This window comes from Periplaneta americana, chromosome 2 (genome assembly GCF_040183065.1).
Source record: "Periplaneta americana isolate PAMFEO1 chromosome 2, P.americana_PAMFEO1_priV1, whole genome shotgun sequence".
NCBI classification, from domain to species: Eukaryota; Metazoa; Arthropoda; class Insecta; order Blattodea; family Blattidae; genus Periplaneta; species Periplaneta americana.
The window spans coordinates 186,529,505-186,601,593 of NC_091118.1; the positions used below are offsets into that span (position 1 = coordinate 186,529,505).

The 72,089-nt window shown below is 35.8% G+C and overlaps 2 protein-coding genes across 2 annotated transcripts; both read right to left on the reverse strand.

Annotated features, from left to right (window-relative positions):
• Nucleotides 1-310: 310 nt before the first annotated feature.
• Nucleotides 311-7,087, reverse strand: LOC138694939 (uncharacterized). Its single transcript, XM_069819145.1, has 3 exons — nt 6,927-7,087; nt 2,356-2,665; nt 311-500 (listed from the first exon to the last, which is right to left on the reverse strand). The coding sequence occupies exons 1-3, from the start codon at nt 7,009-7,011 to the stop codon at nt 491-493; spliced, it is 405 nt and encodes a 134-aa protein (XP_069675246.1). The 5' UTR covers nt 7,012-7,087; the 3' UTR covers nt 311-490.
• Nucleotides 7,088-23,577: 16,490 nt separating this feature from the next.
• Nucleotides 23,578-49,236, reverse strand: LOC138694941 (uncharacterized). Its single transcript, XM_069819146.1, has 5 exons — nt 49,096-49,236; nt 37,390-37,479; nt 31,188-31,862; nt 27,842-28,133; nt 23,578-23,835 (listed from the first exon to the last, which is right to left on the reverse strand). Exons 2-5 carry the CDS (start codon nt 37,469-37,471, stop codon nt 23,814-23,816), a joined length of 1,071 nt encoding a protein of 356 aa, XP_069675247.1. The 5' UTR covers nt 37,472-37,479; nt 49,096-49,236; the 3' UTR covers nt 23,578-23,813.
• Between the last annotated feature and the right edge of the window lie 22,853 nt (nt 49,237-72,089).

Consider the following 72,089-nt stretch of genomic DNA (forward strand, 5'->3'; position numbering starts at 1 on the left):
TCGTTTCATAATTGTTAATGTCACTGAATGTGACTTTTTTCGATGTCGCTTAGCTCCTAAACGAGTCATGAGAGAACACAGGTTGTTTCACGAAAAATAACTCTCATTGCGAGATCTATCGATCTCCAGAGGGAGGTCTTGAAACACCCTGTTTAAGTAATGTTCAGTACATTCAAAGATTCAAAATGAATTAATTTCTTTTGAAGCACTTTATTTCCTTTATTACTCATTCTTATATTTTCTCTATATATCTTACAATTAGAATGGGAGGAAATTAATCATATTATAAATAATGAACAAACTTGCGACATAAAGATGATTGTTTCCCAACATTTATTTCTCTGACTGTAAAAATGAATATATAACACAATGAAAATTTTGCTTCACATTTGAGAAACCCAGTATGAAGAGAGGTAGGCAGCACTTCGTTGCGATGAAGATTTAGGGTAAGCTGTGCTGATTTCGATAAGGAAGACTTCTGGTTCTTTTATTACCCGTGCCTGGAATAAAACAAAACTGATTGAGTAAATTGAATATTTAACATGAAGGATTAAAATCAAGTCAGTGTTTTATGATCTTGTAGAACCCGTGCAAAAATGAAAGGACAGGGTATGTAAAGGAAGAATTACCGAAGTAGATCGTTCAGTGGTACAAACTAGACTGCATTTGGGGCTCAAATAGTTACCGGGAACGGCCAAGGTGAATGGTATTTATCATGAAGGACTAGGCTAATGCCGGGTTGGTTGCGACTTCCAAAACAAACGAAATGCAGATACTGATTCGCAAGACCTGAATTCATGGTTGTGCATGGAGCACAGTTCTACAGAATACTCAGATATGGCCATTAGATGGCAGTACATGGAAAAAGGCACATGCTGGTAGATGACTACCATGATAAATATAGGCCTACATTTCTGCGGGCTGGTAGGTAGATTGTAGCAAAAATGGAAATCCAATGCATCAACAATTAATGATCCACCATTCTCAACAGATAGTCGCGATATGATCTCACAATTAGATTATAAGTGAAACTAATAAAATGATTAACATTTCTGCAGAAAGCTGATGTTTCTATGACATAAAGCATATATTTAAATACAGGGCATACGGCACTGAAGCATACTTCTAGAGGCGTATACTGGTTAAAGGGTTTGGGCTACCGCTGACCCTATTATTACACAAAATATATCTAACAATTACTTTAATTTTAATTACTATGGTAAAACTAATAATACAAAATTATTATATTATGTTATATTATAAACTTTTTCTTTTGTAATTTCCTTGGGCTACCGCCGGTAGCCCGCAAAATACGCCCCTGCGATAGAAGAAGGTATGTTAAAACTGAACCTTTGGAAAATAAATATGTCTATATTGAGGGAAAAAAATTCTGCGCTTTATCTGGGACACACCAGCACTTAGAATATGTTACCCAATTTCGGGAATGAAACTACAATTGTATCGGTTTACAACTAAAGAATATAGAATTATGATAGCGAGTGAAAGAGAGAAACTAGTGAATAGTGTTCTAAAACGGGAAAACTGGCCAGTTTCGAAAAATAGATTAATAAATAACTATAGAAACAGTTTCATACAATTTGTAAATTCAATAGACTTTGAGAAACTGAATCAGGTATAGATAACGAAAGGACATGTTAGGCTAGACTAAGAATTTTATAATTATTTTTAGTTAAATATTTAGACAGGCATGTAGTGTTACCCACGAGTAACGGAGCATGCCGATTATGTGTACTAAAAAAAAAAAAGTAACAAATGAGGGACTTGCAATATATTCTCTCTTCATGTGAAGCGACGTTCCGAAATAAGTCACAGCTCACAATAATTTTATCACACGGTTCTTTAAATAAAAAGCCTTGCACCTATTAGTTCAGAGCTCACTGTGTTCTACAGAAAACTTCTGCAAACAAAGCAACCATAAATAACTAAGAAATCACTGACAAAATACTAGTGGAGACAAATATGGATAACAATACATACTGGACTCGAAGTTATCTCAACTGTTAGTTACAAGAGCTGATAAATCTACATTTAACTTTCCGGAAACTCATAAAAGTTATCCGTGTAGTTAAATTCATATGAGTAGTTAAGTAGCTGAGAGTTAACTGAGGAGTACCAGAAACCGGGTAATGGTCTTGATAGCAGACATCGAAAGGAAAAGGCCAGGACGGATTGTACACATTTAAAATAACATAATTTTTTGTATGAAACAAGGAACGTAAGAAAAAGTCTAAAATGACGAAAACCGTAATAGGGTGACATTCCTGGAAATACGGGAATGTGAATAACCTCTTTCTTAATCCTTTTTGGCTGAGAGGGGGTGGATATTGAACTCACCTCGATCCGCCGAATGAACTGGAGCTGGCACTGGACTGGCTGCTGGATCCTGATCCGCCGGGGCGTCCGTAACCACCGCCGAAACTGGAGCTGGAACTGGAGGCCTGGCTGGAACTTTGACTGAATGATGGTCCTCCTCCATGACCTCTGCCTCCGTAGCCGCCGCCATATCCACCATGACCACCACGACCACCACCGTAACCGCCTCCATAACCACCACCGAAGCCACCGCCGCCGCCGTATCCTCCGCCGTACCCAGGGTCTGCCATGCGCCTGACCCGAATTACTTCCACAGGCACCAGTTCATACCCTGAAGCAAACATTGCACGGATTTCATTAAAATTGAGAATAAATTATTATGCATTAAAATACAAAGGACATGAATAATTATACTATAGATTTAAGGGCACTCGGCTATTTGAAGCTCTTGTAGGCAAATTGAATTTTATAAGTCATTAGATATGTGTCAGAGGAATAACAATTGTTTGCATGCATCTGAAGTCTGATTAGTGTAGTACATTCAAATGTCGTTTTAACGAACGCCAGTTTAACGACTATGAAAAAAATTGTAGTTCCCCTACTGACCTGCATATTCCATGTTAAATTATTTCAATTGAACGAACGTCAATATAACGAACATTTCACTACAACGAAAATAACTATTTTTCCAGGAGAACAATAAAAATAAGTAGAACAACACATGTCAGTTGTTTCCGTACAACTGGTGTTTACCCTTGTGGCTATTGCACCTGACATGTGTCATTTTTGGAGTCCATAAACTTTTGAAATAGTAGCAAATGTGTCCTTAACTCAATTTCAGTAAGAACGACTGGGGATGTTTTTGTAATAATGTCTTCATATATGATCATTGCAACGAAATCGTAACACCAATAACCTATATCAATTTTAGAAGCAATGGAAATGTTCACTTCAGCATTGAGAAGCTTGCCCTCAACATTTATAATGAATTGCTGGCTGAAGTCCGGAATTTTGTCAGTGATTGAAGATGACACTGAAGATGACATTGAAGAGTTGGACCCAGGACTCTGGAGACAGATATGTGAGAAGAATAACACACCTACAGACATTATTTATATAATTAATTTTAGAGATAATTTTGTAGAAATGTGGAGGCGTATTTTTCAAGTGCAGCAAAACAACAAATTTCTTCGGAATATGTATTAGATGTCTTTCTTGTGTTAAATTTTATCGTACCTGGTTAACATGTTTCGGTCTGTTATGGACCTTCTTCAGAACTGAAGGTCCATAACAGACCGAAACATGTTAACCAGGTACGATAGAATTTAACACAAGAAAGACATCTAATACATATTCCGAAGTGATATAGTGTTAAAAGTTGTATAATCAAGATGTGCAACAAATTTCTATTACAGAGAAAATGTTCATAATAGCCTAAAAAAGTGTATCCCACATATCATGCGTGCACTATTAATAGTTCCGAATATATTATAACATTTGCATGGGAATGAAGCAAAAATTAAAGTTACGGGAAGTTTCAATAATAGTTTAGAGTCATTTAAAAAACTTTTTTGTGCACAAGAACTTAAAAAAATGGCTTCATTGAGGCTAACAAGGTCATAAATGTTTATAAAATTTTATGTAATTTATTTTATAATATATTATTTGAATATAAATAATTCCTCCTTTTTTAAATATACTGGTTTTACATCATAGGCTATTCTTACCATCCTTTCTCCTTAAAACCCCTGTACAGCAGAGCTTTGAAAATACCGTCGCAGCAGCTGGCAGGGGTATAAATGGATATTAAGTTATGCATAGTATATTTTTCACATATCTAGGTATACTTTAAGGGAAAAAAAAGTTGTTGGAATTTCGCTTATCTTCCACCATATAAAAATCTCCGTCTTTCCTTAAACGCTTTCAAGTCCAAGGTGAGAAATCTTACCGCTCAGTATCCTATCGAATGTAGGCCTATAGTTAATGATTGTAACTATTTTATCTTGTAATTGTATCATTGAATTTGTCATCTAATTAAGTATTTAAGTTCATTACATTACTTTATACTCTTCTAGCTTATACATACGAGTGCAGTATATTATTTTGCTTCTACGTTTTTGCCTTGCTTATTTATGATACCTTTTGTTGTAATAACATTGTAATTCTGTAATTCGTTTTCATCTCCTAGTTGAGTGGAAGAGAAGGTCTTACTGCCTTAACTCTGCCAGAATAAAGTAATTTATAATAATAATAATAATAATAATAATAATAATAATAATAATAATAATAATAATAATAATAATAATAATATGTCCATCTAGAGCAGGCCTGCACAAAGAGCGCTCAACGAGCGCGCGCTCCTTCGGAGCGGGAGAGCGGTGTTTACCGCTCGCCGAAACGGAGATGAAGATATGTCAGAATGACATAGACTTGCTATAGATAGAGGAGAGGAAACGACCACACAGTTATCTAGTGGAGTGCAGTGTGTAGGCCTATTCTCAGTAACTGTTTCACGTTGCTTACCTACTGCTACAGTACAGTATGGAGGAATCTAAAAGACGGAACATAACGTTTAACATTTAATGATTTACAGCTCGAACTTATTGATCTTCAATGTGATCTAAGGGCTAAAGATCGTTTGAATAATACTACTAGCCTGGTTGAGTTTTACAAGACTAAACATTAGCAATAATATCCACGACTACACAGGTTAGCTGTGAAAATGATTGCTATACTTGGCTCAACATTTATATTTGTGAGCAACTGTTTTCTATAATCAACTTTAATAAAGGCAGACATCGAACATCTGTAACTGATGTTTACGATCAGTAGGCTACTGTTTCTTTCAGCTGCCAACAGCATAAAACCTCGTTTTGATGTACTGATAAATAAAAATATAACAACATAATATTGTACATTTAAGTAGCTATAGAATTTCTATTATTTCTGTAAAATAAATATTTCTTTATTAATTAATAATAGTCCAAGATAGTTTTGCAAACACTGAACGGGAATTCATTTCATAAGTACTCGTAATAGTACTTCCTTTTGTGTATATTTTGTACAAGATCACCCCTTCTTCCAGTCCACCCTTATACAGAGCGCAGCTAATATCTGCATTCCGCTCATGAGCTGTGGGCCGGCTCGGAGAGCGCGAACCTTGTGCAGGCCTGATATAGAGCAAGTACACTTTTCAATGGTGAAATAATTATCCGTAGGTTCTGAGATTACCTCTTAGGCTACAAACACACACTCTCTCTTCATATTATATTAATATTGATGAGCATGGTCTATCGTAGAATACAATTATATTTGTATAAAATAATGTTAAATTATTGGGGAGGCCGAGACGTAGATTGGAGGATAATATTAAAGTGGATTTGAGGGAGGTGGGATGTGATGGTAGGGACTGGATTAATCTTGTTCAGGATAGAGACCGTTGGCGGGCTTATGTGAGGACGGAAATGAACTTCTGGGTTCTCTAAAAACCATTTATAAGTAAGTAAGTATTATTACTAGAGACGAGAATTTTATGCACTATAAAATCCGAAAATATGCATGCATTCATGCACTAACAAACTATGAAACATGCACTAACAAGCGGAAAATACATTAAAATATGCACTTTCATTTTTGTTACAAATTTATTATTTCACTTCACTTTTATTGCAACTAACAACATTTCTAAATTGGTTTCTGTGAGGTTTGTAAGCTTGTCAGTCAATATGATTTTTGTAGGCATCTCTACATCGCAAGAAGTAATGGGTATAAACTTGAATGAACCTTTTTCTGTTATTTATTTATTTATTTATTTATTTATTATTTTGCTAATAATTATTACATAACATATAATATATACAGAAAAACTTTAGCTCGCCCCTGAAAGTGGAGAACTCGTGCTCAGGGGCGGATTCCTGAATTGAAATTAATAAGTATACAATACAATTAGTCTTATGTCTACTATGCAATTATAGTATATAAATTTAAATTTACAATTTTTCAGTTTTTATAAAATCCATACGTAACTTTTTAAATTTAATACTAGAACTATTAGAATTGACAAGATTAGGATATTTAAATATAAATTTGTTATATATTCTTGGGCCTAAATTACTACTATGATTAAATACTGTAACAGTGTTGCATTTTGGTTCAAACAATCTTAAAGAATTCATACCTTTAGTTTCATAACTATAAGAATACAATTCAAAATTATTTCGATTTTTATGTATGGATTTTATTATTACAATATAATTTATTTCTTTTCCTTCTTCACTCCTGATTCCTGAAGCTAAAATAAGGGATATATAAATCGAGAAACTGAGGTGTCAACTCAAAACCATTAAAACGTGCATTTAAACTGAATATAATGTATATTATATGCATTATTAAGGGGAGGCAGAGGTGAAATTAAGTAATGAAATGGGTAAGTACTAAGTTTGAACTATGTCCTGTGTTCCTATAAAAACATGCATTTGCGTGGAATTCTCGTCTCTAATTATTAAATTTTGTTAGTTTGAGATGAGTTATTGTTCAGGACTACCTCATGAGTAGACTTTGTATTTCTTTGTAATTAAAAGCAATTTGCATACCTTCGAGCTCATCTTGAGGATAGTAAGGAAAGGCTGCCACCAGCGGGACGAACATCAGCAAGGCGAGCACCAAGGCCTGGTTCATGGCTGAGGTAGCGCTTGATAAAACCTGGATGCTGGCGAAGACTGAAGTGTGGACCAGCACTCCCCCCCTCGTTTTATAGTCCAGTTGGGATGGAGCACCGGAGTCATGCTCTTTACATTTCCTTGATCACTTGAGGATTTCCCCTCACAAAATTCGCAGATTCACAGCTTCGTTACTGTCAAGCGTACGACAACACTGCCTAATCCCATACGACTTTTGTTCTCCTATGCAATGCTTTTAAGGGAGTTTTAAATTGCTGAGAGTATATGAAGTAGTTAAGACGCAGTAAAATTAGCAAGAAATGCCATCATTCATAATGATATTTTTTTTTATCGGAGCTTCCTCAAATTAGAGGCTGCCATTAGACAAAGCATACAAAACAATACAAGAACAAAATAGAAGATGAGAGCTAAAAGAGTAAGAAAAAAGGCAAACAAATACACACACAAACAATGGCAGTTTACAGAAGAAAAAAAATTTCAAGTAAAGAATCAATGAAAGCTAAGAAGGAAAAAGAAAAATGATAATGGTGCGTCAATTTTTTTCCATAAACTGAATTAGAGTCCATATACGTGGTTCCGTAAAAGTTTGACTGACTAATTATGAGGAGGGCCAGTTCATTCAGAAAAGATTTGTGCAGTCCTAGGGTCTTACAGAATTGAGAAGAGAAGTTGGGTATCGTTCCTCTTGCTCCAAACATCAATCCCGTAACACTGATATCGTGAAGTTGGTATTTATCTTTATAATACGGGATGGTTGGAACGTAGATTGCTCGTTTCTCCTCATGTACGTCTTCGGGCTGTCCTTTGTACGTTTCAAACCTGATGGTGGGGTCGATTATCATACCCTGAGACAGGGATTCGCTAATGGCGATTATGTCAATTCGTCTGTTACTGCCATTGTCGGCGGTTCCGTGGACTTCTTCATGGACGGGGTATTTTAGTTTTCTAAGGGCATCGGCCAATTTAGTTCTAATTACATGGCGCCTATGTATACGCAATGTTTCGCCATAAGGGCAGGCTCCCAGGACATGTCCAAGGGTTTTATCTCACTGAGGCATCGCCTGCAGTGGTTGTCCTGAGACCTACCGGGTATGGCTCTTACAGCTCTTACTGTTAAGAGTAAGCAATCGCATAACAATACACATAAGAATAGCGGAGAAACAATTCTTTGTTTTTGTAGTACTTGGAATAATATACTGGGTGTTCATTTCAAAGTGTGTCATGACGTCACTGTCGCGATTTGAAGCGAGTTTCAGCTTTTATGTCAGAGAAGTTGCCTATTATTCAAGGCGTTCAATCTGAACTTGAGAACGCGTACGGTATAACTTGAACGTCGTCGTAGCAACAGATGGCGGTCTGTAAAGTCTGTGTGCTACCATAACCTCTTTCGAACTGTTTTGTGCGGGCAAGTCGTACGCAGAGGATTTGTTATCGGTTGCGTACCGTAACTTTCCACAACACAAATCAAATGTTCCGTGTCCATGTTGATCGTCTAAGTACAAATACGTAAGTAATCGTCTTAACCCTATCGCCATATCCCGACAGTAAGAAAAAAACTCACCTCAGTACGTGTTTTCAAACAGTTCATATTCCTGCCACTACCGGCGTTACCGTACGTATCGGTAAGTACTCTTCAGAATGAACGCCGTACTTGCCAGGCAACTTCTCTGGCACATAGGTAATACGTCTTTGCGGAAGTGTAGGATGATTGAATTCTCTAGGTTCATCGGCTAGCCACATGACGGCATACAGCGAGCCATGACACACTTTGAACTGAACACGCATTACATCTTGATTACACGCTTTTAACAATTGTATCACTAATGATTTGGTGAATAAATTATATAAATAACTTTCCTGTGTTGATAGAAACTATTATGATATTTTACTTTAGTTAATAACCAGTTTCGGCTTAATTTCCGCCATCTTCAAATTTCTATACAACCAAGCACAAGAACAAAAAAATAATAATACATCACACTAACATATGAAAACAAAAACACACACAAGGTCTCATCTTCATTCAGGAAATTAAAGTAGAACTTTGCATGTAGAACACAGAACACGCTCAAGACAAAACATTAAGAAACAAATACAACCTAATAGGAGTTTACAAACTAACATACAATAGCTCTAAGGATTTCTATATCGGATAAACTGGGAGATCATATCAAACACGATATAAAGAACATATCACAGCCATAACCAAATCACTTCCACCTACGCAGAATACATCACCAACACCAACCACAACTACGGCAATATAAAAACAGACATGGAAATTCCACATATTGAGCCGAAAACGGAGAAATTGAACACACTAGAGCAGCATGAAATATACAGATATACAAAAACACATTTACAACACATCCTCAACATAGAACTAAATTTCAGAACGCACACCTTATTTGACACAACACTACCGATCATAAACGCATCCCCACCAAGGCACCAAAAAGAAGAAATGAGAAACAAGTATAGGACTGAAGAAATCTGAAGATGGTGGAAATCAATCCGAAACTAGCCATTAACTAAGGTAAAATACCATAATAATTTCAAATATCAGTTAACACAAGAAAGTTATTTACATAACTTACTTACTTACTTACAAATGGCTTTTAAGGAACCCGAAGGTTCATTGCCGCCCTCACATAAGCCCGCCATCGGTCTCTATCTTGTGCAAGATTAATCCAGTCTCTATCATCATATCCCACTTTCCTCAAATCCATTTTAATATTATCCTCCCATATACGTCTCGGCCTCCCCAAAGGTCTCTTTCCCTCCGGCCACCCAACTAACACGCTCGTTCTCCCTCGTTCTAACACAACGCTCAAAAACAAAAATTCCAATACCTATCCAAACAAAAAAGTTATAATAGGTGCACAAGATAAATGGGACACTCTGTATGGTTTCTTTTAAGCGGGCATTAGTAATCTTCTTCCATGATCAGCACTGTGTTTATTCGTGCCATTTACGTTAATTCAAAATTTCCCGTTCCCTGCGCCACCCTGTATTTGTTCTCGAGTAGTATTGTCGATTAATTGAATAGATTGTGGAGAGAAACCGATTGTGTGATGTAGTCATAGCAATAATTTTTGTTTACATTCTGTGTCATAAAATATGGGCGCTAATTCTCATAAAGCAATTAGATATTTTAATTCTCTTCGGTTCTTTGTACCTTCAAGGTCGAAAAACACATTGAAAAATATAATGGTAGGTTTATCCTGTTCCTATTCGAATCACAGGCTTCCATTTTTGCGTCACTCCTGTCTTGATTGGCTGGTATTTAAACTTAAAAACTTGGGTCTACTAAGTTCCTGAGTTTCCCTCATTATGTTACGTCTACGTGAACATATAGTGAATAATTACATTTAGTGACACGATTTATAGCTTTAATATCAACGTCAAGTTTACTTTTTTGTGATGGAGGCATATTAGAGTGGAACAGAAACATCCCTCACATATTGCAGCCCAAGTAGGATTATTGTTCACTAGCGGTTATTAAAAATGCAAATATACATTTTATATCGTTTTTCAATGACTCCAGGAAACATGGCGGGGTCAAAATTAATGAATTATTGTGGAAAATATAATTGAATTATATTCCAACTTTAATTACTGTTTTATTATTATTATTATTATTTATTTATTTTTAATATTTTATTTAATAATAATTAATAAAATACATTTGTAATTATAATAATAATAATAATAATAATAATAATAATAATAATAATAATTATTATTATTATTATTGTCATCGCAATTTCGATATACAGGGTGTCCCAAAATTCTCCATACGTACGGACTGTTCGTTCAAAATAGGAGTCACATAATGTGCTCAATGTGGCAGCCTTCAATAGATAGTCAGGCACAGGTCAATGAATGTGTTCCAACCAGTTCCAATGCAAACACTGCAACATGTTTCAACATTAATAATTCAACATTAGTAGAACTTAAAGGTTTCACATCTGCTGGTCTAAAGCATAGCATTAATTTTGGCCCTCGGTTGTATAATTCTTTAGCTAAATTACATCCAGAACTTCTAACATGTAACCCACTAACATATAACAAGAAAATTAGAAACGTGTTAATGTCTTCAATTTGATTAAATAAATGTATAGTCTGTGTGTATGAATTAATCAGTCTACATTATATTCGTATTCTATAATTTTGGAATATATATATTTTTATAAATTGTTCTACTTTATTCACATACGATATTATTCTTCTCTATGTTAATATTATATTATATAATTTCATTGCCGCTGTAATTTTAATTTTAGTTTCTATTTTATTTTATTTTCTATATTCCTCTTATATTAATATATTATATTGTATAACTTCACTGCAGCTGTAATTTTAATTTTTGTTCCTATTTTATTTTGTATATTCTCTTATAGGCCTATTAATAATATATCTGAACTGCAACCGAACACGAGCGCTGCTCATTCGGTCCTCTTTTTTATGTTGATTGGTATTATTTTATTTCTATTTCTCTTGTTGTAATTATATTCTATATTCTGTATCTTTAAATTTAAATAAATAAATAGGTAAACAGAGATAGATAGATAGATAGATAGATAGATAGATAGATAGATAGATAGATAGATAGATAGATAGATAGATAGATAGATAGATAGATAGATAGATAGATAGATAGATAGATAGATAGATAGATAGATAGATAGATAGATAGATAGATAGATAGATAGATAGATAGATAGATAGATAGATAGATAGATAGATAGATAGATAGATAGATAGATAGATAGATAGATAGATAGATAGATAGATAGATAGATAGATAGATAGATAGATAGATAGATAGATAGATAGATAGATAGATAGATAGATAGATAGATAGATAGATAGATAGATAGATAGATAGATAGATAGATAGATAGATAGATAGATAGATAGATAGATAGATAGATAGATAGATAGATAGATAGATAGATAGATAGATAGATAGATAGATAGATAGATAGATAGATAGATAGATAGATAGATAGATAGATAGATAGATAGATAGATAGATAGATAGATAGATAGATAGATAGATAGATAGATAGATAGATAGATAGATAGATAGATAGATAGATAGATAGATAGATAGATAGATAGATAGATAGATAGATAGATAGATAGATAGATAGATAGATAGATAGATAGATAGATAGATAGATAGATAGATAGATAGATAGATAGATAGATAGATAGATAGATAGATAGATAGATAGATAGATAGATAGATAGATAGATAGATAGATAGATAGATAGATAGATAGATAGATAGATAGATAGATAGATAGATAGATAGATAGATAGATAGATAGATAGATAGATAGATAGATTGGTTGGTGGGTGGGTGAATGGATGGATGGATGGATAACTAAATAGGTAAGTAAATAGATAAGTAAATGAATGAATAAATGAATACAAATAAATTATAAATAAAAAAATGAAAAATAAATAAGTAAATAAATAAATAAATATATTATAATAAAATAATGGTGTAACAAATAGGGATTTGAGTGGTAAACAAACATCAACGGATGGAAACTAAACATGCTGAGCATGGTTTACAGTACGTTCGGTGTTTCTTTTGTTTGTTTACGAAAGTTCCCATGAAACGATGACAATTTACAGGGATATAAAACTTTATTAGAATTTCTAATGAACTCCTCAGTGTTCACTCCTATGGAATGAGTCGTGTCTTAGTTTCTGTGCATTTGGTTAATCAGTTGGTTCCGTCATCTGTCGCATCAAGCGTTACTCTTCAGTCGTTTATACCCGAAATACGATTCCCTGGTGACGGTCTTCCGTACCTCACATCTCTGCAATCGTTGAGAACCCCAACCCTTCAGTCCTGCAATATCTCGGAATTCTCTAGCACCATCATCACTGCCATCTATCTGCTTTGGGATATACCAAGAGGAAATCCGTGTCGCGGCAGACGAGCCAACCCCAGGCAATACACAAAAAATTATGTATTTTCAAACAGAGATAATAATGATGAGAAGTAGTGGAGAATGTTGGTGGAATGATGAAAGAAAAACGGGGGTACTCCGGGAAAATTCCTCGCAAGCTTGGCTTTGCCCACCACGAATGCTACGTTCGCAGGAGCCGCAGAAGAACCTTGTCTAGATTACATGACAGTCTCACGCGCTAGCTATGAGCCTCCAAGGCGTCTCATGAATGAGATCGAAATCTCAAGACAATTTTGACACTACCAAATTAGTTTTAGCAACAGATAACACAGTTTATTTTCGCAGGAACGTAATTTTCCGTTAGCTGTTGCGACCGTACAAACTCTTTGATTAGGCATGCTTATAGTAATGTGGGGGATGTACCTGCGGATCGACTATGGATAGAACAAACAAAACTCATGACGTAATAAGTGTTAACTCTGAGATGCTAAGTGTAAATATTAGAGGAGTTCCCACTCGCCAAAACACACGTGAGCCATTGAGATTCAAGAAACAGCTGAGTTCAACATTCAAGTGTGTCTCAAGGTGAATCTTAATCACTTTTAAAATTACGTCCTGTTTCTTCGGTATTCACTGCTCTCCTGTTTGCCTATTACATCATATCCTCATTCAGATTTCTGAAATGCTTGTGTTGTGACTGCATTAAAATATATTGATGAAGTTGAATTAACTCTTGGAACTTGAGACACATCATCGAAATCTGTGATACTAAACTGTGGGATTAATTTTTGGGACTCGAGTAACTTCTTTGAGATATTTATTTTTATTCATTCCATAAATGATCTAGTGGTTAGCGCGCTGGCCGTTGGATCCAAGATTCCTGAGTTTAAATCCAGCCGAGGGCGATGGATTTCAAAGGATGGTAAAATTCTTAACCTGGGTCCTGTATCACAGAATTAAGCGGCACCAAAGACTCCTGTCCCTGATAGAGGGCTTCAGGTGAAACTTGTATGTTATTTCTAACCCATGTTAAGTCCACCGCTGTGGAGTAACGTTAGCACGCCTGACCGTGAAAGGAGCGGGCCCGAGTTCAAATCCTGCTTGGGGCAAGTTACATGATTGTGGTTTTCACCGAAGTTTTCGCTCAACCAATTGAAGCAGAATTGTTGGGTGACTTTCAGTGCTGGACCTCGGATTCATTTCGTCACCATAATTACACTTCCCCTCTTTCATTATCAACTTCGTTTCTTTCATAGGTTTTGGGCTTGCTACGATGCGGGCTCCCATCTACGTCTCAGCCTTCCCAAAGATATTTCTCCCTCCGGCCTCCCAACTAACACTCTATAGGGCAGGGCATGATTGCGCTCCATGGTCAGGTAATATGCAGCAGATAAAAAAGGGTTCCTGTTTTGTGGGCATAGTTGCGCCCCGTTCCCATTAGGTAGAGAAAAGGAGCATGGCATAGTTGCGCCCCGATGAAATAGATAGAGAAAAATACATTACGGGAACTCGAGACCCGTTATCAACCAATCTTATTGATTTCTTATTCGATTTAATATTCACTATCGATACCGTTAAAATGAACACCATGAAGTTGGCAGTACTTTACTAACTGTTTTTCTACTGTTTATGCAGTGATTATCAATAGCCTACCGTCAAAATGAACACTATGAAGTTGGCAGTACTTTACTAACTGTTTTTCTACTGTTTATGCAGTGATTATCAATAGCCTACCGTCAAAATGAACACTATGAAGTTGGCAGTACTTTATTAACTGTTTTTCTACTGTTTATGCAGTGATTATCAATAACCTACCGTCAAAATGAACACCATGAAGTTGGCAGTATTTTATTAGCTGACATATTCAAATGAGTGAGCCGTTGGAATATGGGGCCTTAGCAATCGTGACATTTCATTAGTGATTTTCACACCGTCTGTGGCGTATAGTGAGGTTAATTTAAAATGAATGTTAAGTTTAGTGAAAAAGGTAAAGAGTTAATAATTCACAATGGTTCTAAGTTTCGATTTGTGAAACCCTGTACCGTATGGTTAAGATATCGGTGTACAAACAAAAATTGGAGTTCATTTATTGTGTGTGATCAATAAAAAAAGTGTTATTTTAAATAGCAAAATTGATCATACGCTAGGCCTACCTGATTTCAATGCAGCTACATGTATACTATTTTTAAGTAGATCTAATTTATTTATTTTATGACAATCACTTTCGTGTGTACTATACTCATAGGGGCGCAACTGTGCCATGTCCATTCTGCTACCTGACTTTTTCGGGGCGCAACTATGCCATGTTCATTATGCTACCTGACTTCTTCAGGGCGCAACTATGCCATGTCCATTCTGCTACCTGACTTTTTCGGGGCGCAACTATGCCATGTTCATTATGCTACCTGACTTCTTCAGGGCGCAACTATGCCATGTCCATTCTGCTATCTGACTTCTTCGGGGCGCAACTATGCCATGTTCATTCTGCTACCTGACTTCTTTAGGGCGCAACTATGCCATGTCCATTCTGTACCTGACTTCTTCGAGGCGCAACTATGGCATGTCCATTCTGCTACCTGACTTCTTCGGGGCGCAACTATGACATGTCCATTCTGCTACCTGACTTCTTCAGGGCGCAACTATGCCATGTCCATTCTGCTACCTGACTTCTTCAGGGCGCAACTATGCCATGTCCATTCTGCTACCTGACTTCTTTAGGGCGCAACTATGCCATGTCCATTCTGTACCTGACTTCTTCGAGGCGCAACTATGACATGTCCATTCTGCTACCTGACTTCTTCGGGGCGCAACTATGACATGTCCATTCTGCTACCTGACTTCTTCAGGGCGCAACTATGCCATGTCCATTCTGCTACCTGACTTCTTCAGGGCGCAACTATGCCATGTCCATTCTGTGCCTGACTTCTTCGAGGCTCAACTATGACATGTCCATTCTGCTACCTGACTTCTTCAGGGCGCAACTATGCCATGTCCATTCTGCTACCTGACTTCTTTAGGGCGCAACTATGCCATGTCCATTCTGTACCTGACTTCTTCGAGGCGCAACTATGACATGTCCATTCTGCTACCTGACTTCTTCGGGGCGCAACTATGACATGTCCATTCTGCTACCTGACTTCTTCAGGGCGCAACTATGCCATGTCCATTCTGCTACCTGACTTCTTCAGGGCGCAACTATGCCATGTCCATTCTGCTACCTGACTTCTTTAGGGCGCAACTATGACATGTCCATTCTGTACCTGACTTCTTCGAGGCGCAACTATGACATGTCCATTCTGCTACCTGACTTCTTCGGGGCGCAACTATGACATGTCCATTCTGCTACCTGACTTCTTCGGGGCGCAACTATGCCATGTTCATTCTGCTATCTGATTTCTTCGGGCCGCAACTATGCCATGTTCATTCTGCTACCTGACTTCTTCAGGGCGCAACTATGCCATGTCCATTCTGCTACCTGACTTCTTCAGGGCGCAACTATGCCATGTTCATTCTGCTACCTGACTTCTTCAGGGCGCAACTATGCCATGTTCATTCTGCTACCTGACTTCTTCAGGGCGCAACTATGCCATGTTCATTCTGCTACCTGACTTCTTCAGGGCGCAACTATGCCATGTTCATTCTGCTACCTGACTTCTTCAGGGCGCAACTATGCCATGTCCATTCTGCTATCTGATTTCTTCGGGCCGCAACTATGCCATGTTCATTCTGCTACCTGACTTCTTCAGGGCGCAACTATGCCATGTCCATCCTGCTACCTGACTTCTTCGGGCCGCAACTATGCCATGTTCATTCTGCTACATGACTTCATCAGGGCGCAACTATGCCATGTTCATTCTGCTGACTTCTTCGGGGAGCAACTATGCCATGTCCATTCTGCTACCTGAATTCTTCGGGGCGTAACTATGCCATGTCCATTCTGCTACCTGACTTCTTCGGAGCGCAACTATGCCATGTCCATTCTGCTACCTGACTTCTTCAGGGCGCAACTATGCCATGTCCATTCTGCTACCTGACTTCTTCAGGGCGCAACTATGCCATGTTCATTCTGCTGACTTCTTCAGGGCGCAACTATGCCATGTCCATTCTGCTACCTGAATTCTTCGGGGCGTAACTGTGCCATGTCCATTCTGCTACCTGAATTCTTCGGGGCGTAACTGTGCCATGTCCATTCTGCTACCTGAATTCTTCGGGGCGTAACTGTGCCATGTCCATTCTGCTACCTGACTTCTTCGGAGCGCAACTATGCCATGTCCATTCTGCTACCTGACTTCTTCAGGGCGCAACTATGCCATGTCCATTCTGCTACCTGATTTCTTCGGGGAGCAACTATGCCATGTCCATTCTGCTACCTGACTTCTTCAGGGCGCAACTATGCCATGTCCATTCTACTACCTGATTTCTTCGGGGAGCAACTATGCCATGTCCATTCTGCTACCTGACTTCTTCAGGGCGCAACTATGCCATGTCCATTCTGCTACCTGACTTCTTCGGAGAGCAACTATGCCATGTCCATTCTGCTACCTGACTTCTTCGGGGCGCAACTATGCCATGTCTATTCTGCTACATGACTTCTTCGGGGCGCAACTATGCCATGTCCATTCTGCTACCTGACTTCTTCGGATCGCAACAATGCCATGTCCATTCTGCTACCTGACTTCTTCGGGGCGCAACTATGCCATGTCCATTCTGCTACCTGATTTCTTCGGGGCGCAACTATGGCATACCGCACTCTATATGCATTTCTGGATTCGTCCTCACGTGCTACATGCCCTGCCCATCTCAAACGTCTGGATTTAATGTTCCTTATTATGTCAGGTGAAGTATGTTACAATACTTCTTTCATAAAATATTAAATAAATAACCAGATATACTTCAAAGTCAACACCTCTAAAACAGGTTTTTATTGGTTGGCCTCTTATTGCGTAACTCCGTCCAAATATATCGCAATTTCTTTAGTGCTTCAGTTTTAGTTGTTTTAACTGTATTGTAAATTATAATTACTCCACGTTTCGATACCAATTATTTACCTTTCAAGGTGATTCCAGTAAGTTGTTCCGAAATATTAGCATTAATTTTTTCACATCTCCAAACTGTTGAGGGTGGAAAAACTCTACCATGTGTAAAATTCTGCTTTATGATAATATTTTATGTACATTTTAATATAGAAATGTCAACTGAAAAACCGAAATTGATGCTATTTCTAGGCATGAATATGCAACTTCTCAGTTGTAGGCCTCTTTATCAACTGTAACATCCCGCCTTGCATAACTTTGGTTAACAGTTGAAGGTTGAATGAAGTTCGAGTCACTGTGAGTACAACTTCGAAACCGCTGAACCACATCCTTATCCTGTATTATAAGACAAAAAGATAACTTATCCCACCATTTCCTCTTCACACTTGTGTGTTTGCCGTGCATCTTAATGACGGGGGTTTCCAACAGCCGTGAACCCAATTGTCTGAGGCTAGATTTTATGTAAACTTCCCCACTTCAAAATCAAAACACCAGGGAGTGTTCTGTTTTCTCAGGTGTTCATCTGACAGTCAGCTAGAAAATATACTTTTCTATACAGACATACAGTTGCGAAGAACTATGGTTCGAATCCCGACTAATAGAGCACGCTACCTATAAAGTAACGAGTGGATGGTCTCATGATTACCGTGCTTATTATCCGTGGGTCGCGGGATCAAACCTGTTCGAGGACGATGGATTTTTAAGGAGTATAAAATTTATTACCTTCGCTTCCTTTGGAAGGAAAATAGGCCGACACGTAGGAAAGCCCTGTCCTTGAGCAGACGGTCCCTAGCAAAACTTACCGGTCACGTCAAAATTCAATTCTGATAGTCATATGGGTTTTGTGGAAAAGTTTCCATTTTCCAAATTTGAAATATTTTAAAATTGAAGCTTTTAAAAAAGAAATTTGTAAAATTATCCATGATATATAATATTAACAAATGTATTTTTTTTACCTTTTATTTCTGTCGACTATATTAATGTTTTTATTGAATATCACTGGCTTCTGTCGAATTGTCAATTTGTATTAAATGTGTATTTTTCTCTCTTTTTCTCTTCCTTCTTTATTCTTGCTCTTGTGTTATATTTATTGGTTTAAATTAAGTTAATTACTGTATTTAGTAAACTGTCCTTGTAAATTTTATGTTATAATATTGACTAAGACCACACCGTACACGAGCCTGGCTCTTACGGTAGTGGCTAGAAACATTTTTGTTTTATAAATGTAATTTGTACTCAATAGCTAGCTAGTTAAATAAATAAATAAATAAATAAATAAATAAATAAATAAATAAATAAATAAATAAATAAATAAATAAATAAATAAATAAATAAATAAATAAATAAGTAAGTAAGTAAATAAATAAATAAATAAGTAAATAAATTAAATAAATAATAAATAAATAAGTAAATAAATTAAATAAATAAATAAATAAATAAATAAATAATTTTCTGTACAAAATAAAATAAAGTTCAGAAGATTATGGACAGTTGGACTTACACTTAACATGAAATTTTAATGCTATATCTTCAATAAATTAACCCTCCTATCATCCCGAATCATCTTATCAATATTCTCTCTAAGCGTTGGTGTTCGATCTTGGCCCGGTCTTCCTGGGTGTTGTTCAACAACACTCGTTCTGCCATTTTAAACATAATTCATTTGGCATGATTGGTTGATTTGATGCAATAGGCTATTGTTTTCACATTGTTGAATGCATTTCTGCAGGCTTTATATGTTCTGCTACCATAAACTATTCCAATAGTCATTGTTCAATCAGTACGCATGTTTGAATGCACAAATGAGCTTTCTGAACAAATTTAATATATTTTGCATGTATTGCATATCGATGGCGGAGAACCAGACTGTTCTAAGTCCAATTTTTTATAAGCAAGAAATCCGTGTTTCATTGTGTTCCAGTTCTTGCCTGCATATATGAATCGAACAAAATTGTAAATATTCCTCTTCATAAGTTTGCTATGAAGCTATTCCGAATGGTTTCATGAAGCTTTGAATGTCAGGTGCTTAAAATAACTCTCCTGAAAAAAAAAATAGTAAAATGGACTTGGAACAGTCTGGTTCTGGGCCATCGATACGACACATATTGCGCAATAGTGGCCAAGGTTTCCAATGTGCGTTCACGGAATATGGTACGAAGGACAGTCCGTAAGTGAGTTACAAATTGAAGTAGCTACCTACATTTTTTAGTGAGGCATCTGAAGTTATCATCACTGAATAAGGGTGTTATCGTTGTGGGTACAATCGAAGCAAAGAAGCAGTAGTTGGGAGGTGGCGGAACCTCTGCACGAATGAACCATTGGGGATGTGATGTTTGTGATGTTTAATGACTTTACTGGCTTTGAGCCAGAGGCCGTTTTAGGGTCTTATACGCGCAGGACGCCCTCTCCAGCCATTGTACATAAATAATAATAAATATATATTTACATACTGTATATGACACTATTTCTGACATAAGTGCCAGTAGGTGTGTGAGTGCGGTGATTGGCTTTTTATTTATTTTATTTTTTACTTTTTTTTTGTTTTAATTATTTTGGTGTAGGCCTAATTTGTTAATTTGCGATCCTTAAGGAATGGTGAACGGGACAAGAGTTCGGGGTAAAAGATATCAGTTGATAGACAGCATTAAGGTATTATATGGGGAGATTAAGAGGAAAGCAAGAAAGGGAAATGCTGGGTTTGCAGTTAAAGACCTGCTCTTGGGCAGAACACTGTGCATACATACATACATTTTTTTTAAGTTTCCCCTTCCGGTGGCAGAAGCGTCTGAATCGTTATGGAGACTTTCATGGTGTGGTGTTATTTTATTGATCTGCCTCTCTGTTGCTGTCGTGTGTCCTCTCAGACAGTATTCAAATTTCCAACAGTGTTTGCGGTTTTGTTTGTGTGTTTTAGTTTGGTGGTGGGGGCTGGTGGTAGTTGTAGAGGAGTTTCTCCAGTGTTGTTCTGTTGTTTGTGTTCGGGGGATTTGCGAAGATGTGTTGTGTATATACGCGATTTACTGCCGAATGTGTGTATTTCCTGTTTATGTTGTTTAGGTGTGTGAAGAGTGGCTTTGTTTTTGTCGTAGTGTAAACTGTGTTATTTCTGGTGCGTCTGTGCAGGTGGAAGATTTGGCGGAGAATTCTTCTTTCGCGTGCTTCAAATTTCAATTGGGTCGTTGGAGGGGCTTGTGTGAGGAAAATGGAGGGATGTATGCATAGGGATCTAACCAATGCTTTGTATAGGTGGAGGAGTGTTTCGGTTATACAACCGGGTCGATTGATGCCACTTAGGTAGCTTATTGCTCTGGTGGCTGCGTTATATTTCCTCCAGTTTCTTTAGCTACTTCGGTCCAGGAGAGTTTGGAGGTGAAGAGTATTCCTAGATATGTGAGATTCCGCTGGAGTGGAAGTTGAGTGTTGGCTATTGTGATTGGGTTGTTCTGGAGGACCCGAGTCCGGAGTTTTGGGCGGAAGACGTATATCTGTGATCGGAGGCATTAGTGCACACTTTATCTAGTGCTGGTAATGAAGCACCCAAGACTTATCACCTATGACTATCTGGGTTAGCATATCGTTCCCTTCATCCTGTCTCCTAGGATCAAGTCGCCAAAATCAGCCTGGTTGGCGCAGTTGGTATAGCGCTGGCCTTCTATGCCCGAGGTTGCATGTTTGATCCCGGGCCAGGTCGATGGCACTTAAGTGTGCTTAAATGCGACAGGCTCATGTCAGTAGATTTTCTGGCATGTAAAAGAACTCCTGCGGAACAAAATTCCGGCACACCGGCGACGCTGATACAACTTCGGCAGTTGCGAGCGTCGTTAAATAAAACATAACATTAACACATCAAGACGCCAACCTGTTGCACAGTTGCCTCCGTGACAATCTCCATTGGGCGACCGACTCGGTGTTCGATGTTTGTCCACCCTTCAGAGAACTTCTGCATCTAAATGTAGACAGCTTGACTTGACAGACAATGCTCACTATACATGGGCAGCATTTCTTTATGAATATCCTTTGCTGCCAGAGTTTTTTCGTGCTCGAAATGATACTACATCCGTGCATACGTGCCGCCATCTTGCAACTGCTGCTCCTTTGTTTCGCTTGTGTTGCTTGTGCGCATTCACCTTGACATCTAGATAGTACAACCATCTATCGGCGATAGCTTCAGACGCTTCATTAAGATACTTACGTCGCTACTTCTATTTGTAACTTATTGACTCACATGTGTACATCGAAATTATATTCATTTATCTCTTTAGTTATTAAATGACATACATATTGAAATGCTCGTAGGAAGGTGTAGGAAATTCGAGTTTGAGGTCCAGGAAACAACTGGATATAGATATGTGATTTGAAATATCCAAGAAATTATTTGATTTCAAATGGAATATGTGATTGGGGTTGGTCTAAATATTAATTGCAGCAAATGCATAGCTATTCTATACTTATTTATTTCTCTACTATGTCATACAGAAATGGAACTATGGAACTTGTATGCTACAATCTACACTACTGTATCAAGTATTTAAATACTTAACTACTTAAAATTAATGGCATAAGAAAATAAAAGCCGTTTATCTAACAACACTAACGAAAACCAAATGACATTAAGGATATCGAAGTCTCAATTACTCTAAATGAATTGTTAGTAGAATGTTCTTATATTTAAGGTGGGATCAGCAGATCTATTTTCCATCAGTTGAATAACTTCAATGTGAATATTAAAATTACTACAAACAGAAAATTTGTCTCTCATAAGGACAAACTTCAGTGCTCTGAATATTAGATTCTATCTTGCTCGGTGGTATATCGTTCAATTGTTTAATTGTAACTACACACTATGAGAATTGTCACTGGAATTTGCAACCCAGATTGAAGACATTTACGAAAAATTGCATGTTTATTATTTGTTCCTGTTAAGAGTCCTTAATGAAATATTTGATTTGAGAATAAACTTATTTAAATTTTCCTGAAGATTATATACATTTTTTCTTCATATTAACCAAAACGTATAAAAATATGCCAATATCTTGATGCTAAGTAAAAATGTTATTATAAACAATTTATTATTATTATTCTATACTATTCTAAAGCTAGGCCTATAGCTCGATGTTTTCCATCATTTAGTGACTTCAAAATGTATATATATATATATATATATATATATATATATATATATATAATTTTTCAGTAGTTCACTTACACTTACTTTTTCAGACATTTAAAAAGAGAGGACAAATTTAGTTACAAAAAAATCAAAGGATTATTAAAGTTCTATTTCACTTTATGTAACAAGAAATTTCTCAAAGAGAAGACGAGAATTTTTCATCACGTGTACATATGACAATGGGTGTATAGTTAACAGAAATTGTAATTTAAAATAGTGTATTTACTAAAAGCAACCGTTATTGCGGTCTAGACTTCAGTATTATTTCAGAACTTTGCACTTAATATACAAAATTCATACTTTAAAGATATTAAATGAAAATGACTGTATTCCTGAATGGAGGCCAAGAATATTAATGTCATTTGGTAAATTCTGTGTTAAGAATTAGCCATTTTTTTGGCCTTGAAGTACAAAAAAGAGAAACATCGTTTCATCACATTTGATAATGAATCACATTGACCATGTCTAGCAGTCAGCAATCTCACAAATCCTGGCAAGTAAAATTAAGGGAGAAAATATATCCTCGACGAGAGGACCTGAAGTTAACTGCAACTTCACTGTCTTCTGTTTTCTTCTGAACACTATATTAATACGTTTGGATGGTTCTGTTCGAGGGCATCCTTCCTCAGCTTCAAAACTAGCTCCTTACGTCAGCTTTCCTCTGTCAATGGGGTCGTGTTCTTGAGCTGAAAAACAAATTTTTTGTTATGTTTTATATATATATATATATATATATATATATATATATATATATATATATATATATACATCAATGAAAATAAAATATTATTGGCACCAGCGTTTTTGGCGTGTGTCCTAGATATATAGTTCCCAGTTTGTGAGCATGTGAGAATTGTACCACTTCCTATACACGTCACATCAGCCATTTACCAAACACAGTTGTCAGACTGACTATGGTAAAGGTAAGACACTAGCACTTAACGTTCCTATTACTTATTTCACACGCCAAAAACAGTGACACGGATTGTACATAGAAGAATCGTACTAGAAAACAGTATTTAAAAAATAATAGGAAATCGGAAGTATTTTCAATGAACTTGGTGTCACAGCTGTAGTCAGAAGCAGACGACTAAATTGGCTAGGCTATATTGGGCGTAGAGAAGGAATTTTACTATTAAGGACTTGTTCTGATTTTGAACCGAATGGCAAATGACCTCTCGGCAGGATTTGACACTGAGAGCTGACCTCCAAAACTGAACCGCTTTATTTTTCATAATTCGTTCTATAATCACACTCCGTTCCTAAACACCACATATATCGTAATGCATGACAAGAAGAATAAAAAAAAGTGGTGTTTATAAGTAAGGTCCGAATTTCGATGACTTTTGCATCTTTTTTCTGATGATAATAGGACAATGATATACAGAAGATAGACAAGGCTCTTATCAAAAGGAGTGAAATGAAACCATTCCTTTCGATCATTTTTTTTTGTAATTTCTCCTGCATATGACATTTTTTAAGGTTTATAAGAAATTTTAATGCTATTTTAAAGAAAAATCAAGTTTTTTTTTTATCTTTGGCTAGTTCCAATGCGTTATTATTAAAATACTGTATTAAAAAATTCATTTTCATAAGCTTCAAAATTAAACGTTCGTAATTTTCGAAAATTTGTGACAGTCCTTCTCCCCCTACATACATTTTGCTTCATTTTGCTTTAAATTTGGGTTGGTCCAACCGCAAGTGTTCAGTTTTATTTTAACATTAGCCGTACCCGTGCGCTCCGCTGCACCCGTTAGAAATAAATATAAAGTAATTACATAATTAAAATAGGACGTTTGATCCAAGGAACTTTCGTGTTTGATAAAAGGATAAATCGTGTAATATGTTACTTAATTTAAATTGTATTTAAATAATTAAAATGCGGTCATTTTGGTCCAGAGACCACTCATTTGGTGCAATGACAATTCCTTTAACATTTTTCTTAATTGTTATTACATGGAACCATAGTTTAATGACAATTGACATCATTTAGTTTTATTGTGTAAACTTTATATTACTTGCTATATGTTTCCATTGAATTATGGTAATAACTTAATTTAACCCTAGTTTTCTACGTCATCAGTAAATGTCGCTTGGCCCATTATGGTTCTGAACTCTTCAAATAACTTAAATAGTGATACAGCATATATAGTGATATGTAATTATATTTCTTTCTTTCGAAAAAGTAAGAATTCACGATCTCCTATGTACCATTGCCATGGAATGAATAAATGTGTGTTTTTCTTCCTACTCAAAAATTTTATATTTTGCACGTTGGGGAGGTACTGCAGGAACAACAACGCTATAATCTGAGGCGGCGCTGAAAATGTATTATATTGTTATTTTAAAAGTCTTGTATATCCTTAAATATCAGTCCTATCAAACTTTTGCATAGAATAAAATTTATCGGAAATCATTTTTAAAGAATCTTTTGTTATGCAACATATTTCACAAAAATCAATAATAAGCGAGATATTTTGATTTATTTAATTCAGGCCCCCTTATAACCCCACCTTTTAAGTAATGTATTTTGAATGCCATATAGCCTATAATATAAGTTACAACGTACTTAATTTATATTCCAATTTTCATCGAAATCCGTTCAGCCATTATTGCGTGAAAAGGTAATAAACATCCAGACAGACAGACAGACATACAAACAAAAATGTCAAAAAAGCGATTTTCGGTTTCAGGATGGTTAATTATACATTTTAACACGAATTATTTTTGGAAAATCGAAAATTACCAGAACAATTTTGGCTACAGATTTATTATTAGTATAGATGTGAAAGACAAGACATCCTTTAATGGGAGACGTTATTTACTTCCAGTTTCATTCTTCACTTTCGTATTGTTTTATGATCTAGATATTAATGTAATCACTACTGTAAGCCTATTGTAATTCGATCAGAATTAGAGTCTGGTCGGGCGGAAGAGAAGGCCAACTGGCCTTAGCTCAGCCAGATTAAATAAATTATTATTATTATTATTATTATTATTATTATTATTATTATTATTATTATTATCATACATCTTTAAGCACTTTTTCTCAGCAATGAATAAATCTGTATCTTTAAATTTTTATGCTGAATATACACTACTTTTGCAGTTGTATATTATTTTCAGATTTAGTGAAACTATTACCGTTACGGGTTATTAGAAACACAAATTGGTGCCCGTAACTTTTGCTTGTTCAAACGGTTTCCCTGGCAACTCATACAGTTTTTAAGATATTACCACAGTCCAGTATATACAGTCACGAAGCTTGAGTTTATGAGGGCACTGGGAACAATAGACTGTGGAGGTACTATGTCGCATTGTCTGTGATGAGGCGATATTAGCGATCCTAGTGATTAGCAACTATCTATGGATGCTTATTTACTACGTATTGAGCTTCGTGACTGTACATACTGGATTGTGATGTTACAGTGATAATTTCCGTGGGATTTTATTTTACTCTTGTAGTCAAACCTACCTAAAACTATTGGTTTAACACATAATTTTTTTGTATTTTTGACCTAAAAAAATAAAAATAAATTGACTTTAAACTAGAAATTAAAATAAATATTTCTGTTGAAGATATTTAAAATATTCTAGGTCATGGGTGTCAAAACGCCTATAGAACCGGGAGATATTGCACGTCAGACATGGTCTGGTAAGGTCAATAACATTCCATATAAAATGGGAAAAACGACCTTAAAGAATATGCGCTGCGGGTTGCTTACGCCAGGGGTTACCTCGTACGAGTTACAATTGGACATCTATGTTCTAGGTCATATTGGTCATATGATATTCAGGAATACATAAAAAAAAAAGAATCACTCAGAAATTATCAAGGAAACTGGATTTCAATATACAAAATGCAGCTGCCATTTTGAATTGCTAATCCCTGAACGGTAGACTAATAGTTATGCTAAATCTGAAAACAGTATAAAATTGCAGAAAGGCGTATATTGAGCGTATAAAATTTCAGGATTATAGATTTACCCATTGCTGAGAAAAAGAAATTGAATTGCACCAAATGTTTAGTACTTAAAAGCATTGAAGGCGTATATCCCCCCTTAAAGGGTGTGCGGAGGTGCGGCTTGAGCATCAGTCATGTCGTGAGGATATCTACTAGGCTCCTATAGTTTGTTTGCACCTGTGTCTTGAGTCGATGCTGAAAAGATTTTCTCGATATATAAAGCCCTTTCAGTTGATAATCGCCAGTTCTTCACATCTATGGAAGTGTTCACAACTATGGAGTAACGGTTAGCGCATCTGGCCGCGAAACCAGGTGGCCCGGGTTCGATTCTCGGTCGGGGCAAGTTACCTGGTTGAGGTTTATTCGGGGGTTTTCCTCAACCCAATATGAGCAAATGCTGGGTAACTTTCGGTGCTGGACCCCGGACTCATTTCACCTGCATTATCAACTTCATCTCATTTAGACGCTAAATAACCTAAGATGTTGATAAAGCGTCGTAAAATAACCTACTAAAATAAAAAATTAAAAAAATCTATGGAAGTTGCTTATAAATTACTGCAATGCTGTACTGAGTGAAAAATGATTGTACACCAAGATCAAAATAAAGGCAATTCTTAAGTAAATTTTAGATACTAGTTTTTAGTTGATTTTTATGTCATTACAGTCATCTTTTTGTGTAATTTAAAAAGTATTTATAGGCAATAAAAATCCGGGCCCTATCTTCTTACCCGTTCTTCCTGTAGCCTGATGGCAGGAACTGAGGGCCTCCATAGGCCGTGGCGTGACTAGTGGCCACAGCGCCTCTTCCCGTGCTGAAGCTGTTGGCTATAGCGGTGGCCACTCCTGGATTGTAAGCTCCTCCTTCCTCCCTGTTGCCTCCACGGCCGCCTCCGTGTCCAGGGTACCCGCCGAACACCATGGGGAAGTAGGAGTTGTAGTAAGGACCGCGCCCTCGTCCCTTGCCCTGGTTGAACAAAGAAGGCTCGTCGTCCTCTTCATCGTCTTCATCTGCTGCTGGTGCTGGAACACAGACATTATATTATTATACAATTCTGCGACACGTGTGCGACTGAATCAGCTTAGATAATGATTATAATATAATATGAAACCCGAGAATATGGAAGACGAGGCATGCAAAGCTCATTTGTAGCTCATATAGCAGAGCATTGACCTATGTTGACTGCGTAGTACGTCTGACCGTGAAACGAGCGGGCTCGGATTCAAATTCTGGTTGGAACGAGTTGTCTCATTAAGTTTTTTTACGAGATCTTCCTTCAATCAATTGAAACAGAATTGCTGGGTAACTTCCGGCGTTGTCCTTCGAACTCATTTCGCCATTATAATTACACTTCCCTCTCACATCTTTCCTCCGTTTCTTTCCCTTATTTCGGGCTTGCGTTCGATATAGAGTTAGCTACCGGCCGCCGCCGAACTTGGACCCCGTGGTATGTGGTTATTAGTTGCTGGTGGTAGTGCTATTTCCATGGGATCTTCAGGCTCATAGTGCTCGTCGGTCATGGAGAAAGGACCGCGGTGATGCCTACGTGAAAACGTAAAGGGATTCTATAGGACGGGAACGCGAGGAGAAGAAAGGGAACACGATTAGAAGGATGGGAACATAAGGAGAAGAATGGGAACGGGAAAAGAATGGGAACACGAGGAGAAGAATGGGAACAGGAGGAGAAGAATGGGAACTGGAGGAGAAGAATGGGAACACGAGGAGAAGAATGGGAACAGGAGGAGAAGAATGGAAACACGGGGAGAAGAATGGGAACTGAAGGAGAAGAATGGGAACACGCGGAGAAGAATGGGAACACGAGAAGAATGGGAACAGGAGGAGAAGACTGGAAACAGGAGGAGAAGAATGGGAACAGGAGAAGAAGAATGGGAACAGGAGGAGAAGAATGGGAACACGAGAAGAATGGGAACAGGAGGAGAAGAATGGGAACTGGAGGAGAAGAATGGAAACAGGAGGAGAAGAATAGAAACACGAGAAGAATGGGAACAGGAGAAGAAGAATGCGAACTGGAGGAGAAGAATGGGAACAGGAGGAGAAGAATGGGAACTGGAGGAGAAGAATGGGAACAGGAGGAGAAGAATGGAAACAGGAAGAGAAGAATGGGAACACGAGAAGAATGGGAACAGGAGGAGAAGAATGGGAACTGGAGGAGAAGAATGGGAGCTGGAGGAGAAGAATGGGAACAGGAGGAGAAGAATTGCAACAGGAGGAGAAGAATGGGAACACGAGAAGAATGGGAACAGGAGGAGAAGAATGGGAACTGGAGGAGAAGAATGGGAACAGGAGGAGAAGAATGGTAACACGGGGAGAAGAATGGGAACTGGAGGAGAAGAATGGTAACACGAGAAGAATGGGAACAGGAAGAGAAGACTGGGAACAGGAGGAGAAGAATGGGAACAGGAGGAGAAGAATGGGAACACGAGAAGAATGGAAACAGGAGGAGAAGAATGGGAACTGGAGGAGAAGAATGGGAACAGGAGGAGAAGAATGGGAACAGGAGGAGAAGAATGGGAACACGAGAAGAATGGGAACAAGAGGAGAAGAATGGGAACAGGAGGAGAAAAATGGGAACAGGAGGAGAAGAATGGGAACACGGGGAGAAGAATGGGAACTGAAGGAGAAGAATGGGAACAGGAGGAGAAAAATGGAAACACGGGGAGAAGAATGGGATCAGGAGGAGAAGAATGGGAACACGGGGAGAAGAATGGGAACTGGAGGAGAAGAATGGGAACAGGAGGAGAAGAATGGTAACACGGGGAGAAGAATGGGAACAGGAGTAGAAGAATGGGAACAGGAGGAGAAGAATGGGAACACGGGAAGAATGGGAACAAGAGGAGAAGAATGGGAACAGGAGGAGAAAAATGGGAACAGGAGGAGAAGAATGGGAACACGGGGAGAAGAATGGGAACTGGAGGAGAAGAATGGGAACAGGAGGAGAAAAATGGAAACACGGGGAGAAGAATGGGATCAGGAGGAGAATGGGAACAGGAGGAGAAGAATGGGAACAAGAGGAGAAGAATGGGAACAGGAGGAGAAAAATGGGAACAGGAGGAGAAGAATGGGAACACGGGGAGAAGAATGGGAACACGGGGAGAAGAATGGGAACTGGAGGAGAAGAATGGGAACAGGAGGAGAAAAATGGAAACACGGGGAGAAGAATGGGATCAGGAGGAGAATGGGAACAGGAGGAGAAGAATGGGAACACGGGGAGAAGAATGGGAACTGGAGGAGAAGAATGGGAACAGGAGGAGAAGAATGGGAACACGGGGAGAAGAATGGGATCAGGAGGAGAAGAATGGGAACAGGAGGAGAAGAATGGGAACACGGGAAGAAGAATGGGATCAGGAGGAGAAGAATGAGAAAATGGAGGAGAAGAATGGGAACACGGGGAGAAGAATGGGATCAGGAGGAGAAGAATGGGAACAGGAGGAGGAGAATGGGAACACAGGGAGAAGAATGGGATCAGGAGGAGAAGAATGGGAACACGGGGAGAAGAATGAGATCAGGAGGAGAAGAATGGGAACAGGAGGAGAAGAATGGGAACACGTGGAGAATAATGGGAACTGGAGGAGAAGAATGGGAACTGGAGGAGAAGAATGGGAACACGAGGAGAAGAATGGGAACACGAGAAGAATGGGAACTGGAGGAGAAGAATGGGAACAGGAGGAGAAGGATGGGAACACGAAGAGAAAGATAGGAACACGAGGTGAAAAAACTGTACGTGTTGTAGCATTTTAAGTGTCATTTTCTGTTTTAGCACGCTAAAAATACGGAAGGGACAGCTAAAATTTTCAAAAAGGGTTTTTCATTGTAGGCCTGTGAATTAAATTGGCTCACTTGTTCTATTGGATGATAACGTGTTATTATCTTTGGTCTCAATGAAATACTTCCTTTGTTTTATGTGTTGATGTTTCAAGTTCTATATAGTTTCCTATGAACTCTAATTTAGAGTACATTTTCTGTACTGGCTGAAATACTCTTGTCATTACCTTATACTGAGAGGTGTAGTTTTAATAGTAAAATTTCATTCCCATGAGATAAGATCTTATTCGTACCTTTCTTGGGTGTCTCTGGCGCCGCTGCGGGTGTAGGAGCTGCAGGGGGCAGGGTCTCTCCCTTGGGTGTCTCCTCTGCAGCTGGCTGGTCCCCCAGGTAGCCCTCCTCGCCGCCGTTTTCCAGGGGCACCTCGTTCTCCGCCCCGTTCCCGCCGTTCACGTTAGGATATCCGTCCTCAAGCGGCTTCTGCTCTGCACCGTTTCCGTTAACAGGCTTCTCGTTCACGATTGGCACGTCGCTGGGAACCTCGTGCTGGTGGAATCCGTTACCGTTCCCGTTCCCGTTGGCATGCCCATTCCCGTTTCCGTTCCCGTTTGCATGCTCATGCCCATTCCCGTTTCCGTTGCCGTTTTTATGCCCGTTTCCGTTCCCGTTGGCGGGCGCGGGCTTCTTTGCGCCGTTGCAGTTGCTGCAATCGTACCCGCCGCCGCCGCCCCCGCCGTAGTAGGAAGATCCTGCTGACACCGCGTCGCCCGCGGCGAAAGCCGTCATGGCTCCCTGGGGATCGTACGACCTGCCGTTATGTCTGTCGTAGCTCTGCTGCGGCGGGGCGTTGTGGTAGGGGTGGCCGGCGCTGCCGAAATACCCGTGGAACATCATCGCCCTGCCAGGGTAGGCAGACCGCTTCTCACGCACTTGGGTCAGTATAACTGGGCTGCCCAGATATATCATATCTAAAGGGAAAAGAGAGACAATCATTTTTAATAGAATCCTTATAATATATTTTGTGCGAGATCGTGCGTATTTGCTTGTTTTCCGCACAGAACCAATACGCGGTAAGTGTGAAATACCACATTCAGTATTCCCAACGTAACACGCATAACAATCTCCCTCTTCTTACCGCTTAAGCGCGACATTCATTTTACTGCTTTAGGCTATTAACATATTATTTTTAGAGACGTTTAACATAGTAATAATTATAAATTGGAAACTTACCACTGCAATTTCACCTAAATTGCAATGTTAATTATTGTTTTTCAATATTTAAAAAAATTGAGTAAACTCTACTACTCCACAAAAGTTATTGCATTCCTGATGCAAGTAACATTAAGGAAGCCGTGAAAAAATCAACAAAATTCCAGATGCCGATGTTATTACTGCAATATGTTATATAAATAATATTGTTAAAATATTAAAATGAAAAATAAATCATTACATAACCTTACCGTTTGTTTTAAGTTCGCATTTATAGACTGGGGGAAAAAAAAGACAAACGTATATCACGGCCTGCTGGAGTATAGTAAACACAGAAATCATTTTAAAGCAACAATGTTGAAGATAGATATTTTGGTATTCGAAAGTTGCCGTCATTAAACAGAAACCAATATGGAGATTTCATTGCAACTAATTAGAAATTCCTCTTTCAGGTATGTAATAAACGATCTTCGCACAAAATAATGTACGATACACTAGCGGTATGTTTGTTTTCATGTTCTCGGAAATTAAAAAAGCTCAACTACGTTTCGCTTTTCAATCTTTTCCTCGAACATGAAAACGTCAACATACCGCTCTTGTAACGCATACTACTATTATGCTCGACCATGCCGAAATGTAGTAATTATACACCTTGTAGCAGCCCTTTAATGGACCTCATTAGAGTACACCTATTCATTAAAGTTCAGGTGTTCCACCAATCAGAAAATACCATTGTAGCAATATGAAAGAGCAAGTATCGATTATTCTCGGATATGCAATCGAAAGACAACTAGTTCTGTTACTATAATAATTAGCGTTAATTGTAAATAATATTCAAATAAATTCAATTTGTCATCTCGTTTTTCAATGTCTAATTCAATTTCAAGGTTATATCAAGATTAATGTTTATTTTGCTCTAGATTATATCAAGGTCAATGTCGACATTTGTTTCTCGGAAAAAATCAATACTTTCGCGTCCTCGCACATCTCACAATTTACGAGGTATTGCACATGGTCAGTTCCCCTCCTCAGTCAGATAAGAATAACGTGAATACTTATGAATAATTTCAAGTTAGAAATATGGTCGAGCATAAAAAGTCGTATGAAACTTGACTATAATGGTAATTAAGACGCTCGTATGAAAATTATGAAACTCGCTTGCGCTCGTTTCATAAACATACTCGCGTCTTAATTACTACCATTATAGGCTCGTTGCATAATGTACTATTTTGCACGAGTGTAGTTTTTTTATGTACAATGTTTTTCAAAAGCAAGTGTAACTCCAACTGCTCGTATTTTCTTCATTTTCTGTACAATTTAAAACATGCTGTACTGGCTTGTTACTAAAGTCTATCTCGGTTAACTTGACAGGGAAACACAACTTCCACCCCCTCCTTGTAGTCTCTTCGTGTCTCCAGCGTGAGCATTGCTGTTCCTCTTACTACGTTCTACCCCCTTGCTTCGCCATAATTCACTTACTTTTTAAAAGTACAGATTTTGAACTGCAATCATCGTAATATGAATATAGATAATATAGATAAAAGTGTTTAGATGTTCTTTTTCCAATTACATAAGTGAAATAAATACATAATAGCCTTAATTTTAATTAATGATGTTTTCTTTATTTAAACTTTGGGGGGTGTGAGAAAACTTAGGAATGCGCTAGCTCCCCTAGAGTTGTGGTAACTATCCTTGAAGGAAACATTGTGTTCCCACAGTCGAGCGTGCTCGCGAAGTAATTTGCTCCAAATGTTTGCGTAAGTTGTATAATAATAAGTTGTATAGGCCTAGTTTAGAGCGTGTATGTGTAAACAGTGTACCGTATACAGTATATATAGATCTACGAGTAATATAAATATATTACCGGATTGTAGTGTTAACATTGCAGTTTAAACAGTATAGAAGATTATAGACCTAGTGAGTGAGATTTGTAGTGGCAGAAAACTCGATCATAAAACATAAGTCCGGTAAAGCGTTAAGAAATGCGGAGAAGAGATGCATTTTAATTGTGTTTAATTCATTGAAGGAACAATATGACTTTTGAAGAAATGGCTGAAATAACGGGAAAACAGACTCCATTAATATTAGTGATTGATTGAATAGGTACGTAGACTTAGTTATTAAATATAAATATCCCTACTGTATTATTTTCTGACGTAATCTTTTTTAATGTCGATTTTTCATCTGTAGGATACATTTTTATTTTGTTTAGATTAATTCAACTTTCGTACATGGAACATACGAAGTACTTCTCACATCCTTATATTTTAGTATGATTGTTCTTACAGTATAACATACACATTACAGAGTAGTGAATTCATATGGGCAATGTTTTTGAAATAGAACGTAATGTCCTCACCTCTGCTGGTAGCAAAGGGAAGGAGTTACTATCATAATAATAATAATAATAATAATAATAATAATAATAATAATAATAATAATAATAATAATGATTTATCGCCTCATTACATGTTATCTGGGATAGACTTTAAGAGTCCTGCGTTTGGTTACTATGAATTCAAGTTAGGTGTACATGGATCATACTAGCTTCGCTTGATTGGAGAGCTCTGACCCATCTCCTCGCTTCGTTTCGTGTGCTTACATCCACTTGTTGCTATGGAGACTGAACAATGAGAATACTACCACAGTCTACTATATACAGTCACGAAGCTCAATACGTAGTAAATATGCATCCATAGATAGTTGCTAACCACTAGGATCGCTAATATCGCCTCATTACAGACAATGCGAAATAGTACCGGTACAGTCTATTGTTCTTAGCACCCTCACAACACAAGCTTCGTGACTGTATATACTAGACTGTGACTACTCAATATAAAATATAGCTACTGTCACGTGGATTTAATAACAAACTAAATATTTATTTAAAATTACCTTATGGTTAACGGAAGATTATTCTCACTTAGGTAGGTCTACTTTTTTTATTTTATAATATATTTTTCATCCAAATAAGTAGAAACCAATGCTCATTATTTTTCTTCTATTTACAGAATTTTGAATGTTTAATTTGCGTTTTTTTTAAATAAGTAGACATCTTTTATCAAAGTGAAAATGAGTTTAGAAATAAATAATATAATAAGTTATTGAAAGGATTAGAATTTGAATATTTACAATTGAAAATGAGTTAATATTGAAATACATAAAATATATTTCCGTTCTGATGTTTTAACTCTTGTTCATTTAGAATCGTTTCTAGGTTTTTTTCCATGTATTACCGTCTCTAATACCGGATTATATACATTAAATAATTTATTAATAGGCGTATTTATCTCACACGTCAAAGTTGTAATTGAATATCCTACATACATAGATAAATAAATGGTGGAAATTACAATAATACAATAAATCATAGTAAAAGCAAAATTATTTACATTGACTATAATTTACTTTACGAATCTCTACGCATTGCAATGAGTGACTGTAAACATTTTAAGTGTTTCAAATGAAAAATTTCTCATTATTTCTGAAGAATACATTTTCTTCTTTCCTAATGCTCGCTACCAAATCCTCTTAGCAGAGCACTGATTTCCAAGCGTCTAGCTTTGTTTTGTTTTGGCATGTTCGATAACAGCAGACCTGAAGTGGAAAAGAATTCGGAACTTCCTGTTAAATAAGTAGTTCTTGAATTATTTTATGATCGAGAAAACCATTAAAAATCCAAATCAGATTGGCTGACCCCGAGACCCGAATCCTTGGTCTTCCGAATGCAAGTGTTTTACCACTGAGTCATCCAGTAACTTATGTATTTAAATGTAGTAGTTTATGTATACTCCCGTTTTATTTCCACTTAGTCTACTTCCGCAGATGTATTATGAGATTTCCTTACACGCTTCACGCTGTGTACACTAAGATCAGGACCTAATAAAATAATAATAATAATAATAATAATAATAATAATAATAATAATAATAATAATAATCCGTGGCGCTACAGCCCGTGAAGGGCCTAGACCGACCAGCCGGCTGCTAGCCTCACGCCCACATGCCGAAGCAGAGGTGGACGATCATCCAACCAGACTGGAGGTATCATGTGGTTAGCACGATGATCCCCCCAGCCGTTATAGCTGGTATTCGCAACCGGATTTCGCTACCTATCGTAGCTCCCCAAGTGCATCACGATGCTGGATGGGCACCGGTCCCATACACTGGCCGAAATTTCATGAGAAAATTTCTTCCCCCATGAGGACTCGAACCAGCGCGCATTCCGTAACGCGAGTCCTAGGCAGGATGCCTTAGACCGCGACGCCACGGCGCGGGACAAAACAATAAAATAACACAGGGAAAACTCAATATAGTTTTTTTTATGTTTAATATTGGTCGACCAGCAAACTTGCTATACAGACCACTGTTAAATTATGGAATATCACATGCAGAATATCATGCTGAGGTTGGCTCTAAAGGCTCCTCTAATTAATTTAAATTAATTAATTAAACATTTATGTGAATAAAAATATCATGATTTTCTGTGTTAAATTTATGAAGAGTCGTCAGTATCACTAAGAAGGATGTCTTGAGGGAGTTTCCTTTTAAGTCGAGATGGCTGACAAGATCTTGCTCCAATGTTGTATGTCACAGCTCCAGGAACACCAGGAAGTTTGTTGAAGAAAGATTTTGACATTGAATGGATGTACTGTTCTAGTGGAAGAATTCCCAATTCTTGATGCAGTTGTTGATTTCTTACAAACCAGGGGGCATCAATATAGTTGGACTTAGCCAGCCACTATGGAAGGGAGTTAATTTTCCTACTGAGACTAGCAGCCTGTACGTGCAAAAAATTATTTTGTGGCCTTCGTTAGTGTGATTATGATGACAAGAGACAAATATCCGGTCTCGTTTAAGGCACGTTTTCCTCGGTCGCTCGGAGGGAAACAGCTCCATAGAAAATACAAAGAAATAGTGCTCAACGATTATCGTTGCACGATCATCGTTGAACGATCATCGTAATAGTCGCACCGAGGAAAACGTACCTTTACGAAAGATAAATCTTTCCTATTGCCTACATCGGGAATCGAACCTTAGACTGGCTGGGTGGGAAGCGCGTACTCTATCCATTGAAAAAAAGCGTCGCGTCGGTCACAATTATATTCTTCTACTGTACACTTCAATATTAAAATGCTTTGTAAAATATATATAAATAAGAAAAATCTTCTGAAAATTAAGTGCTTCTACGAGGAAGAAAAGGACAACTTTACTTAAATTTTTAGTGATAAAATAATGTAGCAAATATTGTGTGTTAAGTTCTCGGAGAAAAGCAACACAAACTTACCTGAGTCATCGTCGAGGGGAATGGAGGCTGCCCTCGCAGCGACGACCACAAGCAGAAAGGCGAGACACTTGACCAGCAACATTGTACAGCCTGCAACAAGGAATACATTAATATCAATGTCTACTTATGAATTCCTTCCACACGTCGGACGGCCGTCTGGGAGGTATTTGATCCGCTCTTTCTGCAATTTAGTAGTCTTCCAAGTCTCTTATCCAACATTTTTATCACATGTTCACCAGTTTAAGTTTTATTTCAAATTTGTAGACCATAGCAACCTCTCTGCATACGAATTCAACTGAATATACAGGGTGATTCATCATTTACCAAACCATTATAAGGCCGATAGTCGTGCATGCCAGTGAATTTTTTAGTAGGTTATTTTACGACGCTTTATCAACATCTCTGGTTATTCAGCGTCTGAATGGGATGAAGGTGATAATGTCGGTGAAATGAATCCGGGGTCCAACACCGAAAGTTACCCAGCATTTGCTCATATTGGGTTGAGGGAAAACCCCGGAATAAACCTCAATCAGGTAACTTGCCCTCACCGGGAATCGAACCCGGGCCAACTGGTTTCGCAGCAGCCAGACGCGCTAACCGTTACTCCACAGGTGTGGACTGCATGCCAGTGAAGCTTGGGTTTTAACAACAAATAATGAAAATATTTTAGCTGTTTGGGAAAGGAAAGTTCTCAGAAAGATATATGGACCTCATTTCGAAAATGGTCAATTCAGAAAATAGAACCAATAAAGAGTTAATGGAAATGTATGGAGAGCCGAACATAGTTTGCTTCATTAAGAGAGGTAGACTCAGATGGCTGGATATCTTGAGCGTATGCCGGAAAACAGATTACCCAAATGAGCACTATACGGACGCCCAGGAGAAGAGGACGACCAAGGTTGAGATGGCTTCAGGACGTGAAGGATGACCTGCGAAGAGTTGGATGTAGGAGATGGAGACAATGGGCACAAGACAGAGCCGAATGGCTTCAATTGATTGAGGAAGCCCAGGCCCTTTATGGGCTGTAGTACTACATATGAATGAATGAATACAGAGTGATTCAGGAGGAAAGGGCATATGTTGAGGAATGATAGTGTGGACGTTTTTAATCATAAGCCTTATTCTCAATGGTTACCTACCGAGAAACAGCTACTTGTTCACACCTGTGGAGTAACGGTCAGCGCGTCTGGCCGCGAAATCAGGTGGCCCGAGTTCGATTCTTGGTCGGGAAAAGTTACCTGGTTGAGGTTTTTCCGGGGTTTTCTCTCAACCCAATATGAGCAAAAGCTGGGTAACTGTCGGTGCTGGACCCCGGACTCATTTCACCGGCATTATCACCTTCATTTCATTCAGACGCTAAATAACCTAGATGTTGATAAAGCGTCGTAAAATAACCTACTAAAATAAAATAAACAGCTACTTGAAAAATATAACAGGCATGAGCTTCCTTTTTGCCCTCCGTATAATTGCTCACATTCATGCAGACGCAACCAAAATGACATTAGGTTGTAGTATTGCTTTTGTCATGTTGGCCATTTGCATATGTGCACGTTACTTGTACATGGAGGAGTGAAGACATAAGTCTTAACATTCTGATTCGCTGACTTCGAGTCCGTGTCAGAAAGATTGTAGCAGTTTACTAAGTACGAATACATCCTATGTAGTGAAATTACAATGAAACTTATCCAGGGCATTGGATCGGTCATGCTGTCATTTCTTGGCCACTGAAGTCATCCGATTTTATACTTTTAGATATTGTTTATGTGGTTGGCTAAAGGTCGAAGTATACAATCGCAAAGTGGACACTAGGTAGCAATTGCTTGGCCGCGTTTTAAGGAACGTGTGAACCAGCTCAAATTAGCAACACGACATCTGGCTATACGAGCTGCAAAGTGCATCGAGGTTGGAGGTGGCATTTTTTAATATCTTACGTAAAGATAAATGGACAATTAAACATAACATTCAGGTAACTATCTTTTAATTTACTATCACCTGCGCTGTTCCTGTTCCTCGTGGTTTCGATTGGTTTCCTTCAAAATTTTTTAGAAAAAAAAAATGTGTTTAATAATGTTTTTCCTTAGAGTAACCCATACTGTCACTCCTGAAAGTATGGCTATTTCTCTTGAATCATCCTTTATTTAACGGTGAAGGGAAGGAATTACTGAATTTAAAGCTGTAAGTTTCTTGGTAGCTTCAAAGTTTAAATTTTTCCCTTTTATTGATCAAATCTCTTGAATATGGCTTGTATTTATTTTCACGTGTTAAAATTAGGTACCTTGTTGTTGACTAGTTTCAACCTGTTGTAGGTTATCTTCAGAACTGGTTGTTACCGGTTTTTCGCGCCTTCTGATTGTGATTCGTGTGGGGGCATGTTTGTGTAGTGTAATGTGGAGTCAAATAGTGTGTGTATTCTGAAATTGAGTTGTGTGTTGAGAATATCATGAGGGTGTATTTTTGTGTGTCTGTTTGGTATTTCGTATTGTTCTAGTGTGTTTAGTTTCTGATTTTTTGGTTGAATGTGTAGAATTTCCATGTCTGTATTTATATTGCTGTAGGTGTGGTTAGCATTTGTGATGTGTTCTGCAAATGTGGAAGTGTTTTGTGATTTTGTTATGGCTATGATGTGTTCTTTGTAATGTGTTTGAAATGATCTGCCTGTCTGCCCTATGTAGAAGTTATTGCAGGTGTTGCATTTGAGTTTGTATATGCCTGTGTGATTATATTTGTTTATTTGTGTTGTTTGTGTGTTGAGATGCTTTTTAGAGTGTTTTTGTTCTGTATACAAAGTTGTAATTTAATTTCTTGAATGAGGTTGCAATTTTGTGTATGTTTTTGTTTTCGTAAATTTTTCGTATTATTTTCATTGCGAAGAAATAACACCGCAATGGTTAAAGAGGCGTATTTTTTAGAATAAAAATTCCAAACGATCTCTGTTGGAATCATGACAAGTGGAATTTACTTCTCTCACATAGGGATCGAGCGTATATTTCTTTATCTGTGCTGCTTTTATTTGATCTTGTGCCATGTTGATTATATGACCAAGAAGTCCGACTCATTCCTTAAAATACTATTGACTGTAATGATGAGGATAATGCTTTTCAACTCAACTCTGAAATGACAATACTACTGCTATTTTTAATTTCTTGAGATGAAATTATTTAATGTCATACATTTTGACGTATAGGTACACTAATAAGAATAGTGAAAGGGTTTCATGGAACGATTTCGTACACTGGCGTCATTCGATTGTGGTCGCCTTGGAAACGCTTACGTCATATGCGGTAAACTAAAAAATGTGAACGAGTCCATCTCATAAAGAAGAGGAGACAGCGTATAATTATATACATAACCTACTTGGAAGTGTATATTATAATCAATAGGTGGGGTTTGCAATATCTTTAAATAAATAATGTAATTCAGATGTGCTTTGACATGGACGCGAAATAGACGATGCACAATACATACGTGATTATAGGAAGGGTGGCATTACATAACATATCGATAAATAACAATAGCAATATTTACAGCTTATTCTCATGTTCCTATAATAGTAATCAATAAAATTGTGAATTATCTGAGGCTCGAATACTGTTCTCTACTTGTCCTCTTATTAGTACATTCCGTTTTAGTGCATTCTTGGTATTGGAGGATTAAATGTTGTAATGGTGTCAATAATCACGATTTTAGTTATTTTCTGTGCATTTATTTCATGTATATAACATATCCGATCTTTAGACACACTTTAAATTTCACAGTAAATTATATTTATTCATCAAAATTCCATTACCCTAATTCCTGTAGGCCTATAGATGTTACACGCAATCATAGGGATTTCTTCAACTTCTCTGTTATATTTTTACACAGATTTATGCATTATTATTATTATTATTATTATTATTATTATTATTATTATTATTATTATTATTATTATTATTATTAGCCATAAGTATTATTATTATTATTATTACTACTACTACTACTACTACTATTATTTTATTGTTATTACTAATGTTAATATCTATTTATTTATTCTGGCGGAGTTAAGGCCATCAGGCCTTCTCTTCCACTTAGCCAGAAACAAAAGAAGCTGATACAATTTTACAGATTAATATTTAAAGAACACTGATAAAAATGTATATATGCCTAGTTATACAAGCACGAGTCGAGTAAAATAATGCGAACATATTAAATAATAATTACAAAATAATATAAGGCTAGAAGTTACACTCAATGAATATGCAAGCGGAAGGTGAACCAATATTACAAATTATAAGAATAACAAATTCAAAGTAAATTATAACTATACAACACTGAGGAAAATTACATATATACACACAAAGGAGAATTAAACCTGAATACTGGTCACGTGTTTAAACAATTCACTTTTAAATTGCAATATAGTTCGACAATTCCTGAGGGAGCTGGATAGGGAGTTCCAGAAACGAATTGTTGATACTGTAGAAGAGGAAGAATAGTGAGCTGTTTTATGGCAAGGCATAGATAATAAAGGGCCATTTTTAGAACGAGTACCCATGCTGCAATAAGAGGATAAGAAATTAAAACGCACCGAGAGATAGTTAGGCGAAGAAGTATTGATGATGCGATATAGGAAAATTAGTGAATGTTAAAATATATATTTCATAGTTACCGTTTTCAGTGGAAAATTATCATTATTGTGGCGTTCTTATGATATGATTATATTTGAATGAGATTTTTTTACGTATGATTGGGGACTCTGATGATTACATAAGAATGAAAAATTACTACATTAAAGATAGGAAGAACAAAATACTCCGAGAAAACCATGCTTTTTGCCAGAAAATTAACATACATCCACGGAATATAAACTAGGACTTCCAGGACGGAAGGAGGCTCAATAAGAATTGATTGGCGGTGCGCCGCTTTGTTTACAGACAGTGTGAAATATCATGAATAAAGAGCCTTGACCGCCAAGGCAGTATTCTCTATTCGTGGCAGACTAAGGTGCTCCCGAATGCTACAAATCTGGAATATAGAGTAGCTGTCTGGACGGGATTCTCACGCAGACGTGGAATCGCAAGCACCACGGCATTGCTAACCTCTGCGCGAACGTGAGGTCAGTGGAATTTCATTACCACTCTCTCGCAACGTTTCAAACTTTTCACGTAAATATCATCTTTGCTACTTATCGCAGAGGTTTATTTAGTTATCCGTTGAAGATAAGAAATATAGAATGTGAGCTTTATGCAATGCATTAAAACCTGTATTAAACGACCGTTGAAAGTGCCATATGTAGAACTGGTCTTTTAGAGGGTGGTTGCTTAATAGGGGAGGTCCTTTTTTAGACAAATAATGAGTTAAACTACTGCACATAATATAAAATAAAAGAACTAGAATTATATTATTAATTATAATAAGTTGTGTACAGAATATTTTTAAAATATTATTCTGTAACTCATTACTTTCGGTTTACAAAATTATAAATTGAACGCTGCGTCATTTTATTGCATTTTTTTTTTTTTTTTACAATTTTCTTCTCTACATTGTGGAGGTTGCTAACAAAAACGGTCATTTCCACCGGAAACAAAAAATGAGTTTTTGTACTGTTTCAGTATCTTTAGAGAGGCATATTTGAAGAGTCCACTGCAAGAATGATGGATGTCACTTTCTTGTCGAAAATGAACCAAGACTGTCAATGCATAGCTTAAGATATATAGAATGTACATACAGAGTTATATGGCATTAACACTGATAGTCATTGTCCAGTATTGATCGGAAAATCACGGTTAAGCTTTGAGCGCTAAGCATTTCAAACTTTCAATTGCTTCTCTTGCAAAATGTATTCCAAATGACATCCATCGTTCTTGCAGTGGACTTTTCATTTCTGGATGTGTTACTATTTTTATCTTAACTCGGTCATTTCCAAGAGAATTAGTATAGTAAAATCACTATTTTCAATCACAACGGGATAATTTCATATCATACTAATGCCAGTATTTTCATTGTCTTATTTGTATCAAAAAACGAACATTTCCAACATTCTGTATGTGTTTCAATTACCAATAATAACAACAATAATAATAATAATAATAATAATAATAATAATAATAATAATAATAATAATAATAATAGTAATTTATTGCTTTTTTATACATTCACATACTCTATTTTCCCGTTAGAGTGTAAAGGGATTCACAATATGCTAATCATAAGAAAATTTTCAAAATTCAATTGAACTATATGTATATATTTGGTAATGTAAGTCTATGTGTTCTGGACCCCTATTGCTGGAAGATTGCCTGACCGATGTTTACTACATAATTATCATGTAATATTATATTCGTTATCCATGATACAGTTGATGTAAGTGATATGTATGTTTTACTGTTATAAATGACAAATAGCTTTTTTTCGAACAAAAGTGAACATTTCCCTCATATTGCCAAACAAAATCGGACATTTCCAAAATATTTTTGTCCACGAAATGCACAGAAAATAACTAAAATCATGATTATTGACACCATTACAACAGACGTAACATGTACGACAAATAAAATTATCGTTCACTTTGGAGTAAAGTAAAGGCTCGATACAGTTTTTTCTACTTCCTGAAAAAAAAATACTGCTTTGGAAATGATCGGGTTTCTTCGCAAACTCCACAATTATCCTTCAGTAGACGAGAAGTTCACTTGTATGTTCTCTAGTCGCACAGTCTTTTAATTGAATTTTACTCAGTTATAATTTTTCTTCCAGCTTTACAACCGAATTATACTGAGTTTTACGATATTTAAATTTTTCTGGTAATTTTCTTTTAGATAAATTACTTTCACTTTCGCGAATCACTTTAAATCGATCCTACAGCAATAATACTTTTCTCATTTTAGTCGTAACAACTTTACAGTACGAGAAGAAATGAAACTGTTAAGCTGTTAAGCCAGTAGTGTCAGAGTTGTAAGCTCCGAAACCGGTTGTGGTGCTAGAGACGTCCAGTCGGAGCGTGAACTTGCTTATGTTTGTGGAAGCACCGGAGCACGCAACGAGTTATAGTGGAGCGCTCCGCTCCGTTTAGGCTGTGTCTGACAACGCTGTGTTAAGCAAAGAAGCAATATACCGTACAGGTGCATATGCAGCTGTCATAACCCTTAAAAAAATATCATTCTCGCTAAAAATTTCCACAATATTTAGAAGATTAAAGGTTTGGACATTCAGCACGAATAGTTAAGAACGTTGTCAAATTTGATTTTAACGTTGGAAGACACAGTCAAGTACAGACGTGGACAAATTATTAGCAAAATTGAGGATTTTTATTATATATTTTTATAAAATATGATTCTTCAATTCAGACTGACATTTTTGCGTATTTCCAAATTATTTGCAAAATTGAAGATTTGTATTGTATATTTTTAGAAAATTTGACTCTTCAATTTGGACTACATTTGATATTTTTGCATATTTACAAATTATTAGCAAAACTGAAGATTTTTATTATATATTTTTACCAAATTCAACTCTTCAATTTGGACTACAGTTCACATTTTGGATATTTCCAAATTATTAGCAAAGCTGAAGATTTTTATTTTATATTTTTACAAAATTTTACTCTTCAATTTTGACTGCAGTTGACATTTTTGCATATTTATAAATTTTTAGCAAAATTTAAGATTTTTATTATGTATTTTTACAAAATTCGGCTCTTCAATTTAAACTACAGTTGACATTTTTGCAAATTTCTGTCTACTATAAGGATGGAAATATGCAAAACTGTCAACTGTAGTCTAAATTGAAAAGTCAAATTTTGTAAACAGAATTATCATAAAAATCGTCAATTTTGATAATAATTTGTCCACGTCTGTATGTCATCAAGTTCTAAAAAATTAGGCTATTTAATACATTATACTACTGCATTGTAAAATTATAATATACTATAGTGTAAAGATTGGTAATATCGTGATATGGCTAATATTGTGACATTTCTTTTTGAGAATTTATTACAATTTTACTGAGCGAGCAGAAGATCGGTTTTTTGCGTCAACGTATTAAGGGAATGTTCGTGGACAAGTTGCTGCACGAAACCGGCTCTTCTCTCGCTCAGTAAAATTGTAATAAATTCTCAATATTATTCGTATCACAGTATTACCAATCTTTACCCTAATTTAATTTTTATATCTGGCCTCTTAACAGGGGTAAAATTAAGAAAACAGCTATTCAATTGCAGGTCGATGATCGGGGAGAGGAGTGGTCCTCAAATGGAGGTAAAAATGCATTTTTGTATTATGGGTTTTTAAGTACGTTCGAAAAGAAATTTTTCTCTGGAGTGTAAGGGGTGGTCTCTTAATAGGAATGGTCTTTTAGAAAGATTTCGCTGTATTATTCCTTTATATTTTGGCAAACTAAAAAGAAATGTTACTGTTCATACTGAAAGAAGATAATATTCCAAATAAAACAGTAGAATAAATATGTAATATTTATAAAAAGAAAACAAAAACTGTAGTCAAATTTAATTATGAAATCATTGATTCTAAATACATTAGCCTAATGCAGATGCTCGAGAAGGCTGTCTTTTTCCCCCCCACTATATTTTATAATTTAATGAATTCTTTGACGAATCCAAAATTGAAATAGAGATTACGTCCTCATTACAGACGGACTAAAATGACACATTCCTCTTCGCAGACGACCAATCCTGTTAGCCGTCTAAGAGGATGATCCTCAGAGATATATTTTGGGCTGTTATTTAACAACACTGTAACAACTACTAGCGATAGTGAGATGGTATTGGGCAAGGTAAGACAGAGGATTCGCCTTACAATAGGCGGAAATCTCGGGAAAAAACCCAACCTTGTAACCTAACCAGGTAAGCAACCTGAAGGAAATCGAACCCACGCCCAAATCTCCAGAGACAAATGTGTCAATTTATAATAAGTGATTGGTCCAAAATCTTCATTGATAAAAAGTAATAAAATACATTCAATAATTAAGTACGAGTAAGTATTTATTTTTAAACCAGAGGGAATAAATAGACTTGAGAACATGAAATCGAAGAGTAGGCTATAGAAATTTTTTTGTGGTTTATGGTTATTACTGGTATTGATTTCAACATTTTTAGCGGGAGATTACATTTTAAATTTTTAAATGTATTATTTTATAGAATCTGTTAGTGACGATACGGATTTCGGGTTTTAATTTCAAATAATACAACCAATTTTATTGTAATTTATACTTGTTGATAATGCTGATTTAACAATGCTGAAATGAAAGATTATAATTTTTGAATTTACAGAATTAATTTTTATAGCGCCTGTTACTTACAATATGGAATCCAAATTTTAACATTAAATAATACAAACTATTTTGTTGTAATTCACACTTCTTACTACTGCTGATTTGAGAATTTTAAAAAGAAATATTACATATTAAATTAATAAATTTATTATTTTATAGCATTTTTCAGTCACAATACCAATTTCGGGTTTTAATTTCAAATAATACAACCAATTTTGTTGTGATTTATACTTGTTACCAGCATTCTGAAATGATGTATTATCATTTTGAATTTACAGAATTAGTATTTTATAGCATCTGTTAGTCAAATGTGGATTTCAGGTTTTAACTTTAAATAATAGGCTTACAATCGATTTTCCTGCAGTTTACACTTCTTACTATTACTGTTTACAGCACTTTTTAAAAATTAAATATTAGATTTTGAATTTATACATGCAATACTTTACAGTACTTTATCTTTTAGTCACAATTTGAATTTCTGGTTTTAATTTCAAATAATGCAACAAATTTTGTTATGGTTTATATTTAATGACGATTTCAGAGTTTTGAAATGAAAGATTAGCATTTTGAATTTACAGATTTAGTACTTCATGGTATTTGACAAATGTGGGACAATCTTGCGGAAAATATGTATTTAGAAAACGATTATTTGCGTTAGGGTATAAAACACTAATAAATAACACAAATTGAAACAATTTTATATTAATTCAAATCATGCTTATAATAATAATAATAATAATAATAATAATAATAATAATAATAATAATAATAATAATAATAATAATAATAATAATAATAATAATAATAATAATAATAATAATAATAATAATAATGATTTATTTTAGCTGGCAGAGTTAAGGCCGTAAGGCCTTCTCTTCCACTCAACCAGCAAAAAGTGTATATACATATGCATGAACTTACAAAGAATCCAACAATTTGATTGAGATGAGAGTTACATGTATACAAAAGTTATTTACAAATTAAACAACAAAATACTATGAACTATTAATTAAACACTGAAATAAACTGTGTAGCAGAATTAAACTAAAATACATAGAATGTTAATATATTTCAAATAATATTAGATAATAGAAAGAGATTATTACGAGACAATTAAAATACAGCACAATCAGGATGATGTCTAAAGAAAAAAGTAACAATGTAGTCAGTGATAGTTTAAATCAGTATGATTGGAGTGAAATGCTAATAAGGTTATCTTTTAAGCTGTTCTTAAAGGTGTTTATTGTCTTGCAGCCCCTAATACTTTGTGACAAGGAATTCCATTGACGCGAGGTGGATATTGTAAAAGATGATGAATAACAAGATGTTCTATGAAGAGGTATACTTAGCGTGCCACAGATAAGTGATCTGGTATTTACGTCGTGGTTAGAGTATAGATAAGAGAAACGAGACGAAAGGTAATTTGGTGTTGAAGTGTGCAGAATTCGAAAGAGTAAAGACAAAGAGTGTAAAGTTCTACGTTCTTTAAGTCGGAGCCACGAGAGACTTGCGAAGGACGGTGATATGTGATCATACCGTCGGATGTTGCACACGTATCTGACGCACATATTCTGAGCTCGCTGTAACTTGACTGACAATTCAGAACTTAGGTCACTTAACAAAACGTCACAATAATCGAAGTGCGGCTTATGGTCTAGTGATGCTAAATTGATTACAAGGAAATATTTATTCATTATGTTTAAATTTTACTATAAGAAACAGCTACATTAATATTACACAAACAGAAATTTTAGATTAAGAACATAACTTACAGAGCTCAATCTACACATGTAGATGTAGTTAAATGAAAACATGAAAAACATTTAGAAACTCGCAGTACATTTCGTGGTTGCTGGAAATTTTAAGCTGTACGCTAGCAAAAAATATAACAATTAGCTTCTTTATTCTATTTATCCACATGTGAGCAATATGATTACTTGAAAACCTATGTATTTCAAATTTCGTAGACTCAAATGTCAGAGAAAAATGATCTTTTTAAAAACAACTTAATAAAGTTATCATTATGTGATTCAGTTGCAAAATGCTTTCCCTAATTTGTATTTTGGAAGTGTCCAGATTTTAAATTGTTAGTTAATTTCGCGGTTCGAAAGAAAAATAACAAATGCAGTATTATTTGAAGAGTCCACTGCAAGAATGATGGATGTCACTTTCTTGTCCAAAATTAACCAAGACTGTCAATGCATAGCTTGAGACATATAGAATGTACATAGAGAGTTATATGACATTAACACTGATATTCATTGTCCAGTAATGATTGGAAAATCGCAGTTAAGCTTTGAGCGCTAAGCATTTCAAACATTCAATTGCTTCTCCTGAAAAATGTATTCCAAATGACATCCATCATTCTTGCAGTGGACTCTTCATTTGTGATGAAAAATGAAGTAGCACAAGATCCATGCCTTGTTATTAGTATGCAGTACTTACAAGTTTGGTGACCAGCAACTGGGAGCTATCCCTGGAGACTCACACAACTTCTTGAAGGCTCTTAACAACAGTCGAGCAAGCAGGTAGACAGCCACTACCGCCTACTCCAACTATGACAGAGTTTCTTGAGGGATTGCTCTGACTTCCACCCGTTTTTATATCTGTTGCTTCCCCCCCAGACTTGGAATTATACCCCCGGCACCAGAACATGATGTTGGCACCGGCCCAGAAGGACATCCCGGGAGCCCCGTCCACTCTTATCAATCAGTCATTCAGCTGAGGACTCCACGCGTACGCGTCCATAGACATGCACCACACGGCAGGACGATGTGAGCAGCCTGCAACTGACCGCGTCGTACCCACATTTGGTGTTTAAAATGGGACCTCCCCTTCCTTGGGGTAGCGCTTTCCAGCTTATTGCAAAATTGCAAGAGCTCAGCGGTGGGGTATCCAATAAGTAAACTGGGTTAATGCCTTCTTTCAACGAAGGAGGAGGCGATATTGTCTACAACTCATGAAATAAGCCATGGATGAACTATCTCATGGATAAAATTTATCTAATGTTAAGTTTCTGTGTTTCTACAAACCAACAAGTTACATTTATCCTTCTATAAATTATTCATGGATAAATTAGTTCCAAAATCCACCAGTAGAACTGAATTCAAGAGGCTGTGATTAGTGTGAATCTTGTTGTTTACATTAGAAACTCAATCCAAATTTCAATATCAAAATTAAGATACATCACTTTTATTGTTCATGCCAAATAAATTGTAATATTGTCCATGTTTGGAAGAAACTTCACAAGTTAAATATTTAGGTGTTATCATTGATAATAACGATTTATTTAACCTGGCAGAGTTAAGGCCATACGGCCTTCTCTAACGCTCAACCAGAAGTAAAACTGCGTTACAAAAAACACTACAAATTTGCAAAGTACAGTACAATTTTACACACAAAACTGAATAAGATGATAAAATAAAATGTAAACAACAAGTAAGTAGAAATCAGACATAATATATCATCATCATCATATCCGTCACGTATTAGACTCTACAGGATCTGTTACGGTCTCATGCCAGCGCTTTCGTGGTCTTCCCAATTTCCTCTTTCCTCTTAGTACATAAGTAAGAATCTGTTAGGCCATCTAGTGCGATCCATCCTTTCGACATGTTTTTTTCCACTGAAGTCGATATTGTTGAACAAAATTAACTATAGGAGACATAATATATAACATACAGAAAGAAAGGAAAAAGCATAATAAAATGTGAACAGCAGGTCAAAATAAATGAGACATACAAAGTATAAAAAAATAAAACAATTATTGATAATAATAATAATAATAATAATAATGATAAAAAATAAGACTAGTAATAATAATAATAATAATAATAATAATAATAATAGTAATAAAATAGTGCAGTACAAAGCATACAATGAATACATTATTTTTAGGTACACACAGTAAGGAAAATTATGATTATATATAGCTCAACTTATCACATTATAGATATACCATTATCGGAAAATATGAAAACAAAAATATAAAATAAGTTAAATATCACTAGAACATAAAAAAATGTGAATACGTGGAAACATGCAATACAACACTTGTCATAATAGTAAGTTAGTTTGGCAACTCGCCATAAGATAATTTTGTAACTTGGATTTGAAAGATTTCAATGCTCAGCAGCCCTTGACGTCAGGCGGCAGAGAGCTATATTGATCAATATAAGATGGGATAAACATACAGCTTACTTATGTTACAGGCTCCGTAGAACTGTTTATAATTTTGTCATGGTCTGAAGTTATTTACCCATTCATTATTTAAGAATAACATATTTAGCAATATTTGAGTCTATAATTATAATTATACTTCTTGTTTACATACTTCATCACTTTATTTCGGAAAAACGTATTATGTGTCTTTCACGTGTTCAATTTTATTTACCTCGTTAACATGTTTCGGCCTGCTATTGACCATCTTCAGGACTGGCCGAAGTGATATAGTGTTAAAAGTTGTGTAATCAAGATGTATATTCAGCACTTTATATTTCGATTTAGCTATGAAAACAACTTTCTAGTGTTAAATTGAAACTAAGTTGGTAAATTACCTTAGTTCATTAGTTTTGACTTCACTTATAGTCATCTTCAGAACTAGTTCTAAGGTAATTTACCAATTTAGTTTAACTTAATATGAGAAAGTTTTTTCTGTAACTAAATCTTAAGTGGTGTAATAATTAGTTGAGGAGAAAGTGCTAAGTCATATCTTATTCCATTGTCTTTGCTTAAAAAAATAATAATTAAAATTTGTTTGTGAAAACCTGACATATTTGACTTTTTAAAAACTTTGTGTAGGCCTACATAATATTGAACAAATTTACAATTTGACTCTGTTGAACTTTTTTTCACAAAAATCCTTGTAGGTCTAAATATAAACATGACATAGAAACATTTTATAATATTAGGCGAAATATTTCACTTCTTTGACTTCAAAAATACACTACAAAATTTGGACAAATTCATTCTTCATTATTATTATTGTGGATCAAGATTAAACAATCATTTTATTAAAATAAATCCAGAGTTATGTAACCTTAACAATAACATTTTCAGTAAGGGAATTAATTATGTTTCTTTAAATTGAAATTAGCCTGTATTAAAATTTTTTGTATAGATATTTTTCCTTTCATTTTTAAACTAGTGTTCTCTTATTCTCAATTTACACTTAAAATATTAATTATATCACTTAACTTGTAGTAGGGTATTATATTATTAATTAATTAGAACTGTGCCAAGCACGAGCATTTGTTCGTTTAGGTAAAAACTCTATTGTTTTTAAATATGTATATGAAGCTTAATTTGTTACTTCAATAAATTCAATTCAATTCAATAAATATTCTGGTTAAATTAATAATAATTTGCTAACGAGTTAATATTCAAAATATAAATCACATACAGAAATAGTTTTAACAAATTCAGTTCATTTTTATATGGGCCTGATTATAGCTGTTTTATGAGTCATTTAACTGTATCATATACAGTCTATTGTATGATATTTGGGAAGTCAGAGAATCATGACATTCATTAAAAATGGTCTTAGCTTCATCTTCTGTTGATATTAACATGTTCATTGGTCATAACAGTAATTAAATATTACATTTATTTTATGAATCTTCATACTGTTTTGTGAATTTGTAAATCATCCAAAATTAATAGTTGAAAACTTCCTGTGGCATAAAAAATCTGGAAGTTGTCAGCAGTTGGTTTTTGGGGGACATTGACACGGACGTTCTATATTGGAGCAATATTAGATTCAATTCTTTCTGAAATGTCGAGGACTATGGTTTTTGACAAACGGTGACTTTAAAAAAATTCTACTTTTGTGTACGATTCGAAGTGGCTATGTCTGGAAAAAATATTAAAAGCATATTAGAACTACATAAACAACCAGCAACTTACGATGAAGTAATTAAATGACATAATAAAATTATATGTCTTACGTTTCTCTACATAATCTTGGTCTCATAATTATTTGTATAACTTCTTCATCAGAATAATAATAATAATAATAATAATAATAATAATAATAATAATAATAATAATAACTAAAGTTGCTTCAAGAAAATACACGAAAAAAATCAACATGGGGGCTTGACCAACATTTATTTTATGTTCTCCATGTTGAACATTTGTCCTTGGATAAATAGATATCCACCCATTTTTAACTGGATAATTTATCCAATGATTTACCACAGGGTAAATTTATGATAATATGTAGAAACCTTTTACAGTAATTTTCATGTTTATCCAACGCTCTAGAAACCGACCATAAATGGCGGAAATTTATTGCTTAATATGAATGGAATTATGGCATAATATAGAGAAATTTTTGCTACAATTATTTTTATGCCGTGTGACATTTTATTATTTTTTTTTTTTTTATTTTCCGCCTTCTTAAATCTGTAGATAGCGTATACGTTTTCCAACCATGGGGTCCGTGGTTGGATTCTCGCTGTGAGCAATGGAAGAGATTTACCCAGTGAAATGGGACTAAATAGAGTCGTTTTGAGAGATAAATCAGGCAGGGGAATTAAACATACAGATATAAGTCTAATACCATTGTAGTCGTTTATGAAAGATTTTTTGAGATATTCAAAGAAACAAAAGCAAACAGATGGCAACATTGTAACACGTGTTCACGTAACAGTAGCCGTTGAGTCTCGAAATTATGTATGTAACTACACGAAATGTTCAGTAACCTAACGCATCACAGAGGGACATTGGCGGCTGAGCATTTTCTTCTTCCTGCTTTAGTTTTGCTTCTAACTTGAATGCACGGTTGCCAAGCCTTCCTATCACGCGGGGCTGTTAGGGGCTCAGCTCCTAAACGTCTCACCAATTATAAACAAAAAAAAAACTATCAGTAGCTGCAATCTCAAGTTCCGATTGTGAGAGTAAGTTTTCCGCAATGAGCTGATAATCATCCACATAAAGGTGTCCCGTCTTGTAAAAATCGTACGTGATTTGCTTTTTACAAAACTTGTGGGACCTCCAGTAAATAAATGTGAACCTACTCGGTATATAAAATCATGGCTGACAAAAGGGCGACATTCCGTCCTAGACATTAAATCCAAACAACGGTCGCAGAATGAATACGATAAAGCCAATTATGTACTTTGGAAATGTATTTCATTAACATTATTTCATATTTCCTTGTGTGCCGGTAACATGTATGCTAAAATTTCCTCGTCCTTCTGTAACAATAATTATTTCCTAGCTTATGTATATATCTTAAATGCTTAATGATTCAATTTCCATAAAACATAATTCTTAAAATCCGTAAACATTATGATTAAAAATAATTTAATCCCTACCTCTCACAAACAAGTTTTATTGGCAAATGTTACTAATAAAAACATTGCCATTTTGGGGGGAGTTATGCATAAAAGGCTAATTAATACTGAATGTTCAATGCTGTATTTTCTCGAATACCCCGCGCACTTTTTCCCGAAATATACAAGTAAAAAATACGGGTGCGCGGTTTATTCGAAGTAGAGTTAACAAAATTACTCATTTTCCTCTCGCTCATCTCCTAAGGTGGTAGCGCATGCCATTATCTTCAATTGTTAACATTGTTAAATGGCGTTTGGATTAGCAGTACATGTGTCAGAACCAAGTTCAAGTGTGATGAGTGTATAGTTTGTGCGTCTTATATTTGCAATTTTGAAAATGAGTACCGCTAAATGTATGAGACTGCGATCCTTCACTTGCAGCAAAGAATTTAAAATAATCAAAGATGCAGAGAAACATGGAAATTGTGCTACAGCCCGTAAATTTAATGTAAGTGGAAGTTGTATTAGAGGCTGGAGGATCCTGTTCCAGGATACAATTTATTGTTTTAACTGAACTGTATTTGTATTTAATAGTTTTTAATTTTTCGTGAATATATTTGTTGAAAGTTTTATTTACGTAATTGCTGTTTTTTCTTTATATTATTTCTTTCAAAATTGGAGTGCGCGGCTTATTCAAGGGCGCGGGGTATTCGAGAAAATACGGTAGTAATGCTATAAAATATTATTTAAAAATATAAATTAAATTAATACGCTATTCCTGCTTTTATTATCAGTTTTACGTAAATCATTTTTGTGCCCTATTTCAGAATTAAACAGGAAAGAGTACCTTGGGTGGGAGGCACTTCCTGGATTAATCTCTACATGGGCACAGATTTTAGGGCCCCGGTATCTAAAATGTTGCAAATTAAGCATTAAAGGACATATTTGTTGGTATTTTCTCTACAAAATCCACCAACATCACCTCCCCAACGTCTCCTGTTTTCTTGTAATACTGATTACAAAATTGAACAAGAAATGCCACTTTTCTTAAAACTCGTTCACAAAACAATTTAACTCACTGCCCTGATTAATCTCTCAAAAGGACCCTATTTAATTCCCTTTCAATCTGAATCTTCCGTCCACCGAACGGTAGGTTTACAGTCGTGGTAAACTAAGTAATGAAGTAACCAGAAAAAGTATAATATTAACCTTACGGTCAATACATTTATATCGAAAGGAATATTGAAAAGGAAGAGTGTAATGGAGCGCGAGATTCTGAATTGTGACTGTACCTGTGTAACGCATTAAAATGCACGTGACCGAAATGGCAAGTCTGCGAATATTTGCAAGGCACGTCTGCAGGAGAACGGCCCCAGAAATCCGCGCGGCGCTGCTATCGGCACGTAACCATACCGCCAATTTACGACACAGATAATCAAGACAGACAACGTCCATCGGAAATTTTGAGTAGTAGAGTAACCACGCGGACTGCACACACAATGCTTTCAGGAATGGCCACAATTAATTTTTACTCCGAAACAGAGACTCATTCACAATCATCCGCATGCAACGCTTTGTTTGTACGAGTTTTCCTTCTGACATTAAAATGAAGCAACTTTCAGCGATTGTCTTAAGTATAGTGAGGATCACATAAGTGCAGTTCCTAAAAGTCTAATTTGGCCGTCTCTTCAGTGTTGCCAACTAATACCAGTTATCACCAAATGGGGTAAAATCAAATGCTACATTCTGAAATAATAATAATAATAATAATAATAATAATAATAATAATAATATTACCAATGTCTTGCTTATATTTACCACATCTCATCTTTATGTTGCTTGGTGTTTTCTAAATGGTTCAATAATTTATGAAATAATACGTTTTCCTCCTAGACTTCTCGCGTATTAGTCATTAGAACTATTATGATCTAATATTAAAATGTATTTTGCCTGACATGAAATGTATTGCTTTGTCTAAAGAGTGTACGATTCAAGAGACCTAACCTAAAAATATATTTCCTTACTTGCATTTTCATCAGTTTCTGTACTGCAAACTGAAATTATTGCTGCCAACATAACAGTGAGAAAATAATTACCAGTTGTAGTATTTGTCAGTACCCGAAATTCTAAACAAAGTTGGTAAAAGAAAATTCAACCTGAGAGCTAGAAAATCACTATAATTCACTATCATATGTTATCTATCACTATCATATATTAATTTCAATTCAGGAATCCGCCCTTGAACACGAGTTCTACTCTTTCAGGGGCGAGCTAAATTTTTTCTGTATGTATTATATTTTATGTTACAATTATTAGCGAAATAATAAATAAATAAATAAATAAATAAATAAATATATATATATATATATATATATATAGTAATGGGGGAAAAATGATTAGGTTTCACCCTTAAGCTATTAATTAAGCTGATCCCGACTATATATTGAGATATTGCAAGTTATTTTGAGGGGATTTATGCAGTGATGTTAAACCATAATTAAGATGGGACTGTACCCCTGCGTTGGCTGAGTGGTCAGATCTTCGGCCTGTCACGCAGGCGGCTCTGAGTCGAGTCCCGGTCAGGTCTGGGATTTTTCATTTAAAAATCCATAGTGACACTTGTGGGGGACAAGGTCGCAGTTGAGGTTTTTCTCGCGATTCTCCCGTTTTTCCTCATATTAGGCATCTAAATTATTCCGTCACAATTTCGCCATTTCGTCATCATTCCATAGCATTTCCCCATCGCACGGCCTAGGGAAGAGTGGGGTTGCCTGCTCGAAACCTGGGTACGCAGCGAACCTTAGTGTAGTCAGCCGGTGTGGGTTTGGGAATGCGCCTAGCTTGAAGGTTAGCGAGGTTTAGATCATAACAGATCGCAGTGCTGGGTCATAGTGCCCTCTCCCGTAAATTTAATTCCATTCCAAGATGGTAATATATTCTGCTTGATGTACCCATTCAAATAGAAATTTATTATTTATTTATTTATTTATTTATTTATTTATTTATTTATTTAAATTTAAATATACAGAATAAAGAATATAATTGCAAACAAACAAGAGAAATAGAAATAAAATAATACAATCAATATAAAAAAGGAGATCAGTAGTATTAACAAAATTTGAGACCGAATGAACAGCGCTCGTGTTCGGTCACAGTTCAGATATAATATTAATAGGCCTATAAGAGAATATAAAATAAAATAAAATAGGAAATAAAATTAAAATTACAGTTACAGAAATTATATAATACAATATTAATATAAGAGAAATATAGAAAAAAAATAAAAATAAACAACTAAAATAAAATAGGAACTAAAATTTAAATTACAGCGGCAATGGAATTATATAATATAATATTAACACTTGAGAAGAATAATATCGCACGTGTAAAGTAGGACTATATATATATATATATATATATATATATATATATATATATATATTTCAAAATTATAGAATACAAATAATATAATATAGGTTGATTAATTCATACACATAGGCTATAAATTTATTTAATCAAATTGAAGATATTAACCCGTTTCTAATTTTCTTGTTATATGTTAGTGGGTTACATGTTAGAAGTTCTGGGTGTAATTTAGTTAAATGAACCTCTTTTTTATTTTTCAGGAAGGCCCAAAGACTTGCACCACAGCCTGAGTCTTATTGTGCCGACCTCCTTATTGTGTGATGATTTTTGAAGTCCTTAGGACCACAATCTTGTGAGTATGTGATTCACTGCTTGGTGCCACCTTATCGATTCAGCTACGGCATCCAGATCTGACGGAGTCTTCCTGTCGATATTCCGCAGCCTCCTCAGAGCGATGACATATGTTCGCAAATTACGTACTACGTCCTCCTGCATCCTATATATCACCGTAGATATCACGATTCACCATGGTGCGATCTGTCCAATAGAACTACACAGCACTACTGCGGCTGCCTGGTCTGCCGCAGTCCGCTGTGAAAACGCCTACGCCTCCCTGGGATCTATGCAGCCCCCCAGACAGATGACACCTGTAGGTGAATCACGACACCACGTCCGCTGGATCTGCTGTTCGACCTGAACTATTGAAGATGATAGATGAAGTTGAGTCTGAGGTCTAACGTCTAAAGTTACTCAGGAAGTCAAGTTACTCAAGTGATTTAGGGGAAAACCTCGGAAGAAAACTCTAGCCAGGTAACTTGTCCCAACCAGGATTTGAAGCCGGGCCCGCTCGTTTCACGGTCAGACATGTTAACCGTTACTCCACAATGAGCATCATTACTAAAATATTATGTATTAGGCAATAACTCAGGATTTGTTTACATAAGCATCTTCAAGCTATTGCAGACATCAACTCTCCTAGCTTCATCAGCTGTATTACATCTTGGTGCATTTTTGTGGAAAGAGTTTGACGTCTTTCTAATTGAAGATTTTTTTTTTTTTTTTGGAAAAACAACCATAGTCCAAAAGCATAAATTTTCAGGAGAAACAAAAAACTATCTGGCATGAGTGTTGTTGACACTTCAAGTATGAAATTCATCGTGCCGTTTCTTAAAGTGTTGTAGAAACTTGAGAAAACTGAAGTGCATTTATAATTTAAATCGCCTCATAGAAATACATGTGTAAATGTGGACAATGTCTGTTTTAAGAAAAATTCTCTGTTGTGGCTGACGTTTGCTTCTAATGTAATCTTTTTTTCTTCTTCTTATATCCTGTTTATTCTCCTTTCGTTGCTTACGTTTCTTCCTTGTAGTTATTTCTGCACCTGAAGATGACTATAACTAGATAGATGGATTTATTGAGTAATATTATACATACAGATTTTTATATTATCATAGTTTTCTCTAAAATCCAATGCACGGGTCTTCTGACCGTACGTGTTTTGTACCTAAAACAAGTCCTACTTTGTAGGTTTCACCCCCCCCCCACCTATGATTATATCCACTACTCTCTAAAAGAACACACATATTAAAATGAAAATGGCATAACTAATACAATTCACGTGCTAAAGTATTTTTCTCTGAGGTGGCTTTTCCTGCGTACATAAAAAGAAGCAGTACTGCAAGTCTGGTGCTGTTTAAAATTGTGTGGATAAAATATGTTTCAAGATGATATGAATCAGTTATTTGTTAATCCTATCATCGTCCTGGACAATGACTATTTTCACAAAAAAAGTCTTTGGACTATGGTGGCTTTATGAAAACCACTGAAAATTTCCACTCCTATAACATAGGACTATAGTATTTTTTCACTAACAACTAATTCAGTATTTGGTCGCTACAATACGCTCACCATATGCTTAATATCTCAAATTTGCATTTTTTGAACTATGGTTCAATTTTCTTAACTTTCAGTTATATTGTATGCTCTTGTTTCTGATTAGTTGAATTGTTTAGCTACACATTTAATCGAATTTATCTGCATTCGACATTCGAATTTCGCTCTAAATTCACGCCTACCGTGATCTACAGTAATCTCACTAGAGGTTTTGATTTTATCGATAAATCTGCGGGTGGAACACGAACAGATTTATCTAGAGAAAATCAAAACTCGAGTAGGATTTAATTGACTATTACACGATTAGAAGAAAGTATATAAAGATTAGAAGTAACAAAGTACTCCAATACAACAAAATATTAATTGGCTTACGAAAATACAACTGTCTTCAAATGTATTATTGTACCATCTCAACACTACACTAGATGGCAGTAGTGTTTTATGATTATGTTTTTCTTGTTACCGGTATCAGTTGTGCCAACTATGGAATCATCATTGAACTCTATGGACTGTTACTAGTCAAGAAGGCTTTGTTGATTCAGTTTCATTTTTATTAAAACATTTGCATTCCACTTCAATCATCCGGATCCCAGTAATCAACGTCACTTGACAGATGATTTTCAATAAATCTTAGTATTAAACAATCTCTGATACGTGACTATCCATAATATCATATAGCAGAAGCTATAACAAACATAACCTAAATAATATAAACAAGTGTTAGAAAAGTTTTAATTAGGGATGATGAAATAAACAAGAAACGTTTTAATTAACGGTGATGAAATAAAAAATAAACATGAATAATTTTAAAAGAAACAATTATTGAAAGTACAATTTTCAAATTTGAATGTTTTAGTGGTTGGTGGTTCAGTTGATGTTATATTGGACGTGTGCGTAAAAGAAGTGAACTCATTGATGTACGTGGTATATCCCTCAACTTATTCAGGATTTCCGAATGGTGCTCTTCATATATGACCAGTGATCTTTATTAATTCTTGTTCTTGAATGCCAATGCGAGTCATATTTGAAACTGCTGTGCATCGACTGGAGTGGTTTGTAATTTTTTGACGTCCAGACCAGTGCAGTTTGAAATGTTGGCAAACAAAGAAACAAATGCTAGGGTAGTGATAAAAATAAACAAATGCTAGGGACGCGATAAAATTAAACAAATGCTAGGGACGCGATAAAATTGTGCGATAAGCAGCCATGATTGGTTGAAAGACGTCCTTTCGTACCGTTTTATTGGTCGAAAGTAGTGTGACGTAGTAAAAGTGTAATAGTCTAATAAAATCGTTTCACAATATTCACACGCTGTTATAATGTGTACGTCATATTTTTATTATTGTCTTCTTACATTGCTGCATCATGATTACCATTTCCTTAGTTTTCTGATAAAATACACAAAATATGTCAGACTCATTTTGGAATAAAAGTCAATGAAAACTGAAGCGTCTTTTTTTAAATACCCTGTAGAATAATGGAGGCTGGTGGGAAAAAGAGAGTAAAAGAAACTGAGAAATTATTATCTTGTTGAAATTCTTGGCAATATTTATCTTTGCCTCGTGTAACATGTTTCTGGAAAACATGAGAATGCGCTTGATTTTATAATACTCGTGTACAAGTTTGGAGTGTATATTGGCTCATTTTACACTATTGTTGAAATTCTTGCAGTCGAAGATTTCGAGCATCATAACGTTTCACGGGTAATGATTATGCCACGATCAGCTGCCAAGCTACGAACATCTCTTGACTGTGTAAGTCCTGAGAAAGCAAACGATTGGAATCAAATTACTCTTCACATGTTATTTATCAATAGGTCAGTAAGGTTGTTTACTTTGCTTTGTGGTTTGTTCAGTGTAATAGGTTACGAAATCTTCTCCTCCTACTATCCAGGGATTAGGCATTATCGCCTTTTCAGGCTCAATTAATTATCGCAATAACTTACAGTACTTCGTACTCGTCTCCCTAACTCGTCTTGAAATCTAACAATGCGCTTCCAGCTTACCTACTTCTCTCTCGGCAATATCTCATCATATAATTGTGAAGGATCATTGTATTTATTGGAACCAAGGTCCACGGATTCAAAACCGACCTAAAGCGATGGATAAATGTTATGTTTTATTTAAGGACGCTCGCAACTGCAGAGGTTATATCAGCGTCGCCGGATGTGCCGGAATTTTGTCCCGCAGGAGTTCTTTTACATGCCAGTAAATCTACTGACATGAGCCTGTCGCATTTAAGCACAATTAAATGCCATCGACCTGGCCCGGGATCGAACCCGCAACCTTGGGCATAGAAGGCCAACGCTATACCAACACGCCAACCAGGTCGACAAAGCGATGGATTTGTCATATAATTCGTGAAGTATTATTGTGTCTATTGGATTCAAACCCTACCCAGAGCAATGAATTTTAAAGGAAGATAGAATTCTTACTCCCGCGCCGTAGCGTCGTGGTCTGAAAGACATCATTCGTGGACTAGCGTTACGGAATGGGTTCTGATTCGAATCCTCAAGAAGAAGAAATTTTCTCATGAAATTTCGGCCAGCGTATGGAGCTATAGTTCACATGTAAAACGAGGGGGCTCGGGTTGAAATCCTAGTTGGGAAAAGTTACCTGGTTGGGGTTTCTTCGGGGTTTTCTTCTCAAGTAATTGAAGCAGAATTGCTGGGTAACTTTCAGCGTTGGACCTCTGACTCATTTTGCCATAATTAGTTCACATATGAAGGGTTCAGAGCCATAGTGGGCCAAGCGTCATTTTTTAAAACCGGGAAAGCAAGGGTTAAAGTTAAGCAAATATCATAGTTTAATGAAGATTGACATATCATTTAGTTTTAATATGTATACTTTATATTACTTGCTATATATTTTCATTGAATTGTGATAATAACTTCATTTTAACCCCTGTTTTCTACGGTTTCAGTAAATGGCGCTTGGCCCTCTATGGTTGTGAACCCTTCATATTATCATCATCATCCATACCAAAGCCCGAATTAAGTTCACAATGCGGCGTGCTGTACTTGTACAAGAACGCGACCGTTCGGCTACATGTATCATGAGGTGTAAGCCTTCGGGTGTCTACCGTTGTGGCTGAGGGGTTAGTGAGTCTAACTCCGAACCCAGCGGGCCCGGGTTCGATTCCCGATCGGGACGATTTGCCTGGGTGAGGTTTTTTTCGGGTTTTTCCCTCACTCCTATGGATGAATATCAGGTAACTTTATCAGGCGATTGGAACCCCACTCATCTTCGCCACTTCCTTTCCTCCCCTATCATCCTTTCATTCATAATCCCGTTACTGGTTATCAAATCGCTCTACAGGCGGCCCTCCGAAGCTGCTGGCTCTCTCGACCGGCCTCCGTGGATTGTATTCAAGTGATGATGGATAGTTTCTGCAGCGGAACCCGGGGCAGACCTTCTCGGGGGAGGACTTCCACCTCGGACCGTTAAGAGAGCCTTGGGGGGGGGTTGCCGAAGCAAGAGTGGTACATGGACTCTGTTGGCTGTAGGGACCGGTGGTTAAGGGGGTCAACTGGTTAGGTCGGTGCGCGTAGAGGATTGGTGGGCACGCAACTCAATCCATATTGGGGGGTGTACAATAGACCTCAGGTCGTAGTGCGTGGGGTGTTCCCTCCCTCCTAACAAGAAAAAAATCCTTCGGGTCCCTCTTCCGTAAAAGAGAAAATAATGGGACCGGTGCCTATCCAGCACCTTAATGAATTTGGGGGACTACGCAGCCACTGGAAATTTCAATGGAATAGTCTTTTTCAGAAATATTTGTTTATTGTTAGTATAAGACATAGAATTTAAATATTCTAATGCTTTATTTTCAAAAGGAAAATATTTTACAAATGTTATGAGATTTGAATCTAAGTGGTCTTGGCTAGATGAAGGGTACTTTTTGTTTACATAACGTTTGCAGCACTTACTCATGGAGAGATCAGCTGTTAATGCATGTTTAATTTTTTCAAGGAGAAATATTTTGAGAATCTGCACTGTTAATTCCAGAACTCCAGGGTCAAGGACCTTTTTACTCTGTACTATATTCTTTCTGCCATTTATTTCAAATAGATTGTGTTAATATTACTTTTCAAGTGAATATTTTGACTTAGAAATGTCACAGTTATTTTGAAACTGGAAAAATGAAGGACCTTAATTCATCTGTAACATCCGTGACAAAATGTAGGTATGTAACATCTGTGACATGGAAGAAACAGCTATAAAATATTTACTGATTATGTTTTTGTAAACTAATTGGATGCCATGAGATTTGCATAGTTTTTACATGGACACTATGAGAATGAATCTCTTTTTCCTTTAGGTAGAGATCTATGTTTTACATTTCTTTTTAATAAGGTGTAAAGTGAGTTCACAAATGAAGAGTCCACTTGCAAGAATGATGGATGTCACTTTCTTGTCGAAAATGAACCAAGACTGTCAATGTATAGCTCAAGACATATAGAATATACATAGAGAGTTATATGGCATTAACACTGATAGTCTTTAACGATCGGAAAATCACAGTTAAGCTTTGAGCGCTAAGCATTTCAAACTTTCAACTGCTTCTCCTGAAATATGTATTCTAAATGACATCCATCATTCTTGCAGTGGACTCTTCAAATCTTGTAACATCCGTGACGAAACCTTTTCTTTATTTTCTGCAATAATAATAAATTTTACTCATTTTTTCTGCAAAATAATACTGATCGTCTAAACTGACTCTAATAATAAAAGTTGTCAAAAGTCATTTCAATAAATGTCATAAGGTGGGTGCTCCTGTTATGGCCATGTTCCTGATATGGCCACCCCCCCCCCCTATTGTGAGTTAGTTAACCAAAAAATCCACTAAATTGCAGCAGCATCCAGTGAAAGGGCATCCTGGTATGTCACTTGATCGTTTTCCATCCAGTCAGGTTGAGCAATATGGCGTCAGTTGCCTGTTTTGCGGTTTTCATGTGACCTCTTCTTATTTTTCTCTTGTAAGTCTCCTTTGTTTTATGCATGTTTTTCAAAGACTTATTTCATGAAAACCATAGTCCTCCATTCACTTTTTAATGTTCTGTTGATTGGTGTTGTCGTTGATGGCGTATCTTTTACGAGTTGTTCATAATCAAACGATTTTCGTGAAAGCTTACCTGCTCCTGATATGGCCATATCAAATGCACCATGGCCATATCAAGTTCATTTCACTTTTATTTTTTCACCTGACAAATTTACATGCCTTATAGCTGGGATTACGCAAAAATTTTATATTTTAAGAAAAACAACTTAATTTTGTATGGAAAAACCTGTTTTGACTGCACTTTTGAATTATAAAAAAGATTATTAAGTGTCATGTTTATTAATTTTACACCAAAATTATTTAATTTCAGCACAACTGGGCTATCAAACTGAAAACAATTACGATTTGTACAACATGGAACAAGGGTGGCCATATCATGTGCACATGTTCCTGATGTGGCCACTAGGTAGGCTTTTGGAATTTGGGGCTTTTTGGATAATTAAAGCTATTTTTATGGGGAAAGGAAATTGTTTTAAGAAAGTCCATTAATTTTACACCAAAATTATTTAATTTCAGCACAACTGGGCTATCAAACTGAAAACAATCACGATTTGTACAACATGAACAAGGGTGGCCATATCATGTGCACATGTTCCTGATGTGGCCACTAGGTAGGCTTTTGGAATTTGGGGCTTTTTGGATAATTAAAGCTATTTTTATGGGGAAAGGAAATTGTTTTAAGAAAGTCCATTAGACTGAGAACGAGTAAGAAAAAAGTGTTTACATTTTTTCAAAATGGCGGCTAAAAAAATTCTCAAACCTTAGCATGGCCATATCAGGGACACCTACCTAATTTTGGCAATTTTTTTATATTGAGCCGTCTAATCGTGATCTTCACTAATGCCTTTTCTGTTAGTCTGCCATGAAGTGCAAGAATCCGGCTATAACCCGCGTCACGGGGGATGCGGAGGTATTTCTCTGGGTTAACCCCTCCAGCAGCAAACGTATTCATATCGTATAAGTGTGCAGCTGTGTCGGCATGCGAATCAAGATCTGTCTTCCTGTGTTCCCTGAATTAGAGACTCGAAACGCGTCATAAGAGATAGCATCCTATTCGGTACCACGGTGGCCTTTTTATTTATGGACAGTTCGAGAATCCTTATGGATGTAGTAAGCCTATCTCTTGCTGTGTGCGCAAGAATTCAATATGAACAAGCGAACAACCAGAATTGTCAACTTAGCGGCTTTGTTTCTACTGTAGATATTAACACTTTTGCTACATCTCTAGCGATAATTTCATTTAATTTCGCTAATTTAATTCCATAGGTCTTAAGGTTGGTTCGCAATAAACCGGGAACAGAAACGAGAACGAGAATAGAAATAATGTTAAAATACATGTATTTACAGTAAATGTGAGCATTCACAATTAACTATTGTGAATGCTCACATTTAAATACATTTATTTTAACATTATTTCCGTTCTCGTTCTCGTTGTCGTTTCCGCTCCCAGTTTATTGTGAACCAACCTTTACATCAGCATTGTGGCTTTGAGATAGGAAAAAGAACAACGTTATATAAAAATAAATAGTTAGTAAATACAGTACATCAATTCAATATACAAGAATAAACAGTTCATTAGTTAACGGATATGGAGAAATTTAGTTAATATTGTTATGAACTTTTTCTCTTGATCCGTAAAAGCCTTAAACGGAGATATAAATCCATATCTTATCAATGTTAAAAAGCCTTATGAATATTCCATTATCTCAGAAACTATTGGGTTTAAAAATATGTTTTTTTTTTACAGGAAGTTTATTCACTACTTTTGGAAACACTGACCATCAATAATTTTTAAATATTGATTAGAAAAAATATATAATTTTTATAGAGTTTTGAGTTTTGTTAAAAATAAAATATTTTAGTTTCGAAGTGCTTTTTGCTTTGGATATTTACACATGCATTATCTGTATATTCAAACTACAAAAATGAAATTTAATATTTGCAATAAGTTATTTAAAAATTCTGTTTTTTTTTTTTGTTATGACAGATTTGGCCTTGTGTGAATAGCAAAGTGATATGCTGTAGCAGGAAGATGTAACTTACTTGGTTATTTAGACTCTTGTGCTGTAAACGTCTCCAAACCAATTTCGGATATATTCAAAAGAGGTGTTGTAGTTCCTTATTCGATAGTCAACAAGGGTTAGGTCTTATGTATTAAATAAGTTATATGTATTGTTATTTAAAGTATTAAATTAGTTATGAAGGTAGGAATTATTTTTAAGAATAAGAGAAGGGAAGTAGAATAGTAGTGGATAAAGTAAAAGGATGGTCAAGTGAAAGTGAATGCACATGAAAGACATAGCAAGAAAAGACTTCAAGGGTCAAAATACGTCTTGTTTAAAGTTGTAAATAGTGCAAGTAAGGGAATACTGGCCCGAATACAGAAATGTGAAGGGCCAGCAGGACCGAAGATTTTGAGAAATATATATCATATCATCATATCATATCATATCATATCATATCATATCATATCATATCATATCATATCATATCATATCATATCATATCATATCATATCATATCATATCATACCATATCATATATCATATCATATCATATCATATCATATCATATCATATCATATCATATCATATCATATCATATCATATCATATCATATCATATCATATCATATCATATCATATCATATCATATCATATCATATCATATATCATATCATATCATATATCATATCATATCATATATCATATCATATCATATCATATCATATCATATCATATCATATCATATCATATCATATCATATCATATCATATCATATCATATCATATCATATCATATCATATCATATCATATCATATCATATCATATCATATCAGTTCCTTATTCAACTATTTTATCACGAAAATATTTAAAACTTTATAGGCTCTAGTTACTATTACTTAATGTATTTATGTGTATAGTAACCAACACCTTAACATTACTAGTGTGGTGAAATAGGGCTGTTTACGTTGGAGAATTAATAATAATAATAATAATAATAATAATAATAATAATAATAATAATAATAATAATAATATACATTTACTCTTAATTTCCATTCATTTCAATATTCTTCTATAGCATTTAATAATTTCTGCAGTCCCAGTACTGTTCTCGCAACACATATCGCATACAATAATTCTTGCATATTTGAATTACTTATTAGTACATGCGCGTTACTTTTACTAATGAGTTCTAATATACCATCTATAAATGAACTAAATAGATGCATACTAATTGGACAACCTTGTCTGACTCCCACGTATTTGCTAAATGTTTCAGTCACTCTGTCAGTGTTAACTCTTGTCATATGTTGCTTCAGATTCTTAATCATGTTAATACTGAGTCATATATGACATTTAAAATGCTTATTTCTCTAAAAGTCTGTAAATAATTATATGTATATAGCAACATTTTTTTTAACTTCGCTCTAGAATATGCCATTAGGAAAGTTCAGGATAACAGGCAGGGTTTGGAATTGAACGGGTTACATCAGCTTCTTGTCTATGCAGATGACGTGAATATGTTAGGAGAAAATACACAAACGATTAGGGAAAACACGGAAATTTTACTTGAAGCAAGTAAAGCGATCGGTTTGGAAGTAAATCCCGAAAAGACAAAGTATATGATTATGTCTCTTGACCAGAATATTGTACGAAATGGAAATATAAAAATTGGAGATTTATCCTTCGAAGAGGTGGAAAAAATTCAAATATCTTGGAGCAACAATAACAAATATAAATGACACTCGGGAGGAAATTAAACGCAGAATAAATATGGGAAATGCGTGTTATTATTCGGTTGAGAAGCTCTTATCATCCAGTCTGCTGTCCAAAAATCTGAAAGTTAGAATTTATAAAACAGTTATATTACCGGTTCTTCTGTATGGTTGTGAAACTTGGACTCTCACTCTGAGAGAGGAACATAGGTTAAGGGTGTTTGAGAATAAGGTGCTTAGGAAAATATTTGGGGCTAAGAGGGATGAAGTTACAGGAGAATGGAGAAAGTTGCACAACACAGAACTGCACGCATTGTATTCTTCACCTGACATAATTAGGAACTTAAAATCCAGACGTTTGAGATGGGCAGGGCATGTAGCACGTATGGGCGAATCCAGAAATGCATATAGAGTGTTAGTTGGGAGACCGGAGGGAAAAAGACGTTTGGGGAGGCCGAGACGTAGATGGGAGGATAATATTAAAATGGATTTGAGGGAGGTGGGATATGATGATAGAGACTGGATTAATCTTCACAGGATAGGGACCGATGGCGGGCTTATGTGAGGGCGGCAATTAGCCTTCGGGTTCCTTAAAAGCCATTTGTAAGTAAGTATATAGCAACATCAAAGTAAAGGAATCGTTTGCGCTGTAGTTGGTCTAATAAGATTGGGCAGACTGAAAGTTTTTCCGCTTGGAAGGACTGATTTGTTGAAGTTCAACCGAAATTAATCGAGCCCAAGGTTCTGTCTTGATTGCAGATTACAGTCTTGAACAAACTCACGTCATCGCTTACGTGCTTTGAAGGAAATTAAAGTTTTTGTTCTGTTGTCGAAAAAATTGTTGGTCAGAGAAACCACGTCACTCGACGAACAGAATTCATGAAGCACTTTTATAATAATATGTTCAACGTCTTGTACTTCTTAACGACTCTTTCAATTGCAGAAGTTCTCGAGTGTTGAAATTCAACGAGTTGAGACATTGCGACAAAATTTGTGTGAACTACTCTATTAGAATTAGACAGCTTTGTTTTCCACCGAATGAATGACACATGATTTTAATATTCTTTCGCCTTGATTTTGTGGGGCTGAACGCGGGTCAGATCTTCCATTTTTGAGGTACAGACTTCATATTTTGTACACTGCATTCCCTTCCTATAAGTATTTTTGCATGTAAGTTTCATTATGATCAGTTTTTGAGTTATTCAAAATTAAATAAAAGAAATTTGCATAATATGTTCAAAATCTATCTCCTCTTTCAAAATTTAAGTTTAATGCATGTCTTTTTACGGCAATTCTGATATAATTAAAAAATAACTAAGTATTCAGACTGACAGTACACTTATCCACTGCTTGATCCCCATAGATATGTTGTAAGCGCTTATGAATGTTTGCCATGGTTTCCTGCTCCGCAAAGACAAATTCAATCACAGCTTTCCGCTTTGTACGTGTTTCACGTGCAGTCGACATTTTAAAACTAAAATACATCACAGCCATCTAATGGAAAACGGCGAAACTGTATGACGAAATGCAGGAAGTTTTAAAGATGATGTGTATAAAATTTCGTTATTTTCCAATGAAAGGCAGCCTAGAAAAAAATGATGTGCATTACTTATTGAACCGCCCACGTGGAAAGAATAAAAATATATTTGTGATATGTATAATTTGTGTAATATTTCTGTAGACCAGCGGTCTAGCTCTACGGATACAGACGCGGCAATACCAATGAGAGTTGTTCATATATTTTGACATAGATAGTCTATACGCTTAATAGCTCTATGTGGGTGATAAAATTGGCGTTATTTTATAAGTTTGTTCCTGATAATTACGCGTATTAGTATATTTTAATTATGTAAAAATGACAATAATTATATAAAAATGATAAAAATTATAATATAATTATATTATAAAAATGATAATAATTATATAAAAAATGATAATTATATAAAAATGATAATAATGAGATCTGTAGACAATTTTCGCTCGGATATGAACGTGGGACCGCACGGGACTCTTTACGCCGGTACCCGAATCTTCTGTCACAGCATAATCATGTCAGAGATATTGCGTCTTGGATTTATTTTGTCGCGTTGTTTAACGCAGTTGCCATAATTTAAATGCGACGCATATCAAATCTATGCAAACCTTGGGCCAGAATTGCCTTTGTTCTCAACGGTCCGCTTTACGACCGTCAGCTGTCAGTCAAATTCCAAGTTCGTCATCAGCGTTTCCAGGATTTTTAGTGATATTATCAGCTGGTATCCTTTATATTAAAATTATTTGTATCATTTTGTGTATGTGAACGGTTGGATGACAGCTATTGATTTTATAACATCAAATAAATGTTAACTTTTACGTGTATTGCTATTGACTATGCATAACAATTAGCTGCCTTGGTAGATAGTTTACAATTAGTTGGCAGAGCCTGGCTTACAACGACCATGGACCCCTGTCTAAATCCGAGCGATGGCGGAGTTGAATTTGTTGTCGAAGAAGACAATAAGTTCCCCTCTTCATTCCACCGATATTCTTCACAATTCACCTTCAATTATCGTCTTTCCTCGAAAAATAGGCTTCTGTTTCTGCGTGATGCCAATTCGGCCGTCAGACATGATGGGTGTTCTCCGCTATTAGTACAAGGATTGACAGATGACAGTGGTACAGTCTAGAGCAGTGGTTCCCAAACCTTCCGAAGGCGCGACCTACTTTTGGGCGAGACTTCTGTTTGTGACCCTTCACCACCGTACCGGTCCTTGACCCTATCAATAAAATACAAATCTCTGTATTGTATTGCATTGTATTGTATTTATTAACATTCCATGGTATTCATACATTGCCTTAGAGCTAGAATATGGAACAAGTCAAAAAACTTAATACTATTTAAAGTCTTAATTTATAGTCACAGTCTAGATGAAATATATACAGATGGGATTTACAATATAGTCCACTAGTACAACACAAAGTTTTAGTATCAATTTCATGAAGTGTTATTGAATGTCATGAATTCACCTACAGAATAGAAGGCGTGAGAAATTAGGTACTTCTTTAATTTGGCCCTAAATAATTTTATGTTTTGAGTTTCATTTTTTATATCGATAGGGAGGCTATTAAAAATTTTTACTGCCATATAACGCACTCCTTTTTGATAGCATGATAGACTTGCCGATGGAGTATGAAAGTCATTTTTTGACGTGTATTTATGCTATGAACTGTTGAATTAGTTACAAAGTTTTCACGATTACATACGAAGAAGACTATTAATGGAAAGATGTACTGACAAGCCATGGGCATTATTTGTAGTTTTTTGAAAATAGTCCTACAAGATTCCCTAGATTTGGCACCTACTATTATTCTAATTACTCTTTTTTGTAATAGAAATATACTGTTACTATCTGTGGAATTTCCCCAGAATATTATTCCAAAACTCATTACCGAATGGAAGTATGCAAAGTATATTGTTTTTAAGGTATTGATATTTACTATCTTTTGCATAGATCTAATAGCAAAACAAGCTGAATTTAGTTTGGGAGTAATTTCTTTAATATGATTTTTCCAATTTAACACATTACCGATTTTTAAGCCAAGAAATTTGGTTGTCGTTGTTTCTAATAGGGATCTGTTGTTAATTATTGCGCTAGAAATTTGCGAGGTTGAATTTGTACAGGATTTAAATTGAATTATGTTAGTTTTGTTACAATTTAATACCAATTTATTGACTGAGAACCAGTCACATATTTTGAAGAGAATTTCCTCTGTTGAAGATTGGAATGTGTTAGAGTTATTGGCTGTAATTACTATACTTGTGTCATCTGCAAATAATATGGGATGACCTACCTCTTTTATTAGGGGGGCAAGATCATTTATAAACACTAGAAAAAGTAGGGGACCTAATTCCAATTGCAATTGTAAAATTGCAAACAACTGTAATTTAACTCAAAACCAGTGAATACAACCCAAAGTATAGTTTTAAACAATAGCTTTTGAATATTTTCCGAAAGAAACTCAAAACAATTACGATAATCAAGATGAATACTAAATCTGCTTTTAGACCAGGCCTGCACAAACGGCGCTCATTGAACGCGGCCGCTCCGAGCGAGAGAGTCGTTTAACAGCTCGCAGGAAAGGTACG

Excerpts from the sequence above, each read along its gene's own strand:
- LOC138694939 (XM_069819145.1), bottom strand. The coding sequence starts at position 7,011 with ATGAACCAGGCCTTGGTGCTCGCCTTGCTGATGTTCGTCCCGCTGGTG. Across the intron at positions 2,666-6,926 it reads TCCTCAAGATGAGCTCGAAG|GGTATGAACTGGTGCCTGTG; the intron begins GTATGCAAATTG and ends TGTTTGCTTCAG.
- LOC138694941 (XM_069819146.1), bottom strand. The coding sequence starts at position 37,471 with ATGTTGCTGGTCAAGTGTCTCGCCTTTCTGCTTGTGGTCGTCGCTGCG. Across the intron at positions 31,863-37,389 it reads TCCCCTCGACGATGACTCAG|ATATGATATATCTGGGCAGC; the intron begins GTAAGTTTGTGT and ends TTTTCCCTTTAG. Across the intron at positions 23,836-27,841 it reads TCAGGCTACAGGAAGAACGG|CTCAAGAACACGACCCCATT; the intron begins GTAAGAAGATAG and ends TTTGTTTTTCAG.